General features: G+C 34.9%; 1 protein-coding gene across 1 annotated transcript; it reads left to right on the plus strand.

The window, feature by feature from the left end:
* The first annotated feature begins 1,432 nt into the window (after positions 1 to 1,432).
* Positions 1,433 to 25,794, plus strand: LOC145665106 (AMP deaminase 2-like). Its single transcript, XM_081732380.1, has 4 exons — positions 1,433 to 1,544; positions 13,170 to 13,343; positions 21,869 to 21,979; positions 25,696 to 25,794. Exons 2-4 carry the CDS (start codon positions 13,239 to 13,241, stop codon positions 25,792 to 25,794), a joined length of 315 nt encoding a protein of 104 aa, XP_081588506.1. The 5' UTR covers positions 1,433 to 1,544; positions 13,170 to 13,238.
* Positions 25,795 to 67,577: the final 41,783 nt, after the last annotated feature.

A 67,577-nucleotide genomic window follows, 5' to 3' on the forward strand; every position in this document is an offset into this window, starting at 1 on the left:
GATTGGTGCACAAATATACTTATGTCTTATGAAAAAAAAAAAAAAATACTCATTCATATAACGATATAAGGTAAAGCCGTATCAAAGAAGATAAAATGGGTCAATAACCTTTGAAATTTCAATATTTAGCCATTTTTATACCCATAGAAGGGAACAAGATAGACCACCAAAATTTAGAATGGGTCCTAGAGAACGTTTACCGAATTTTGTTATTTGGTATTTCCCAAATTTAAGGAATGGCCCTATGCACCCCAACAAATTTTAAAAAGAGAACATCAAAGTATATGTCCTATAAAGGAAATGGACGCCTGTACACATCCATATAACATGTTAAATCTTTATCAAAGGGATTAAATTTCGTCAATGACCGAACACTTACCCGTACTAATTGTTGGTAATTTTTAACCATGAAAGGGAACGAGATGGACCATCCAAATTTATAGTGATACATATTAGTGTCCTATACTATTATACCAAATGTTTAAATTGGGTAATTTCCAAAATTTAAGGTGTGGGCCAAAGTATCCTTCCCAAATTTTCAAAGGGATGCACTAATGTACACTCATGTCCAAAATTATTGTCACGTGCCTATAAATATGTTGTTGTAAAAATATAATTTGATAACGAATTCGCCCGGTATGTCTTATAATGTTAGTATGTGTATAATCGACAAAGACATGTATATGGAAAATTTCATGTCAAAAATAAGAACAATAAAACGAAAATAAAACTTTCTTGTCCATTTCGTATTTATAATTCTTTTCCTATGCAATTTACCACTAATATACATTTCCCGATTATACACATAGTATCAGTATTAAAAGTGTCTTGCAAAATCATTATCAAATTATATTCTTACAAGAAGACAGTTACAAATATGCGACAATCATTTTGGAGATGAGTGTACTTATGTCTTATGAAAGAGGATAGATCCAGTAACAGACCCAGTACCCATATAAGGCAATAAGACCGCATCAAAAGGGATAAATTGGGTCAAAAACCTCCGAAATTTGAGTATTTGATATTTTTTTATCCATGAAAGGGAACGAGATGGAACCCCAAAACTTATAGAGGTACATATCCTGGTCTTAGGCCACCATACCAAATTTTTAGATTTGGCCATTTTAAAATTTATGGAGGTGGACTTAGGTCATTTACCTGGGCGCCCGGGCGCCACAATCCAGGGGCGTGAAAAGTGCGATAGGGTATCGCAAATACTACTCCTACATAAATCCATCCATAAATCCATTCATTGTTCTAATTCGAATCAATAGAGTCAAGTTGGATGTTCAAACTTCACCCTTTTCTCAATTAGTATTACAGTTAAATTAATTCATTTGATGATGAAATCGTATAAAATTTTCTGTATTAATTTATATTTGGCCGCTTAGTGTATTAGATACTGTAAGTCCCTTCTTTTCAGGGAGAGAAAGTTAACTACCTGGGCATTAAGACCACACTGCGGAGAATCAGGGAGAATCGACCATCTTTGCGCATCATACATCTTGGCAGAGAATATCAACCATGGTGTGAACCTTAAAAACGTAAGTAAATAATAAGTCTTTATCTGTTGTTGACATAAATTACAACATATTCCCGATTGGTCTTGCTAATCAGCGGACAAAACAGCTCGAATAAACGAAAAACAATCGATCCAGGGACTCAACACACAAGAGATGAGCATTCTACCACTGAGCCGCCGCGGCCTCAAGAAAGAGAATATATAAGACGACGATAGATATATTGTAAAGAATAATCTGAACCACTATTGTGTGTTTGATGCTGTCCTAACAAGAATCGAACTTGGGATCTCGTTCACCAAAATCGCAAGCTCCAACTTCTAGGATAGAAAGGACTCAGATTTTTGTAAATCACTACCAGTGCATAATATACAGAATGTAACAAGAATCTCAGACATAAAAAATCTAAAGAGAGCAAATTTCTGAAAATGATAGATTAACAACCTAAAATGTTGGATTTTGTCAAATTGGGCCAGCAGTTTTGGCTCTACACTGGTAGTCACTCCAATAGTAACTGAAAAAGCAACGTTGTCAGTCGTATTGTTACAATAGAAGCATTAATTCATGCAATAACTGAAAGGAAGGCAAGAAAGAATTGCAATCATTAGACTCGGAGGATGCAGGGTGGGTGGTGTAGGGATGATGAAATTTGTAACGAGTTGAAAGTCGGTTGTGAAAATCGTTTAAGATGTAAAATTCAAAATGTAGTTAAACTACATCTGTTACTGTTGCTTATAAAATTTACTGGATAGACTGTTTATATTACTGAAAATAAATTTATATGCCTCATGCATATATGGTACAGCTTCAAGACACACCTGGGCAATGCTGCAAGAGGTGTTCAAATTGATTTCCCTCCTGCTAAAAGCACATTTGAATATGGTGACGTATACTATCACACACACACTGCAGTGTTTCATGTTTTATTTCTGTGCCTGGTATTCTCCTTCAGGTGATCCCGGTTCTGGGTCTGGTATGATACACAGCTGAGTTTTGGTATCCCCACAAGTAAAAGTATAGTGGCGCTAGGTCAGGTAACCTGGATGGCCATTCCTCAGGATCCCCTGTGATCCATCCCTTGAAGAAAGAGCACCTTTATAGCCACTGTCATACTGTGCAGCCATAATGTAGCGGTTCTCCATCGTGCTGGAAATAAACACCTCGATACCAAGATGCATCCAGATGCATGTGCATTTTGGTTTCCAGATTGAGTGGGTATCGATCTGATATTAACTTTTTAGGCAGTAAAACGATGCCTAATAAAACACTCGACACTCATGCACAGAACGAAATGAAATCTTTCACTTTAACGTCTCATACCCTAAAGGCTAAGTTAAACGATGATTTAGGCAAGCGAATGTTGATGGAAGAATTGGTGAAATGAGAATACGTGAGGAAACGGGAGTACTCCAAGAAAACATACGGACACGATGTTGTCCACCACAAACTTACTTGCTCGGGAATCGAACCAGGGATTCCACGCACCAGAGAAAGATGGAACCAAAGATCTCAAGCGCTCTGCCACTGAGCCACTGTCCCCCTAACAATACACAGACCGTTTGGGGACAATACTTGTGGGGACAATACCGTTAACACGGAAAAGCAGCCTCATCGCTGATTAGAATGTCACCCTCTTGATTAGGATGCTGTATTGGTGTCTGCTGGAACTATTCACAGAACTCTGTTGTTCTATCATCCCCATGCAACTCTTGCGCCGATGTTCTTGTAAGGATAATACTGTTATATTATACACGTGCTTCATATTTGTAAGGAAGATCACGTGGTCCATGGTTGTAAAGAAAATCACGTACTGCATATTTGTAAACAAGACCACATGCTTCTTTACAACTACTAACATGAACAAGCAGACGACAGCCGTCATCATTGCCAACAGGACACGTGACTAAAGAGGAACACTTGCACCACCTCCACCCATAAAGAGAGTGTAAAAGTTGTCGTAGGGCCTCTAACTTCATCAGTCTCGGTTGGTTATATCCGCTCTCTTAACCGGCAGAGCTCCTCTTGCCTGGAGCTCTGAGAGATTAACTTAACCCAAGTCTCTTAGCTTGCCTGGATCTCTGAGGTTCCTTACCCACTTGGGTTGCATGGAGCTCTGTGGTCTCTTAACCACATTCCTTACCTTCTCTGAAGCTCTAAAGTATTTTAGCTGCCTGGGCCTAGCGACCGTCCATCTACCTAACAAGAATCTACATAAAGAACGTTATATTGGTCTTCTGACCTCAATTATAGTTATTTTGTTGTATTTGTATACAACAGGAGTTTTAAAATAAAAGATTATGGGAAAAGTCCGAAATCCCGTGTGCTAATTGCTCTACGTACTAACTTAGCTAGATAATTTTACAATACTGTTCACGTGACAAAATCTGGAGACAGACATACGGCTCACACCAGCCTCTTGTGCAACCTTTCATGTTGATCGTACCGGACTACATATCATCTTCGTAATCACATCAATACGCTTAGTGAACAAAGTTGTACTTTGTGGTCGTCCACTATGGAACCTCCACCACACTCTCTGTGGCTTCGAATTGTACCATGAATATCGAAATGAGCTGTTGGGACGGTGCTACCTGATTTGAATGATGCCTGTGATACTCTGTTGCGCTCCCATTCATTCACGAAGGAACATCATTTCAGCTTTTTCTTGCATTGAATACATTTCAATTTCTGAAAACACTTGATACAAAGGTAACCGATAGAACATAATTGCACTAAATTGTTCCGAAGAGAGAGCGTTAGACAAAGCACGGCCAGAAAAGTCGTGTTGCACAAGTACGCAACTCCGATTGATAAGTAGTTTGTCCACCACAGCATTCTGGTGATAACTATCAAACTCAACTTTGTATAGGTTGGGACCTTTCTAACTTTGTTCAGTTATCTCACAGATTACCATTTAATCGGATTTATCTACCCGCTGTTTGTTCCAGAGTTTGAAAATAAAACAATTACTATTCACTGCTCTGACGGTACATTTCCATACCTTTAGGAATGTTAAATGTTTTAAAATAACGATCAGGGGTGGAGCTGAGGGAGCTCCTCCCTCATGCGACGATTTATCTCATGAAGGGATGTAGAGGGGAATGCAAATGAGGAATGAAAGTTAAGAAGTTCCACACTTTTTAAATCCCGGCCATATTGGAGGTGGGTAGTCAACATAATAAAAGGCCACCTTTTCTTCCCCAATGTTTCTCCCAGATATGCAAATTATCTCGAGGCTGAACGGGCCTCAGACTCTCCAGGTGCGCAGACAACGGAAAATTTATCGGGTTGTAAGTTGAGTTGAGTTGATTTTGAGTTTAACGTCCCGTTCAGCAGCGAGGCTATATGAGACGTGGACCCAGGTCCGTGCTGGTCCACCGGAACATGTCTCGGTGCGCCCTCCGAAACCACATTATAAGTATTTTTTTAAATAACTTTTGACAGTTACCATTGGCAAAGAATCCGTGATAAGTACAGTGCGCTCTTTATATAAGACGTCCTTGCGAAAGAACATCAAAGATAAACGGTTTTATTTATTCTTCTGTATAACATAGTTCTGTACAATGAATACATATTGTTACTTTGTTTATATATATAACGTGAAAGGTACAGTGCGGCCTTTACGTAAGACGCCCTTGCGAAACTACATCAAAGATAAACAGTTATATACAATAAATACATACTGTTACTGTTGATAAACAACCCGTGAAGGGTACAGTGTGCTCTGCGTAACATCACGTAGATAACTGGTTTTAGTTGTTCTTCTGTATACCAATTATGTATAGTACATTGACATAGGACTGTTGGTAAAGGATCTGTGAAGGGTACAGTGCGCCCTTATAAAAGGTGGCCTCTGAAATATCACATTATAAATATTTTTAAAAATTCTTCTGTATACCAGTTTTGTATTATACATTCATACAGTTGCTATTGGCAGGTAAAGAGTACAATCACTTTTCAAAAGATAAAGCTAGTAAAGCAGTTAACATGTAGGTCTATTTGGTAAGATAATATAGGAGTTTTTCGTAATGCTACTCATTTAATGAAAACAAATCAGAAGCTAAGCGCAATAGATATAGCACAGTTTAATTAATTCAAGTTTTTTAAAGCTCTTTATTTGCAAATTTGATTGTTCCTGTGTATTTTAGAGCAGTGCTAGAATAATCAGTGCCTATTGTATTTCTAAAATATAGCTATATTAATTTATTGGTATATATTTAGCTTAATTTTGTTTGACAAAAAAAAAAAAATATATTACAAGAACTAAAACGTGTGTCTCTAGAAAAGACGTTTTCACAGTTTAGCTATTTACGTTACTAAGCGAATTTGGTGGTTTTAATACATAAAATGGTGCCAGTGTATATATACAGGGTGTAACTTAATTAATATAACAAACGTCAGGAGGTGATTCCTGATACCGAGATAAAACGAAAAGTACACACCAACCTGGGTGTAAAAATGCCTTCTTTCGGCGTCTTGATCACCCGTCCCTTGTGTGCTAATTGCGAGTGGCTCGCAAAAGCTGTCTTGCAGTTTTCTTGTAGTATGTCGTCAATTAGCGTGGCTGTCTAGTAGTAGGCATCTACGCAACTTGTGAGTGATATACATTGTCCGATGTTCTGTTGCTGCGCGTGGAATTGCTGTATAACAGGATAGAAGTGTTGCGTTCAACAGTAGAGGGTTGTGTCCAGGTATTCACGGTCGTGTAAAAGTGTAGACGTCGGTGTTTAAGTAAAATAGATTGTGTTAAAATGTACGTGCCTGCGCAGTAGCAGATTACCCTGTTCGCGTGCTGGCAGATATGCACCTCATTTATGGAGAGGCAAGGGGAAATATCTCAGAGGCAAGGCGTTTATATTATGGCCGTCGCCCTCAAAGGAGAGTAACTTTCCTTGTATTTTTCCCATGCCTCCATATTCGCCTTCGAGAGATAGAGTCTCTTCAATTTCCCCTACGTGAAATCGGAGGATATCACACCATGTGGACAATTGAATTTGATGACAGCGTACTAGGAATGATTAGAAATCATCCTGAAACTAATAGTAGCCATGTGTAGGGCGTAAAAGTCCACATGCAACTCTAGTGAACGATCAGCAGCAGAGATTTAGTGTGAGCGTGTGGTGCGGTATAGTGGAAATTTTGTGGTAGGACGTTATTTATTACCGGCCCGCCTGAGTGAGAATTTTTTCCCAAAATTGTTAGAACATGTGGTCTTGAACTTAAGACAACAGATTTGATCCCAGCATGATAGTACACCTGCACGTTTTGACAGGAATATGCAGACCTACTTAAATGAAACATTCCAAGATCGTTAGATTGGGAGAGAAGGACCTGTGTTATGACAACCTCGTTTACCATACTTCACGCCCCTTGGTTTCTTTTATAGGAGGAGGTATGAAACGCATTTTGAATGCAACGCCAGCCACGACAGCCGAAGAACTTGTTCGAGTTAATATAGCTGCAGCAGCCACCTCCAAAATTTCAGGCGTGTTTGACTGCACGAGGAAAATTTGCTTCGTCTTTCATCTTTGCAATGCTGTCAACGGTCGACAATATCAGACTGTTAACTGTTATTCTTCACAGCTGTCTCGTTTAAATATACTGCATTGCACAAATACTGTACAAAGTACCCCTGAATATTTCACAGTTATCCCAGTTTGTACGAAACAGGGTAAATCAGTAGTTCGAAACTGTATTTCTTCATATCATTGCGCAACACACACAACAGCTTGTGCTTCGTCGAGTTTCATTGATTCTGTGCTCAGAATTATTATCTTCCACGGAATTACGTATTACGAGGAGAAAATCTTTCAATGCAGCTTACTTTTACCCAAGTTGTATTCACATAATTTGTGGGAATCACTGTTGTCATGTCAAGAATCCCTTGTACAATCATTCACCATACACGATCTTTGCCGCCTGACTGTCTTATGCACAGTCGTTATAAACCTAATCTCGATCAAAGTTATTTTTTACATTTTCATACTCTCTTAACTTGGACAGAAAGCCATTCATTTATCACTCGTTACCATTAGCCTAGGGGATATAGCCTAACTGTGATACTTAAAAACTTGGTTCCATTTAAATTCTTCTTTCGGGCGTGTATCCTGTACTGAGACAAAATAGATCAATCACACATGTTTATTTCTCTTTCTTTCGAATTCTGAGTGTTCTAATTTGAACGATGTACGAGTACTATTACTTTTGATTGTTGAAATCTTGTACTTGATTGTTGTTCATTTTGCTCATTCAACGTTTGATAAATTACTCGAAGAGTTTTTTTCGGGAGTCACTCTTGCACTACATCCGATTGTACACTAATGGAATTTACGACTAAAAATAATGGGACATTCTATTTTGCCCGACTTCGATCCGACATTTTGTTCTCGAGTGTGGCTGTTTTTCCATTTTTCCGAAAATTTTCGGGTGGTCATAGTTCCGAGGCATTTCTACATCGAGGTTGATCTGTACTTTTCATTTTATCTCGGGAACAAGAATCTCCTCTCGACATTTCTACATTAAGTAAGTTACACTATATATATTTCACTATACGTATTATACAGATGGTGATCAGAAAAATGGAAACACCTGTAGTTGGCAACACGTCAGATGTATGGGTTGGCAGTGGTGTCGTGGTGCCCGCAGCGCCGGACCGCTGGTTGTGGTGTGTTAGGTCGGTCTCCATACTACGTCAGGCGCAGTAGAACAGCAGTGTCCAGTGGTTGCAGCAGACGGAGGTAGTGTAAAATGGGAGACCTCTCAGATTTTCAAAGAGGGCAAATTGTTGGTGCGCGGTTATGTGGAGTGTGTGTGACAGCAGTGGCTGCTGTGTTAGGTGTGTCCCGTGGGACAGTGTCGAAGGTGATGACGACGGGAAAACCACATCGGTGAAGCGAAACAGTGGTCGGAAGAAAATCATGAGTGACAGGCCAGGCCGGGTGTTAAAGCGCGTTGTCACGCAGAACCGTCGTGCCACTGCGGAGCAAGTGACGGAGGAACTCAATCAGCACCTCCCCCACCCTGTTTCGACAATCAAAGTCCGCCGCGAATTACATGACATGAACTTACGGGGTCGTGTTGCACGGACCAAACCGCTCATCAGGGACCATAACGCTTTCGCACGCCGCAAATGGTGCCGCGACCATGCAACTTGGACCGTAGAGGACTGGAAACGTGTGATATGGTCGGATGAGTCATCCTTCACCCTATTCCCAACTACGGGCCGTGTTTATGTGTGGAGAACGCCCAAAGAAGCTTATGATCTGCAGTGTCTCCGCCCAACTGTGAAACATGGCGGCGGCTCGGTGATGCTGTGGGCCGCAATATCATGGTTTTCATTGGGTCCTGTGGTCACACTTAGCGGACGAATCACTGCCAACGATTATGTCTCAATTTTAGGAGACCACTTGCATCCTATGGTCCGGATGTTGTTCCCGGACAATGACGCCATCTTCCAGGATGATAATGCACCCATTCACACAGCTGGCGTTGTTGCAGTGTGGTTTGAGGAACATCGGGATGAAGTTCAACACCTCCCCTGGCCCGCCCAATCCCCAGATCTCAACATAATTGAACATCCGTGGTCCGTCTTGGAAACATGACTCCGGCGACGATTTCCACCTCCATCCTCTCTCACAGAACTGGCCAATGCCCTGCACGAGGAATGGTGTAAAAATCCACTTGCTGTCATTCACGACCTCTATGCCTCCATCCCACGTCGCATCAAGGCTGTTCTGAAGGCGAAAGGTGGCCCGACACCATATTAATTTGGTAAGCTGCAATTTCGTTCAGGTGTTTCCATTTTTCTTATCACCATCTGTATATATATATATATATATATATATATATATATATATATATATATATATATATATATATATATATATATATAATACGTATTCACGTTGGTATGCGCGCGCCCCTTTGGTACACTTGTCCAACGCCCTCGTTAGAATCCCAGCACGGGCCTGCGTGGACCTATTGCTTAACGTGGAATCCGAACCACATGAGCTCCCGCCGGCAATCGAACCCGGATCTCCCACGCCAAAGGTGCGTACGCTAACCGCTTAGCCACGAAAGAGCTCGATTATCGGGTTCTGATCACCATGGAAATCAAATCCGACTCTCCCACGTTGCAGCCACATGCTCAGCTGCCCTAGACACCGGAGTCAGTACTGACAAAATTTTTATTTTTGAGTGTATTACAATGGGTAAAGATACAACAAGCTAATAGTTTGAGTTTGTGTCGGATACAAACTGAGGCGGTCCCTACAGAAATGGATGATAAATGATATTTTTTGTCCTTGACCGAAAGTGACCCGTTGGGATTAGACTGACTAATCCAGATACACATATTTTCATTAGATGGTCTGTGCAACTTCCGAATTGAGTGTTCACTTTGTGGATCTAACCCGAACTTCGTTCTGAAACATCGTTGAACACTAATTACAGTTTTACACAAAATTTGAAAACAAAAAAACGTTCTTCTATCTTGATTTACTGTCACCCTAGTGGAATGCGTAACTAAACATCAGGCTTACTAGCCACTAAAACATTTTGATTTTTTAAAAAATTTAACATAAGTTGTCTGCCACTGTGAATAGATAGACGTGAGTAACTCAATTTTGAAAGCGATATCATTTAAATAGCCCTATACATTACCTTTAATGAACTTTAAAATTTAATATTTTTTTGCTTCAAACACAACAATTATAATGGATGCAATGATCGTAGCTAATAGTAATGGAATTGAATGAAGAGATCGTTGTGTACTAACTACTCTTAATGGAGTAAAAACAATTTTCCATACATACATTAGATAATAGTAACCAAATTTGAGTTGATTTTGAGTTTAACGTCCCGTTCAGCAGCGAAGTTATATGAGACGTGGACCTACTAATTAACGGGGAATCGAAACCACATGAGCTCCCGCCGGGAATCGAATCCTGGTCTCCCACATCAAAGGCGCGTATGCTAACTGCTTAGCCACGATGGAAATAACCAAATTTATCCTACAACTAACGAATATTTATGATATACGGCATTTATAAGGCGGTTCAGGTATAATTTGCTTTCCCGTAATTTCTTTGCATCTCACCATGGAGTTCTTTAAATTAAAAATACTATTACACAACAACTCGTAGAGTTCAAGCAAACTAATGTATAGTTGTGATGTTTTACATTTTTTAAAAGAAGAAAATAATGGCAAATCCTATTGCTTCTTATAAGAATTATACAGGAAGTTTCAAAACAAAACGACAACGTTTGGGAGGTGATTCCTAACACCAAGATAATACAAAAAGTGTAGACCAACCTGGGTGCACAAATGCTTCCTTTCGGAGTTATAGGCTGCCGAAGAAAAAAAAAACTTTAAAGGACCATAGCTCAAAGCTATGGGACCCACCGTACGGTACTCGGGTCAAGACCACTTAGGAACTAATATGTGCCCTATCCAAAAATTCATATTTCAGAATCCTAAGGTACTCACGTAGCAATTTTTATAGAGGGAGTTTGGCTACTGGCATATAATTTGAAGAATTCATTAACTATCCATATAAAAATTGTTGCAGAAGTACCTTAGGATTCTGAAACATGGATTTTTGGATAGGGCTCATATTAGTTCCTAAGTGAAGTCTTGGCCCGAGTAGGGTAAGTCCCATAGTTTTGGAGCCATGGTCCTTTAAAGTTAATTTTTTCATGTTTTCGACAGCCTATAACTCCGAAAGGAAGCATTTGTGCACCCAGGCTGGTCTATACCTTTTGTTTTATCTTGGTGTCAGGAATTACCTCTCAAACGTAGTCGGTGTTGTTTTGAAACACCCTGTATAATGTTTGTATTGGCTCAACATGGACTGCACTAGGCGAGGGGAAGAATTTTGCTTCAGCATTATAACGTCATGACAGCCCTGTTATTCTGTTTTTTTTCTTTCTTTTAATATCAGTGCCAATTCGTGATTAGTCGTACTGGGTCAATGAAACCTACCTGAGCCAGTGGCGGCGATTGGACGTTAAAGTGGGGGGGGGGCAAGATATGATCTGAATATTTGTTAATCTTAATTTCTCTGGTTATTTCTAACACTTTGTTTGACGAAAAGTTGTACAACTAATAGAATACCATCTTTTTCTGTTAAAATACCGTACATCGTATTTTATATTTTATTAAGTAAATTGACAAGAGTAACGCAAGTAGGTACTAGCCCTTTGTACTCTTAAACAACGAAGGTGTAAGAAGATATTTGTTTCCTTGCTTATGAACATCTTAAAATTCTGTCTGGAAAATTGTGTGATCAGATTATTTAATAACAAATTTATGAAACCAATGAATAGAAAGGATTATATTAATCATAGCAATGAATAATGAGGCTTGTTTTGCAAAAGGTATATTGAAACTGGGGATTAACGAACAACTTATTTTTTTAATTGCACTCATGCTATTAAATGTATATTATTACTCTTAAAAAATTAAAGACAGTAAATACTACAAGCATATGCTACGACATTTAAAGAAATATTTGCTTTTGCAGCTTCCCGAAACATGTTTGTTGTCATTAGATGCAGTCTCACTTTCTTGGAACACATCAAAACACAATACTTAGGATTACTCCACATTCCAATCCTAAAACCTGGAATTATGTTGAATTCACTAAATTTAATTGTATATACACTCGTACACCCCTAAACGCAGCACTTCACTCGTATATTACACTGCAAAACATGGAAAAGGTAGAAATTGTTTGTTACTACTCTCTTTTTAATCAATATTCCGTAGACCCTACTATTAGAAAGAAGAAAAGACATTAGGAACTGCCAACTTTTGTGCAATTAAAGAATAACTTGTAAAAGACTTTTCTTTTTTTGCGAAATGTTCTCTCAATTAGTTTCAAAGCGGCTGACTATCATATCAAGCCTTTGTAAGAAGTGATAGTATGCTGGAATTATTGTGCTCTAATTAGTTTATTTTGGGCCATTTTCCGTAGCAATTAAAACGAAATTCCTGTAGCTTTCTTAACTCCACGGGAAGACAACCAATACGTACTCACCCAACGGCAAATATTATATAACACCATTTTTTTCCTATGAACCAGTAAAACATACAAAAACTTTACATTTCCAAATGAAACTATATACATTAATGGGTTACTTTAAAAATGTGGGGGGCGTTGCTCCCCTTTTCCCCCCTAATCGCTGCCCATGACCTGAACCATACTATTCAGTAGACTAGTATAATCATTAGAATTTGATGCACAGTTGCTTCTTCGTGTGTTAGTTGTTTGTTTTCATTATGAGACTATACTTGTTCGTAGATTACTTGGAGCGGAATTCCTTACTTCTAGCTATTTAGTTTGACCAATATCTATGTTTTTAGTATGACATCATGTCTCGTGTCTCGTTCCTTTAGTTAACCGCGATTAACGAATGAATCACTGCTTTTGTAATCGCGTTTGTATATGGTACGTACATGTTTCGTTTCTGTGTTATTTTGTATTACATATCAGTTTAAAAATTTTAAAGAAACATGGGATATCGCAATCAGAAGTCTAAGAGGCAACGAATCATCCAACATTGATTTATATTTATGAAATAGGTTTTTCTTCTTTTATTTATGAAATATGAATTTGATGATAAAGATTTTTCTTATCTTCTTTACAGAATCCTCTATTGGCATACCTCTACTACTTAAATCAAATCCCCGTTGCGCTGTCCCCATCAAGTAACAATATGCTTTATATTTCGTATGAGGATCATCCAATACAGCAATACCACGAGATTGGCTTGAAGATCAGTGTAACAACAGATGATCCCACCATGTTCCATAGCCAAGAGGTATTTATATTTAGATTATATAGACATTTATAGCAGTGCCGGACTGGCCACGTTGGCTACTTGGCGATCACCAAGGGCCCGAGGGCGGGCAGGGCCTGTAGGCCTTGGTCGAATTTTCGCGATCGAAATGTTTCTTCAGTCTTCCTACCAAGAACGTTGCGGATGCCTAAGTTCGTCTTTCCGAAAGAAATCTCCTGTCACCCTTGCTCATATCAGTACGGCCGTGAGCCAGTAAAACATAGTACTTAGCAAAGACTCCCCCTAGTCCATAACGGCCCCTTTGCGCTTACCCTCCCATGTGCTCAAGTCACATGTGAAAGGGCATTTTCTAAATTGAAAATTGTTTTAAACTAGACTAAGATCTACGATAAGCCAAAATCATTTGTCTCCTTTACTTTTTATGTTTACAGAAAAAGATTTATTTCAGAATGTAGACAAAGAAAAAGTAATTGATTTAATTGCCTCACTGAGTGAAGAACTGCGTAAAAACTGCCAAAGTAACTGAAGTAACTTCACGATTACGTTTGATACCTCAGTATTATTGTAACTTTTTTGCGATCAGTTTGTTTTGTACTACATATTTATTCAGTACAGAAAATATGATTTTGTCACTTATATTTTGCAACTGACGTATAAAGTATATTATACATATGGGTAGGGGGCCATTAAGAACCCGCGCCAAGGGCCCTCAACTTAGCCAGTCCGACACTGATTTATAGCAAAAACGCTGTTGTCGAGTTTAAAAAGTTGTAATATTTACATATTCATCACACCAGTATGTTAACACAATTTTTCTCTACACTGACATTTCTCTTAGGTAACAGAGGTACAGTATGGTTAGTCCTAGAACTCCCAAAGATACCATTAAACAGAGACAGAAGCCTGCTTTCATATTAGTGCCAGATGGTACAGCCTGCCCAAATAATAACTATAAAGGTAACCAAGGAAGTTCCGTCGCTTTTTGTGGAGGTCTGTGATCAATTGACACTCACACCGTGAGTTGAATGCGAATGAAGATAAGTCGAAGGTCAGTTGTTAGTGTGAGAATATCCAACATATTGCTTGGTTGTGGCAGTTCAGTTGAACGTGCGTAAGGACAGAGTGAACATGGGACCTCCACAGAGCGTCGTAAGGGCATGTATGCTGTACAAGTTCAAACTGGGCTCAAACACCGCTGCAGCGGAACGGAAAATATGCCAGGCCTTTGGTGAGGATGTCGTGACTACACGAACAATGCAGCGGTGGTTTAACAAGTTTAAGAACGGTGAAGAAACACTCGAAGATGCACCACGTGTTGGAAGACCAACATACGTACAAAATGAATATCTTCAGGCAGCAATTGAGGCAAATAGTGGCCAGACATGTGAGGAACTGCGACTACAATTCAGTGTGAGTTGAGAAACCATTCGGCAGTATCTCCATCAACTTGGGAAGCACTGCAAGTTGGGTCGATGGGTTCCACATGGTTTGACTCCGGGCCAGAAGGCAACGCGAGCAGACACCTGTATTTCTTTTCTGTCTCTTCTGAGGAAGGAGCCATTTCTGGACAGGATGTTGACATGTGATGAGAAGTGGGTCCTGTACAAAGCTCCACGGCGCCGTCATCATCGGTTAGCATCCCTTGAACCGGTTTCAGAACAGCCGAAACAAGTACTGCACCAGAAGAAGGTCCTCCTGTGTGTTTGATGGACTGCCCGTGGCATCGTGCATCAGGTACTGCTGCTACCGGCTAGTGAGAGCATTACTGCAACTGTGTAATGTCAGCAGTTGAGCCGTGTTCAAGAATTCAAAACTCTGGAGCCAGCACTTCTGAATCACAAAGGAGGAGTCCTGTTACAGGACACACTAAGCCCCACGTGGCTAGGATGGAAAACGCTATTGCAACCGTCCGATTATCACCTGTTCCATTCCTTGGACAGTCACCTTAGAGGACGCCAGTTCAAATTCCTAGTAGAGATGCAAAATGCACTTGATACCTTCTTCACTTCACGGCCCACCAAGTTCTACCGCGATGGAATCCATGACCTTTCAGAACGGCAGAAGATTGTCGATGCTGATGGGGACTATTTTTGATCTTCCAGGTACGTCTTACAAGGTACATTTGCGAAGTGTCCCCTGGGATTCATGTAAAACTGATTTAAATGCAATGTTCTCCATGGCTCAATGTGTATTGTACTAATTTTAGCAACCCATATGGGTAATTTGCATATTTATGAGCCTTCATATACCCGGAATTCAATCATGCAGTACTATAACGCTCGGTCACAAAATTACTTTTAGTTTCTTTAGATGTAACTGAACATGAATGTGGGCATATGCAAAACAAATTGGATCAAGTACTGCTTCTCTGACACGTGTTCTGCCCCACCGGCCGCCATATTGGATTCGCCTTTTGGTTTTTCAAATGGGAATAGGTGCATGCGATACATCAAATTTATATAAAATTTTCTCGGAAATTCATTGGTGTAGTGAGTTTTACGATAGCTTGTACCATTTGTGAGATATTAATGTTAAATCCCTCTAGGCACTTCGCGAATGGACATTGCAGAGTAATATCAGTTACGCTTACGTTTTTGATGTTGACAAATCAAAACAATATCTAACTGGGAAAGTACTGTAGTTATAAACAAACTTCCTACAACATTGGTGTCATAATCTACATTTCTGTGAGTGAGTATACTATAATAAGGAAGTATTGTATTACGAACAAAATGCCTAATGTAAATCTAGATACGATCAGATTTTGGTGAAGATCTACCATATCCTATTTACGTCTGTGTATCTGTATGTATGTAAGTTCAGAAAACATTTCGTCAACAATAAATCACGTAATAGATCACATATACATACGGGGCCCTGCACAACTTTTAATGGTTGAATTTGTGAAGTGCCTCACATTTAACATGCAATATCTTGCAAATAGTACAAGTTACCGTAAAACTCACTACACTAATGAATTTCCGAGAAAATTTTGTATGAATTCGATGTATCACATGCACCTATTCCCATTTGAAAAAACGAAAGTTGAATCCAATATGGAGAACTTTGCATTTAAATCAATTTTAGATGAATCCCGAGGGAACACTTCGCGAATGTACCTTGTTAGGTGATATATCGATGTTCGAAGGTGATGGGTGAAAAAGCAATAGAACTTTGTTGGTTATCTTTATACATAAACATCATTTAAAGTGATTTTTTTAAAGGTCTTTTTCTGTACTGTACACTAAATTTTCTACTCCAAAAATAGAAGTCTTTTCGTCTCCTCAACTTAAGACAAGAGTTGAGGATTTAAACATCCAATTCTCCATTATATTTACATATCAAAAGTGTTACTTTAGGCATTTATCCATAAAGAAAGACCTTGGCCATCTTCATCGTGTCCTATCCAAATTTAAGACTTTCTGAATATACGTACAGCATAGTTTCCTGTCAGAAAAAATTGTCGCCAAAAATAAGGTAAAAGGTCTCGTTCTAGGTCATCTTTTATAAGTCAAGAAATAACATTTGCATCAACCAAAACACATCCAATTTGATAGGAGAGTGGGATGCGTACCTTGGCTCCCTGATTCAAAACATACACTGGGTCTAGACAGCTCTGCTAACATTTTATTATAATCTGCCAAAACTAAAGAAATACCTTAGGATCAAGATAAGCCTTAATAATTGACCTTAAACTGCTAAAACTAAGGAGAGCGTCAATGTTCGCCTTGAGAAAATTGTAGTGGGTATTTAAGGGTTCCTCTCCATATAGGTAAGACCAATAGGTATTTTTACGTACCATCCGTCTAATGCTTCTCAAAACAGGAATTAAGGGTGTCCAACGTATCTCGGTTAACTTCGAAATTAAATTGAAAAATGGTAAGGTCTTTGACATCAATCTCAAGGTTTTATTCCATAAACAGAGGTACAAACTAAGTCACCAATATACCTTAGTGGCCCTCTTCTAAGATAGAATGGTCCAAGGTCTCCACCCAGGGCCCTTTCCCAATTTCAAGAGGGCTAGAGTCTCTTGTCAAACATTACTAAAAGTATACTATCAAAAAGTTGATTTTGGCCTAGGAATCTCTGAGCTTCCCAAAATTTGATCTGGAGCAATAGTACGTTTATTGTATCACTGGGCTTTTATATGTTAAGAGCAGTCTAACAACATTTTATCTATCTAGGTAATTAAGCAATTACGTTTCCTTAAATTTTCTATGTGACATGGACTTCATGAGATATCGATCGTAACTGTCCGCTAGTATGGCCTAATATGGGGCATGCAATGCGACCTTCAATACCGAGACGGATGAGCAAAAAGATATCTTGAGATGTGAACTCGTATAGCGCCCTACAGTTCCTCAATCGAGTTAAGATCCCAAGGCCATGGAAGGTGCTGGAAATTCGCACACTATTCTTCCAACTGTTCCTATACATGACGTTCGTAATAGCTAGGTCCAGCATTGGTGCATCGAAGGGAATTAGTGGGGTTTCTAACTTTTCCCATTGAGTATTTCATATACTGTTGAAATAGGATTTCAGCGCCATTAAATCTTGTAACTACAACAATGTCTCTGCGTGTATGAGGGTTAATTTATACGTATGACAATATTTCATTTTCAAATGTTTAGAAATTAGCAGAATATAGGATATACTTATCCAGGGAGAGCAAAAAGAAAGGAAATGTATTGGAATTAAAGAAAGTCGTACTTCATTTTTTAGCGATTTGATTGTTCATCTAATCATACAGATGTTGTGCAGCCTACGTTTGGCCGATTTCGTTCCTTCCCTCTCCCGGGCAGAATGGACTCACTCGACCTGGCTCGTGGCATCCTGCAGTGTTGTGCAGTGGCTTACTGGGAACGGAGTTGTTTTTCCGCGCGGACGACAATATCGCACAAAAGAGGACCATTGTTGTGAGTGTTGTGTTAAATTTGTTTCCAAGTGTGTGGGTTTCCGCTCTGTGACCAAAATGCCGCCCAAACTAAGCCGGTTTTGGGAAGGCTATATTGCGGCTCTGTATGACGCCCACGTTAGTGTTTCTGTCATTAGAAAAGTGCAAGAAGAATGGTTGCAACATCAGTTTAAGTGGAATAAAAATGTTATTAAAAAGTACAAGGGCAACGAAGCTCCACCATTTGGATCACCAGCGAAGTTGCCTAGGGAGCAGGAATGCACTAAGGCCACCTCCACCATGCAGAGGAAACTTCGCAAAATGGCAATGCAAGAAAATCCGCCAACACAAAGGTGTATGGCTAATCGTATGACGTGTGTTTGGGAACTGTGAGCCGGACGTTACACCATCAACTCAAGCTGGAAAAAGTCATGAAAGCTCGCGGCCATCTTCTCACGGATGCCCACCAAAAGGAACGAAAGTGTAACGCCCGGAAGCTGTACGAACGGCATCTGGCAAAACAAAGGTGGATGTACGTTGTAACGCTCAATGAAGCATGGATTTACCTTTCCGACTGCGAGCTATCATGTACCGAGACAAAGGCGCCAAGAACTTCAGAAGGTGGGTCCGTGTCTGTAAAGAATCTTTCCCAAAAGGGTTCATGGTCGTTACTGGCTACTGTTATCGAGGTAAACTGAAGATTCGTAGGGTAACGAAGAACTGCAAAATAAATTCGCAGTATTTTCAGGAGCAGATCATGCGGCCGATCTACGAGCATGAGATTCCAACAATGTACGGAAATGACGCCAATCTGGTACGGATTCACATGGACAAGGCCTCATCACATACCTCACGATTGTCCCTCGCATTCTACAAGGAGATGGAGGTGGCAAGTGGTATACAGGTGATACCTTTCAATGAGGTACCTGTTAAATCTCCAGATGCAAGTCCTATGAACTATTGTGGATTTGGATTGCTGAAGCGGGCTTTGGGAAAACGGCGTGTGACAACTGTGGAAGGACTTTGGAAAGCTGTACAAAGGGAATGGGACAAGATTCCCCTTCCAGTTCTTCAGAGAAGCCTATTACAGTGGAAATTACGCTGTCGGGCTATTGTTAGGAACCAAGAGAAACACATCGAGCACTTACGGACCTGGCGCCATGGATTCTTCTAAATTTTTAGGTAAGTCGAAATTGGCCAAATGTAGACTGAACAACCTCTGTATAAACCTAAATAAAGATTGAAGAAAATGTATGAACGATTGAAGCGCTTGTCGAGCTTGTAAACCCTACCAGTTACTGAATGTAACGTTCACCTCATAACCAGTCTTGCACCATCACGTACAATTTTGTCGATGATTTAATTTATGAATTGCACTCTTGACATTATTGTTGATCAAATTTGACTACGGCTATTATCGTAAAATCTCACTAGTATAGCCGTTTGCGAGATTACGGTCAACATTTCACAATCTGATCTTCATAAAATCTGAAAACAATAAAAACACTTTAATGAATTTAATTTGCCTGAATATTACACGTTTGAATGCTTCTAGTCTGTAGTACAACTACTATTCTTCACAGTCTTCAGACATATTGCTCGTGAATCTTTTCACAAAGGAATAATAGAGAGGATAACAGACAGTTTGTCTCGTACGCTTGTGCTGGCCACACGTAAACTCGGCCAGCAGTTGGAAACAATGTAAAGGAAGACTCATCCAACCAGACGACAGTTTTCCACTGCTCCATTGTCCAGCTTTTATGGACGTTGCACCACTCTCTCCGTATAGCAGCATGGTCAACAATCACGAGTGGTTTGGGAATTGCAGATTTGCCATAAATACTCCGCTTATGGAGTTCTCTTCTGATTGTTTTGATGCTACCAGAGCTTGTAAGCACTATATTTAACTCAGATGCGACTTTTGGCGCCGTGGTGATCTGCTTGGTCACAATCTTACCTAATGTGCGTCTGTATCTGTCACGTAACACACACTTGCGTTCACGCTGGTTCTTCGCTGATGAGTTTTTTCCGGAACATTCGTAGGCATTCATAATCTTCGAGACTATGCCTCTTCATATACCAAACATTTCTGCTATTTTCGTCACGGAAGCTCCCACCATACGCGCACCCACAATCTACCCTCTTTGAAACTGTCAGCTCAGACATGATTCACGATAACCTGCAAGAACCGGTCGCTGAACTGTAACTGGCCTATCTGTTACATTGGCCAGGTTGTATACCTCACAGGATGTGCCGGTGACCACCGCGACACCTACAATTCAGATACAAATCGGGTTCGAAATGGCTACCTGTTTTATACCAGGTGTTTCCATATTTTTGTCCATCGCCTGTATATAAATGTTCACTGTGAAGCAAGCAGTTCATTAGGAACGATGAAAGACGAAATCTCCACCTGACTCGCCGTTCTAAAACAAATTTAAGTCAAGTGTGAGTCAGTTAAAGGTAAAAAAATGTCCCATGAACTGAATTCAATAATAAATAACAAGAAAAAATACTTGCTAAGGTTTATGGTCCTTGGTATTAAAAATATTTTAAAATTCCGCAGCATTGACATCATTAGTTAGGTTTTAAAAAAAGCAGTTAGGTACGTATATATAGTTTTTCAAATTGGTCTCAGTATTGAAATTGGCAATTGAAGACTCGCTGTAGAAAATAATGGAAGTGCCAAAAATAATAGTTACTGTAACAGTAAAGACAAAAGATAGTAAATTGTGCCCAAGCATCACAAAATAAAAAATACTATTGCTTAGAAATATAACCTAGCATATAACGAAGTATGAAAATCTAACTAAGCCATAAACGTATTTTAAAAATAATAAAATAAAATAAGTGAAACTATTTCAACACACTTACATTGTTTTCTACAGCGAGTCTTCAATTAGCGTACTTAATAAAAGCAAAATATGCTCATTAAGCATATTTTAGGTTATATTAATTTGATATATATTAACTTATCAACCCACCCATGAGAACTTTTGCCATAGCGTGATCGGGAGGAAAAAAGTAAGAAATATAGCTATTTCTTGTAGAGTCTTTGTATAAAGAAATTATATATATATATATATATCCTCTCGATAAAACAGAAGGCATGGAACGTGGTTGTTAACAATAGTTATGCAACTTATATGCATCTGGTCATCTAAAATGTTCGTGTAGTTACTAGCACTAACGCTCTGAGAGTACCAATATGATCTGCGGAATACATGAATTTGTGACCCACATCAGCACAGAATTGTCACCATGTTTAGCGGTAGAGGTAGGCAGTGAGGACCATATGCCTCTTTGGATATCTGCTGTACATAAGCCTGGCCTGTTATTGAAAACAAGGAGCAAGACGACTGTCAGACCATATTATTATTTTCTAATTATTAGCGTTTCACATTTTAGATGTGAACACTATCTTTTTCGGGCTACAAGTTTGGCGTCAGTTGTTAAAGGGTTCAAGATCGCAACCCGATCGCGGTTGAAGTTATAGATCATTCCAGATGTATGAATTCTGTAGTCAGTTATGCCTAGTTGATTCTATGTTTTTCTGTGACATTCGCTATATAACACACCAATAGTCTTGCATATATAATGAAGTAGTATATCATGTATTTTTATATTAAATATAAATTTTCCTTTTCTGCAGAATGCTCTGGAAGAAGAGTACACACGGGTAGAAAATATATACCATTTCCGTCGCACTGATATCATGGAGCTAGCCTTCAACAGTGTGTACATGAGCTCCTTCAGAGAAGAGGTAAGTTCTAACAGAACCAGAAAGTAACACAGTATATACATTTTTTTCAGTCAATACCCCAGGAAAATATCTTAGAAATAATGGGCGCAGCTTGCGAAAGAGAAATATGCGAGTGCTATACTAGTAATTCAAATAAATAATAATTATCAGATACCAATAAACAATAACATATAAAAAATAACCAATTGTTAAGTCATATATAGTAGGTTTAAGGCGACGAACATTCAAGGGGACAGAAAATTCGATTTCTGATAGACTTGCGTAACTTCCGGAGTTTCCTTGTAGATAGGTTGTTACTTTTTTTTTTTTTAAATTGAACTTTAGAGTACAACGTTTGTAAATTAGAACACTTTGAGTAGACTTAGATTGGTAGCATTAGTTAAGGATACATTGTACATTACCTACGCATATTGCTAATGTTGAATGAAAGCACCTACAATTTGCTATGAGATATTTGGGGATTTCCACCACTGTTTTGAGACCGCAAAACAAAACCGTGTGTGTAAATGAGAAATATAATTTAAAGTAGTAGTTAACATGTATTTTGTTTTATTTTTAATGTACTGAAGTGTGTGATTGTGTAGCGAATGTTGGTTATGTAACTCTAAAGTTTTTGACAATTCTTAGGCAGTAATAGAATAGGTTAACTGGATTATACTTGACGTAGGTGATAATGTAGATCCAAAATCAAGAAGTCCACTTGCTAAGTGGTGTTATTTTTGATCTAACCTATCAGTTTATTTAAGTAACTTTGTAAATGCTTGGTTTTAAATCTCGACGGCCGACTGCGATTAAGATTTACTATAAATGTATTGGTTTTAAAACTCACTAGTTTTGACTATTGACATTTTTCTAGTTGCTCCAAGTTCTACTTCGATTTTGACTATCAGTGACGAAATAGTTTGAAGCATTTATACAAAAAGATGCTTGTACTGCAGCTCATTTCTCTCAAAATCTGGGCCGAAATCATTACACGTGCGTACGAATTTTTTTTTGAAGAAATTTTAACTGATATTTTTTAAAGATTGAGTATCATGTCAGCACTTTGAATTTTACATAACTTACATGACGCTGTCTGATGTATTTGTGTTAACAACAAAACATTAAATTAGAAACTGCTTACATTTACAAAAATAATGTTTAGACTACTTACAACACTAACAACATTTACAGACTGAATTTTATGAAATTGAAATACTGAAACTAAAACAAAAGCAAACTTTCATATTTTTCCAAAACTGAAAATCAACATACACAATACTTTCAATAATGAGATTAAAGTATGAAGATTCCTTGACAATATGGTTAGCAAACGCGTCTTCGGCATGATATATCACGGCTCAATTCCCGGTAGGAGTTTAGTTACTTCAGACTGCGCATTGAACAATAGGTCTACGTCTTGGTGCTGAAAGTGAATATTCAAATGGATATTGAAATTAATTCTTCCTACTACTCGCTCTTCTTCCGTCTTTCCGTCTGTGGCAATATGAAAAAGAAAATTTCCTCGCAAGATGTATCCAATCCAATTGGCTTTCAGAGGAAGGATGCTGACAAAAAGCGTCCCTTTTTCTCCTACCTGTTCTAGAACATCTTCGTTTGTTGCTGTCTCCGTCCATTTTACCTTCTCATCTTCCTTCAACACCACGTTTCGAAGCTCTGTAAATATTTCTTCTCTAACTAACTAATGTCCAAGTCTTCGAGCCATACAGTTCAATACTCCGTATATAATACTTTGCTAGCCTCTTCCTTAGGCCGATGAAAGTCTGCTAGTTAAGAGTGACCGTTCCTAGTTGACTACCTGTTTGACTACCGTAATTCTTCACCTGACCTCTTTAGTGCAGTAGACGTCTCTCATTATACGCTTCCCAGACATTTGATGCGATCGATCTCTTTAAGTTCTGTTTGTTCTACTCTGACCCGTAAGATGATGTTTCTTTGGAATATTATCATAACCTTCGATTTTTCGACATTGATTTTTATTCCGTATTGTCCATCATTTCCTGTAGTTCTTTTCCGGTTCTAGCTATGATAACCATGTCATCCGCATACCTGACCTAGTTAGCTTCCTTCATTAAGCATTCACTGTAAATGTTTAATAATTTGGGCGACATACTACATCCTTGTCTGATCTCTTTTCTAATTTTCTACACTATTGGTTTCTCCTTCATTCAAGCGCAATTTCACTCGTTGCCCTAACCACAGGTTACGAATGAGTCATCGGTCTCACCAGTTGACTCCAATTTCTTTAAGTATTTTCAAAAGTTTGATCCAATTGACCAAGTCGAGTTTTTTTTTTTTTTTTTTTTTCAGTTGAAGCACAAACACAACTCGTCGAAAACAACGAAATAACAGGCAACCAAGAAAGTTCGTGTGGTTTTTACACTTGCCGCTATTTTTCGTGGGGTAGTAATCATTTCTGCCGCCAGGGTACCTGTATGTAACAGTTTCTGAAAGCTGAGACATTGGCACGTCGGCTAACGTAGATAACAGGTCGAATTCGACAGTTCGAGATCAAGTATTCGCAGTGAACCATGTCTGTGTCGAACGCAGTAATCAGGGCTTGTTTACTGTATGACTTCAAGTTGGGCACAAAAAGTGCGGAATCAGCAAGAAAAATATGTGCAGCGTTTGGAGAAGGTACAATTAGTGAACGGACAGCTCAAAACTGGTTTCAGACCTTCCCGACCGGCGATGAGACACTTGAAGACAAACCTCGATCGGGCAGACCAAAATCTCTTGATTTGGACCAACTTAAGGCAGCAATTGAAGAGGATTCAAGTCAAACGTGTCAAGCACTCGCTCAATGATTTGGGGAAAGCGATGAAACTATTCGTGTGCACTTGCATGAGCTTGGAAAATCGTGGAAACTAAGTAAGTGGGTCCCTCACGTGCTGACTGCTGCGAACTGTCTCCAACGACTGAACATTCGCTCTTCCTTGCTGACTAGGAACAACAACTGTCCAACTTTGGACCGTGTGATGAAAAGTGGGTAATGTACGATACCAAAAAACGCTCGTGTCATTGGCTATTGTCAAATGACTCCGTGCATTTAAGTGCAAAACCTGCTCTTCATCAGCAGAAGGTGATGCTGTGTGTATGGTGGACTACTGCTGGGATTGTGCATTATGAGTTCTTGGAAAGTGGTGAAACCGTAACCAAAGAGGTGTACTCAGTACAGTTGCAAAGAGTAGCCAAACAGCTTTAAAAAAAATAATAAAAAACACTGCACTAGTGAATAGGAAGGGTGTTCTTGTCCACCAAGACAACGCTAGACCTCATACAGCAAAGATGATCCTGAAGGTGATTTCTTCTCTCGGCTGGGAACTTCTGCCACATCCAGCGTATTCACCAGACATTGCTCCATCAGACTACCATTTTTTTTTTTTTTTGTCTATAAACAATCATATCCGCAATCGACAATTCAAAACTGGAGAAGAGGTTAAAAACGCTGTGGCGCAGTTTTTTGAGCCCCAACACAAAGATTTCTTCAAAAATGGCATCTACAGGCTTGTAAAACGATGGGAGAAGATTGTAGAAGCGGATGGTGGATATTTTGCGGAATAAACATAAGGTAAACGCATTTTTTGGAACTTCTCTTTTTTGTATTGAAACTGCACGAACTTTTTTGGTTACCTGGTAAAATAGGTTTACATTGATTAAAAGAAACCTATATTTTCACGATTATTTAACTCATGGAAAAATACGTTTCATTTCAGGCAACAGAAAGTGATGTCCCAGCAACAAGAAGGGAATTTAGAAAAGGAATACATGCAGACGAAATAGAGTTCATCTTGGGACTTCCGAATCGAAATTAGAGGTAATCTTCAATAGCATATCAGTAAAAACTCGAAGTTCTTGTATAAAGTTTCTGTTTGTGGAAGTGCGAGACATAGTGAATCTCTTGAAAGGTGAAATGTGAGTACAATGTGTTCAATCAGATATATGGACTCATAAAGAGTGTTCTGGTTGTGAGAAAGACGTTTATGTCCGGCCACATGTATCCCTGAATGTAAAAGCTTTCTACGACGAACAACGGGTATAGCTAGTTCCTTGCCCTGCTCGGTCACCTCATATGTGACCCAGGGCCGTCCTTAGGTAATTTGGTGCCACTTGCAATAAAGACATTTGCCATCCCCATCCCAAGAAAGAGCAATCTTAAAACTATGATTTTATATATATATATATATTGTTCACACCATCGTAAGTTTATTAGCATTAATGAAAATATACGAATCACTGAATGATAATAGATGTATGATAATAATAAACTATTAATAAGAAGAGTTATACTATTGGTGAGAACGTATAAAATTAGCGCAGTTTTTGGCAGAAATTAACTTTGAACCATATGCATACACACAAAAATACACCCCACTACTCTCTCTCTCTCTCTCTTTCTTACGATACAAAGTGAAATGACGAAAAGCTTATGATAATTATGCCAAATCAAACGTATTGCATCAAGTTCTCGAGGACTGTAAGAATATTGCAGAATATTACGTTCTTTTTCAGACCTTTTTCACCCTATACTTTTACACCTACCCTTTTCCCCCTACCCTTTTCCGTAACATATTACGAAGTTAAAACTGTTTAACCTTATATTATCAGTTTAGAAGAAAAGAAAGAAAAAACGATCAATTAGCTGTATCACAACTTGACATGCACAGCTCTCAAAATCATCTTAGTTGTTAGCTTGTCATCTGAGTGTACGTTACGCACATATGCTTCAAGTTACAATATCATTGAATGATATGATCCTATTAAACTGAAACCTAGTCCACAATAGGTTTAGTCCGTCAGAATAATAATCTTTATGAGATCATCTACCATATAGAAGATCTGGGAGTTGTTTTAAACTGATATTGACGGCTTTAGACAATAGTCCATACCCATAATAACAAATTCCAATTATTAGATTTAAATTATAGGTTGAAGCATTATCTTAATTGGTTTAGCATTATTCCTGGTCTAGTTTAAACTCCTTGGTTATTATGAAGCATGATTCGTAGGTTGATCTTTCAACTTGCGATGTGTATGTTTATGGTGTTCTTTGTTATGTTGTAAATGAAAGTTTTAATAAGCGTAATACTGGTAGCTCAGTGTCTTTTGAGTTTTATATGTTCCTTAATACATTTCTCTTTGTTATTTCGACGTAAGTTTATAGGCATTGGCACGTTACTAGGTAAATGTCTGTGAAAGTTTGATTGTCCATATAATATTTATATTCAGCTATGTAGTTCCTTTTACTGCTTTTCTTAGTAAATTTTTAAAGCCTTTAATATTGTTTTTGAATATCTATTTAACAAATCTATATTATAAACTTACTTTAATTTTTATCTGTTTCTTCTTCTTAAGAAACTAGCTTAAATACCGTACTCTGAGAAAAAAAAAAAAGAAATTAATCGAAACATTGGCCTTCACTTGGAACGAATAAACTGGCGTAGCATTTATGTAGATTTGAGACACTTGGTTTTCTGTAGATGTATGTGTCAAAATTATTCCCCATTTTGTTAAATTTTAAAGCTAAGAAATTAATTTGATTACTCTTTTCCAGTTCGGTAGTGAATTGGATGTTCTGATGAATCTTATTTAATTCCTTCCGCGAGATATCTAAACACTTATCTCTAGATATCTTACTGGAGGAATTAAATAAAATTCATTATGGGGACATTATTAGACATATTTATAATACGTAATTGTACTTTCAGTAATACTCTTTTATGAAAAGTCTCTTTTTCATTATTTCTGCACCAAGTTTGATAATATCCAGTTCCAGACACTGGCCGATGATTTTGCTCGAATAAATTTTATATATATTTACTGTGATTATCGTCATATACACTAATATATATCTATCTTTCCTTCAACCGTATCTTTTCCTTCATTTTGAATTCTTGACTCAGCATTTCCATGACTTGACACATTATTATTTTTGTCCGATCTATTTCTGCTCTTATGCACATATTTATCAATTATCACTTTGATTGCGTTGTGGACATTATTTTCTTTGCTGAATTTAAATCCAACCTATTTTAAATTATATTTACTTACTTTGCACTTGAACGTCAGTACCTTTTTTTTTTTTTTTTTTTTTTTTTTTTTTTTTTTTTTTTTTTTTTTTTTTTTTGGATTTTGCATTGCATTCTTCATGATTTAGAAGTTAATAACATGACTATAGTTCGGAATGAATCAGCATATTAATCAAAATCGGTTTAACTCGATTTTCAAGTTTTATTTATTTATTTATTTATTTATTTATTTATTTATTTATTTAGAAGTGATGCACTTTAATTATTCAGAAGTTTTCATGCGAACTGCTAATACATATTTAGATGCTGACAGCCATATGTTTTTACTAACCGTAAACTTTAAATTACAGTATTTTACTTAATGGTATGCATTAATTTATTTGTTCTACGTAATCCGACTCAATCCTTATGGTGGTAAAATTTTAAAGGTTTATGTAATCGTAGTTTTCGTTGAAACGAATTCTCTGTGTACAAGTGCTTGTTTGAATTACATATTCAAAGGTTTCTATACTCATCTGCATTATGTTGGAAGTTTGCTGAAGATAGATATATATAGATTTTTTTCCTTCCTTCCTTTAATGAGTGCGTTGTGCGCAAGAGCTAATTGGGGTTAGTGTATGAAAAGCTTATTTTCTGTTGTTTGAAGAATTACAGAAGGTAATAATTTCATTGGTGTTTGGTGGTTCAAGGATTCATCTATTTCGTCTGTAAATATTTATCCACTAACTGCAAGTTAAAAGCACATCCATAATATAATTGTGTCGAGCAGCTGGGGTTCTCCCACAAAACACCGAAGACGATGAGAGTGGATCTTTGAAACTGTCAAACGAAGAGAGTAGACACTGTTTCATATTTTAATCACTTGATCTTGATTGAGATTTTATTTTGGATGCTTCATGAACCTGATATATAATAATGATAGTGAGTTTTCTTTTTCTTTTTTTTTCTTTTTTCAGACCGGACCAAAAATTTGATCCATTAAGAAGAATGTTCGTTCCCAGAAGAAAAAATCTGTCGTGCAAATTTTCTTATTTTCATCTAATTTCTCTTTATTATACTGTATATATCATCTTCTTTCCTGCATTTTCAAAGTACTTATCCCAAGTTCCTGAATTTCTTCATTACCACCTTTTCTTCTGCAGTCGTGCAATTTCATTCTGCTGAATGTGGAATGTGAATGTCTGTCTTCCTTTGTCAGTAATAAATCTAAGTAATTTTATCTCCAAATGTTATAATAAAGATAAACATTTTCAGACCTTCGTTTTCCGTGTTTCTTGCCTACTGTAAGATTTTCTACTTTGCTTTTCTCTTCTTCTTTTTCTAAGGCTTTCTCGCAGTGAGGTGGAGTCGGTTTTTCGGATCGTTGTCTTCCACCTGTTTCTATCTTGTGTCATATCTTCCACCATACTGCACCATATCGTTCTTAACACAATCTTCCCACTCCTTCTTTGACCGACCGCGACCTCGTTTCCCGCTCACATCTATAATATCTACTTGGTGAACCACGTATTCCAAAGGTCTTCTTCTTACATGCCTAAACCATCTCATTCTACTTTCTTGCAGTTTTTCTACTAGTAGTCTCACCTGTACTGTTCCCCGGATCATTTCATTCTTAATTTTCTCCTTCCGTGTCGCTCCACACATCCGCCGCAGCATCTTCATCTCCGCAACATGCAACTTCTGTTCCTCTCTCTTCGTCGTCCAACATTCCGCTCCGCATAATATAGCAGGTCTCACAACTATTTTGTGAACTTCTCCTTTAAGACGTATTGATACTCTACGCTCGCACATCACTCCTGCCGATTCTCTGCATTTCGTTCAACCGCTGCTAATTCTGTTATTTACATCTATTCCTGTATTTTCCTGCAGAATTGATCCTGAGTACTTGAAGTTTTTCCTCATTATTACTTCTTTTGTGTCTTGTACTCTCGATTACATTTTTCCTGAAAGGACAATGTAAATATTTTTAAAACTAACTAACTCTATGGCCTATGGAACCTGGAGGTTCAATGCCGCGTTCACAAAAGCTCTCCACTGACTTCTATCCTTAGCTAACTGCATCCAGTTTCTACTTTGTATTCCAATCTCTGCGAGATCCATCTTAATATTGTCCTCCCATCTGCGCCTAGGTCTTCCTAATGGTTGTTCTCCGATTGGTCTTCTAGTCAAGACTTTGAAAGCGTTTCTACTTTCTTCCATTCTAGCTACATGACCTGCCCATCTAAGCTTCCTAGACTTGACGACCCTAACAATGTTGGGTAAACCGTATAAATTATGTAGTAGTTCCTCGGTATGAAGTTTCCGCCATTCCTTATTCCCGTTCCTCTTGGGTCCGAATATTCGGCTCAGGATTTTGTTTTCAAATACTTTCAGTCTATGTTCTTGCCTCAGAGTAAGCGAACATGTTTCGCAACCATGCAGAACAACAGGCATGATTATCGTTTTGTATATTTTAAGCTTCAAATTCCTCGACAGAATTCGCGACGACAAGAGATTTTGAACCAAATAGTAACACGAATTCCCTGCTTTCAGTCGATATTTAATTTCTTCGTGAATATGATTTTCCTATGTTAACATTGATCCTAGATATTTGAAAGTATCCACTTTATAAAAAGTATTATTTAATATTTTAACGCATCCATAATTTGCCGTATTACGGTCCCGACGCACTTCCATGTATTTAGTTTTCTCTGCATTTACTTCTAAACCCATGTCCCTGCAAGCATTTAATAAGATCTCTGAATTTCTTTATATAGTTCTCCTATTATCCCCTATTAAATTTACATCATCAGCATATGCCATAACCTGGTGAATACTTCTGTATTCGATTAGTATCCTAAATTCACATATAACATCCGTAGCTCAAAGTCCTGGCATGGAACCAAATTGGTTGTTATTTCGATCTCTTTCCTTAATCTTGAGTCTATCACTCTCTTCCAGAGCTTAATGTATAGCTTATAAGTTTTAGTTCGACATTCTTGCATATCTCTATTGGTTTTAAAAACCGGCACGACGTAGCTGCTTCTTCCATTCTTTCACAATATTTCCTGTCTCCAATATCCTATTAAAAATTCGAGTTAACCACTGCACTCCTTCTTTACCTACAATGTTACATCAAAATGCCTCTCTGTTTGATATCATCAAGTGAGAACTGGAAGACACGCATGGATGTTGAGGTCCCAACCTTCGTTCACGACACCCAAGATGACTTCTAGCTTCGTCATAGCCTGGGAAGTGTTACAAGTAGCTTCGTTTTCCATATTTGAAGTTGGAGAAGACCTTAGATTTTCCCGAAAATCATCCTGGAACAAAATAACTAACTGAAGAGAACTGAAACGGATTGAAGAATTAGTTTTGGACTGACATACATCGGCTTATCCTCCAACCAGACAATAGAACTTGTCTACAATACAAGGTAAAGTGCCAATCTGACAATTGGGAACACTTGCGCCAAACTCACTAAAGTTACATCCCCTCTCTGTTCATATCTTCGTACAGTTTTAATGTCTTTAGTCTACAGTACCTTCCTTTTTTTTTCTTTTTTTGCCAAAATTAAATGTTCATGTTTTATTTAAAACTTATACTCAATGAATACATATCTCATCCCCTAGTTACGTACTTAATTCTGTATTTCAAAACTTCCGGTACAAGGCTGCCTTGCACTGGTAAATTACAGATCTAATTACATGTATTCAAATTTGCTCATTGAATTCATAATTGTTAGTTCGCTATGATCTAATCACGTACCATTCAGGCACGTTACATAGTGGAAAAGTTCTGAGTCTATTTTCTCCGGTCTCTGTAGTACCATCCAACTTAAAATAATGTGTTTGGCGTAAAGTTCTTAAATGTCTAATTATTTACTCGTATAAATTTATTTTAACATTTGTGTGTTTGATGTTGAGTCAGTTTACGCAACATTATAATTTATTTACTTATTTCTGTGAGAATTTGCTATGACTACTTGTACTATAAATTATTTGTATAGTACAAATAATTTATAGTGCAAATAATTTATAGTACAAGTAGTCATAGTAAATATTTTCAAGGAATTGCTAATTAATGAGTAGCTACGCCATAAAAGCTGACGTCATTATTAATTAATTTATTTAGTTTACATAATGAGAGAAGAAAATGATAATCTTAGAGTATGAAAATCTTTAGAGAGCTGAAAAGCAAAATTAAATAAGTATTCTTGTACTATTGTAAAAGCTTCTTCTTCTTCTTCTTCTTCTTCTTCTTCTTCTTCTTCTTATTATTATTATTATTATTATTATTATTATTATTATTATTATTATTATTATTATTATTATTATTATTATTATTATTATTATTATTATTATTATTTAAAAATTTTTAAGAAACAAACGTGAAAAATAAATAAATAGTTCAAATTGACTAACATTGTTTCCGTTTTCTGTCTTTCAGGAAGCCTTCAACGTCATTACACGATACGACATTCCAGTAATACAAGAACTTAACCAATCTGAGATATTCGTGGCAAAAGCTCTAAGCAAGAGTACTTGTTGTCGACGTTCTTCTTCTGACAATGGAACCTCACTTTGAAGATGATCTCAGCAGAACTTTGATCTACTTTAGACAAAGACAATATAGATTTCTGCAGCGACTTCAGAAACACTGGACCATTGATGTCCGGTCTCTCTCCAATGATGCCCTCTTCAGACAGACTTGTTATGTTTCAGGTAAATGATTTCATTTTATAAAGAGACAAGATAATCAAACAGCGAGTAAACTGTTATTACTTTGTATGTGTAGTGGAAAACGAATGAGAGGTTGTTAGAAATGGTGGGGGAGAAAAGAACACTTTTAGATATTGTTAAGAAGAGGAAGAGAAACTGGTTGGAACATTGCCTAAGAAGAAATTGTATCATGAGGGACGTCCTAGAGGGTATGGTGGCGGGAAAGAGAATGAGGGGGCGAAGGAGACTACAGTTAATGGGTGATATAAAAACAGAAAGATCATACGTGAAGACGAAGAGGTTAGCGGAGGACTGTGGAGCATGGAAGCTTCTCAGCTGCTGCAAGTGACCTGCCAATAAGGGCAGAAAACCTATGATGATGATGATGATGATGATGATGATGATGTTGTTGTCACATGATTTTACTAACAATGTTTGGAAATAATAATGTGTGTTGCTAGGAAAAGCTAAAGATGTAGTGGAAAAAAGTTGAGCATCTTTATCGAATAGTAATATTAAGTTTGCATTAAGTTTATAAAGAATTCATAGTTAGAAAGAGAGCTAGGATTATTATATTTTGTATTTACTTAGTTTGAAAAGTCAGACACTGAATATTTTATTTTATATAGACTAATCTTGAGTACTTAATTTTTTATCTTATTACTTTATAGCTAATTTTATTTGTCTTATTTACTAGTTAGTCATACTTAATAACGAATCTTTTATGTTTTAACTTATTACTAGAGACGATACTTTTTCGCAACAATTTTGATATTTTGTAGTATTAATTATCACAATTTTCGCATTTACTGCAATGCATGCCAGCTTCCACTGCAGTAATCATAAACAGCTATTGCATATCTTCCTCCTATACACTACATAAGATTCAAGTATATCACTACACTATTAAACAATCGAATATCGCAGTAAAACAGATACACTTCAAACAATTTATAAATGATTTTTTGACTACTTTTAGTACAAATTTTCACTAATAATAACATAAGGATTTGACACTTGTTCATGATCTTTCTGTTTTAACTTTTGGCATGGGTATGCAATGCGAAGAATTGCTTTCAGACCTGCAAGCAGTACCAAAGAATGACGCTAAAGGGCATGAATATGCTATTCAGCTGCGTACCAGTTAGAGTATGAGGAACTCGCAACAACTATTCAGTTCCAATGTTGAAAAAGAGAGCGAAAGAGCGATTTTGAAAATCAATGTGAATAAAATAAAAGAAATAATAATGTTATTCATGCTTTTTATCTATGGGTGTGCACTGCTTACCTTACATACATAAGATAATTGCCACTGGACTCTGCTGAACAGTAGTTTTACACCGGGTGGTTTACTGTTTTACTTGTAGATGCTTAGTTATTATTACTTTTACCCATATCAAATTTCCTACAAATCTTTGGCTCCATTATTTTGTTTCTTAGTAAATAAGCAATGATAGGAATAGTATGCAGGATCAAGAATGATAATGCAACTTTTCTTAATATAATTATCAGTGAATTTACGATAATCAGTTTTCCTCATATCTTTTTACGTTCAATTAATCACTCATAGAGAAACAATAGTAGTATTTTTACCCTTATTCTTGATGTCTCTGCGTTAGATCTATTCTAAAACCTATACCTTTAATAACCGATTTTAATGTGTAGATGTACTAATTATCTGTTTATCTTGACTCAATATAGATATTTCTCTGTGCACTATATCATGTTTTGTTCTTATTTGTTCCATAGAAAGCAGCAATAATACAAGTTGAGGAATTCAGTCAATAAATGAAATCACCAACGGTCTTGACTCTCGCTCTGTTAGAGAAATGATGTGAAGGGCCACGACAGCTGTAAGATCCTCCGGTAAGTACAACTACTAGGACACTTTATTCTCAATAACATAATTATCTTATTAGTAGGGTATAACCAATAACATTGAATGAGCATTGAGGTGGCAAAAGGATGGTGTGAACTTCTCTGGTATGTAGTAGCTGTAATCTTAATATTTGTATCATTTATTTTTGTTATTCTGGAGTATTTTCCGGTAGAAATTTACTCAACTTGACATATGCATGATATAATATACATTAAAATTGACACTTTGTTTTATAAATATATTTCATTAAATTTACAGTAGTAAACGTTACTAACATTGCTTACCATATATGCAACAAAAAGAAGTCTTTATATTCAAAATAAACCGGATTTCGAATGGAAGTTTTCTATCTTCTTGTATAAGTAGAATTTCCTCAGGACAATCTACATTTTGAAATTCATGCTGTACAATTACCCTTTTGAATTTTGCACGGAGGATTATGCATAGGAGTATAGTTATACAAAAGTAGTAAATACTGTACGATTTTAAAACAAGGTGTGTAGCTAATATTTAGTACATAATTCAATTGTTATTTGGTATTATAAATTTTTATTTTGACAACAGAAAGACTACAGTTAATTCATATTTTATATGCGAAAAATATTCAAACCAGTTTGAACTAACTCCTAAGATATGTTGCAATGTGTTTTGTAAGTAATAGTACATTGCGTACTCTTTAAAGTTAAGTAATTACAGTACATGTAAGTTTTATTACGTTCGAATTTAGAAAGAATTATACAATTGTTCTAATTTTTGTAAAATCAATTCAGATATTAAGTCTGGTCTTTTTGCCAGTATACGCCACACGTCAAATCTATGTAAGTGTTGTTAGTTTGTAGAGCACTTTATAAATGTTTTTACAACATTTTGTCTTTTCAAGAACAGGTTTTGTCAGTGGAACACAAGCACCTAATAAGTTGCTAACATATTTTTAAGATTTGATACCGCAGATTTGCAATGAAGTATCATAAATTAATTGGAGATCGTTAACGACGTAGTTAATGAGTTCAATTTTTCCTTATAAATAGGTACAAATGATTTCAAAGTTTAGAGAAAAGATTTAATCAGTAAAACTTTTCATTTTTTGAAAATCTGTGAGATCTTTAATTCAGTATATTTTATTTTACTTAAGTTCTAAAGAGTTAAAGAGAGACAGGAAATAACCACCATTGCCAGTTACCAGACATGAACGAAAAATAATTCGTCCAGAATCTTTATACAACATACAGATTACGATACAGTCTCTTGCAAATAAAGAAATAAAAATGTTATGCGTGTGTAAAGCTAGGAGTACCAATTTACATTTGTAAAGATTAGTTAAGTGAATGAATTTTTTGAAACCAAAATTCCGATCAGTAGAAGAAGAAGCTCATAATTAAAAGAATTTTTGTAAAAAGGGCTATTCAGTTTTAAGCCTATATCATAAAATAACGTATTGTTGACGCTGTGGCGGAATCACTAAACTACAAAGTGCTTGATTTGTCCAACTGGAGGTTTTGTAGCATTTTTGGAAATCAGATATTCGTTTTAAGCAATCAAACATCTGTTTTGTTGTTAAACCAAAGATAGCAGTGCGCATTTTCTATATTTTAGTAATTTGTTTTCAATCACAGATTGCACTGAAATGATAATACCCAAATAGATAAGAAGCTAAGACAAGCAATTCAATTCTTTGGTTATATTTCACCAACCCTCGAGATTCATATGGATTGATTGTGGTAGACATATGCGTATGGGCTTCCAGGAATAAGAGATATATTGGAAATACTATTGATATATTTTGTGGTAAAATCTGAAATATTTCACGTTCTGACAACGTCAGAAAGCAGCTGTGAATAATCAGGTATCAAAGTTAGAAGTATGACAGAGTGCCCACTCACTTGTGAAAACCGTGAAACTGTAAATAGGCTATGGCTTTCGTTGACTGTAAAACACTGAATAAACCATGAATGTTGATATTAAATCTTGAAAATGTAGAAAATTCTAATGTTTTAATGCTTTCCCCGTTTCTTGTATGTACAGTCGACATCGTAAGGTTGATCGAAAATAGGTTTATTCCATAGCAATGTACCGACCGTCGTACCGCGCCTTGGTGTCTCCGACGTTCGGTGCTGTACCAGATGCGTTTCATTTTTTGTTTTTATAAACTTTCCAACCGTGAAAATGAAATAAATAAATAAATAAATAAAATAAAATAAAATGGATCGTAAAAAAAGCCATGCACTTGGCTACTTAGTTTCGGTGGGAACTCTGTATGAGTTGGAGAGTCAATACGCCTGCTGCATTGTGCTTATTGAATATGCGCATTTTGCTCCGTAAAACTATTCATAGAGTGAGAAACTAGATAGCTAATATAGATGCATATATAAAACAGTGAAAATGATAAATATTCAAGTATTTAATCATGGTCCCTAAGAAGCCTGCATGTAATACTTGAAAAAAAAAAAATGAACAGTTACAAGAACTGTTACATCATGCTGGGAGCTAATTTAAAATTTCACTGATGAGAAATTGATTTTAAGCATAGGAAAAATTCGTTGCGTTTATAATTAAAATTTCTTCCGTTTCTTGTTGTTAGGTTCTCTAAGTTGCAGATAAAACTGAGTGGTAACTAGGTCTTGACAAAGTATGTAATATTTCGTTCCCTAACTGATTGGAGCTCTTCAAACATTTTCCTGCAAAATTAACAAATCTCTCACAAAACGACCTACCTTTCCCATTGTTTTACCCAGCTGTAAATAATAATTCAACAAATAAGAACTATATTTCAGATGCTAAAAATAAATTTTCTGAGTTAGGCCCTTCATTAAATTTATACCGTTATAATTCAAAGAAGTTCGGATAGCCAAGAAGACGACATATAAAGTAAACTGGTTCTGATATTCATACTGTTAAATATTCCGACGCTACAATCTATAGTAGTTGCCTTTTTATAGATTTTTTTCTTTTTCAAGAAATACCAGAAATGTGAGTATGAACAAAAAAATTAGAAAATGCTGGTAGTATGAAAAGGACAATTAGGAAACAATATTCAAGGCAATTACAAAGAAGAATAAAAACTAATTAGAACATTATTTACGAAAATTGAAGTGAATAAAATAAAGTATCGTCGGAAGGAGAATAAGGAATTGTGATTGGCACGTAGTAGTAAAGATAACAGTGCTATGAGATAAGCAGGACTATGAGATTATAGGGAAACTGTAGTGATTGGTCGCTTTTTCAGTTCAGTGCGAATGATTTGTCAGAATACTAACTCTGTTAATAGAGTCAATGCAAAAAGCAAACCCCTATTTTTAATAATTAATTCTTTGGAAGTATTAAGCGTTGAATATTTTGGTCTCTAGTGGTAGTGGTGACCACGTTTTTCTTTAAAAATTATAAGCAAATGCCAGGGACGCAATTTTACATTCAGTGAGTGGGGGATAGATTATCTCTTGAATTCGAGATATGTATTAATTTTAATCGTCAGAAATTCGCTACGAATGATCTTATTCCTTTTCATCCTGCAGACTAGAATTTCAGCATGAACTTAGATTGAATAATAGTAAATATTTACTCAGATTTATGGTATGATAGTTTTGTGTAGTGTAATCAATTTTCTTTGTATCCTCAATTTTCCATAATCAGTGTTCTACCACTAATTTCGCAAGTACTGCATCAATTTTGGAGCGATTAGTCAGCAAACCCATGATTCCTACTCCACCTTTTAAATATCCATGCATTTCAATATATATATATATTTATTAATGGGTTAATGAAAAGCAAGAAGATTTTTAATAAAATTAGCATTCTCAGATAACATTGGAAGGCAGATTTCATTTGCTAGTGCATTAGCTTGCTACATATAATAATATTAATGATAGTAAATTGCATTGTCATTAAGCTATACGTAGAAGTAGACAACGTTAAGTAGAATTAGTAGTTCATAAATATGAATGAACTATAAAGAGGGGCCACGGTGGCTCAGTGGCAGAGTGCTTATCTCTGGTGTGCGGGGTCCCTGGTTCGACCTCCAAGTAAGTTTGTGGTTGATAACTGTATGTATGTGGGTTTTCTCGAGGTTCCCATTTCCTCCCACATGTTCGTTCCACCAGTTCTTCCATCATAATTCACTTACTTTAATCATCGTCTACCTTAGCCTAAAGAGTATAATCATGGGACATTAAACTGAAAGATTTCATTTAACAAATATATAAGTTTAAGATAAATAAGACATAAGATAACGAATAAAATGAATAATAATAGTAACATATGTTACGAATAATTAATAAAGCTTACAAGGCAACTGTTGTCCCAAAATAATATACCATATAAAATCATACCCTGAAAAACAAGCAAAAAGACTGTTCTAACATAGTTATCAGGAACGTGTTTTTTCAGTTACCTCAATAAATATATTACCTGTGAAAGCCTACCAGAAATATAATTAATATGGGATTCCCATGATAACTTAATGTCAATATAAAAACCCAAGAACTTTACAGAAGTTGAGCTAGGGAGGTTTCATTCATACGCGGCTGATCAAATCTAGCGCTAATATCTCTGAAAGTCATCCATACATTCCAGGCTTTTCGTTTTCCAATGCCGCAAAAACTTGTATACTGTGCCACATCCTGTAAATGAGTGAAAAGCCGACAGGCTAATTTGTAAATCAATGGCCAACTTGTTACAGAATTCATGAATGCGAAGAAATTGTTTATTTTTTCAGCTGGCTTGAATGGAGACGTTAGTATGGAATGTTCCCGTGCACCAATTTCTGATGAGTGTATTCCAGCCTGGCTTCCTAAAACATTCGACCCAAGAAGTGGTGATTGTGATGAGGATAGCTTGGTGGAATTTGTAGCGAATGAAGCAACACCAAACAGTAAGTATTGATTGGATTATTATTATTATTATTATTATTATTATTATTATTATTATTATTATTATTATTATTATTATTATTATTATTATTATTATTATTATTATTATTATTATCCATGTAAGATGGGTTCCTTTCACCTTGACATGTCGCGTATTCAGGTTGCAGATCAAGGAGTAGGCCTATAGATAATAGAGTATAGGTGCAAATATATTGAATAAGCAGTCGCCGGTAGACAACAAAGGATGATCTTCCACCTTTTGGATTTGGCGTGAGGCCACTTGTTCAGGAAGACTCTGTAAAAAAGACACTTGTTCAGAAATGTTTACAAAAGATTCGGACCAGGAATGATAAGTTGGCACGACCTCAGCAAAATAAAACGGACATGAGAATTGAAACATGGAATACAAGAAATCTTTATAAAAACAGGCGCATTAAAATTCCTAACGAGAAGTGTAGGATGAATCTGGTGGAAGTGCAGGAAGTTAGATGTCAAGGAAAGGAGATAGTGCAAAACCGGAAGTTTTACGATCTTTTATGGGGGAAGTAAATAAAAATCATCAACTAGCAACAGGATTTCGTTCAGAAACGAATAATATCAACAACTAAACGTGTTGAATTTGTTAATTAGAGATTTACGTTTTTTACTCTTAAGAGTTGGTTGTGCGATATTATTGTTCTAAATGTACAGAAGATAAGGATGACAATGTAAAGGATAGGTTTTACGAAAAAGTAGAACGTGTGTTTGATCAACTCCCGCGATACCAAATGAAAATTTTATTAGGGAATTTCAATGCGATGGTAGGACAAGAGGATATTTGGAAACCGATTACAGAACGAAAACCTGGATAAGGAAAGTAATGACAACGGTGTTAGACTCGTAAATTTTGCAACATCCAAAAACCTTATCGTAAAGAGTACACAATTTCCACATCACGACATTCATAAAATACTTCGACCTCACAGATGGAAAACCATATAATCAAATAGACCACGTTTTAGTAGATAGAAGAAGACAATATAGTATAATTAATTTCAGTCGTTTAAAGGAGCTGACACTGAACACTATCTGCTAACAGCGATGATAAGAGAGAGATTATCGTTGAAAAGAGGAAATATTCAGCATCTGGAAACGGAGAGGTTTAATTTAAAGAAATTAGGGGAAGGCCAGGCGAGAGGAAAATACCAGATTTAGGAGTCGAATAGATTCTCGGTTTCAGATCGCTCGGAATGCACTAGTATTGAGGAAACTTGGGCTAAAATTAGGTATAGCATTACTTTCAGCGACAGAAAAATTGGAATATGTGGTAATAGTTAGGAATAAACCATGATTTGACCAGAAATACACTAAATAGAGGAGAGAAAACGGGCAAAACTGCGTTGGCTATAAAATCTAAACTATATAAATACAAAATTTTCCTGATATCAGGCGGGAAACTTTCAAAACTTTTAGAACAAAGAAACATGATATTTTGAAGGCTAAAATAATTGAATTTAAAGATAATAGTAAAAAAAAAAAAAAAAATCGGGACGTATATGAGGGGATCAACGAATTTTATTTGATTTTTTGAATTTAGCGTCCTTTCAAACAGCAAGGATATTTAAGACGTAGACCTACAGCTTAATATGAGATCCGAACCACATGAGATCCGGCCGGGAATCGACCCAATAGATTTAGGAATCAGGCCTCCCAATTGATGAATTTAATTAAGGCTATCGGCTTCGCACTTCTATATTGAAGAAAGCAAAAAAAAAAAAAAAAAAAAAAAAAATCTCACTATTATGCAAAATATTTTGAATATTTGAAAAGATTTCTTTAACAACTTGCTTAACACGCAACCAAGAAACAATCCTTGTGGAGAAAGTGGAGAATTCACACAACAGAACCATATATCCCAGAGCCTAATCGAACAGAAATAGAGATTGCTATAAAGAAATTAAAGAAACAAAAATCTCCGGAAGTAGACGAAATTTTGGCAGAGTTAATTTTAATTGGAGGGAAAAAATGTGAAATGAAATACACAAACTTATTCTCCTCATCTGGAACAAAGAGGAATTACCATGAGATCGCAAAAAATCAATCGTCGTTTCAGTTCACAAGAAAGAAGACAAAACTGGCTGTAATAATATATCGAGACATCTTTCTATTGTCAATATCCTATAAAATCCTATCTCAACATACTATTAGCAAGACTGGCTTCGTACGGAGATGAAATTATTGGAGATTATATCAGTATAAAATTAGACAAAATCGATCAACTATTGAGCAGATATTTACCATTCGCCAAATACTCCAAAAGAAATTTTAAAGTCAATATCGCGGTACATCCATTATTTATTAATTTCAGAGAAACCTATGACTGGGTTAGGAAGGAAACATTATACAAAATTCTTACTGAATTTGGTTACCGAAAAACTTAGATTAATTAAGATATACCGTAAACTGGGGTTACTTGGAAAGTTTCTTTTTTCTTTTTCATATTACCTCTTGTTATTGCTATTATTTTTTCTTCTTCTTGTGATATTTCTAGAGCTTAGTCCATATTACCTTTTCCAGCAGTCATAACAAAGTTGTACTGAGACTGAAGTCTCCAGGAGCCAAAATGTGCTACTTCCAAGTAGCCCCGCTTTTGGGACTACTTGGAAAATATATGTCTTTTCATAGTAGTATGAGCTGTGTAAAAGATGGGATTATTTGGAAGTAACCACTTGTAAGATTATACTTTCCTGAGAAGATTAATATGCAACATGCCTATGTTTCTTTCATAGTAATGTGTTCCTAGGCTATTTTAAATAAAAAAGAGCTTTTTTCACACAACCTTTTAGTTAAACACAATAAATTGTTGACCCAATCTAAACTAACTACTGTTGTAAGCTTATCTTCCTGAAGGCCTATAGAACCAGTAAAAAAAAAAAAAAATGTTTTTGTAATATGCTTTCATTAACGGTAGTTTTTCAAACAATGCAAGGGAAATTTTGGCAAATGCCAATACATGCTTAAGCTCTTGAGACTTCTTTAAGACACTAAAGCATGCCCTACATAATTTTATGAAATTTATGTATCAGATCAGTAGTTGCCTTACATTGGTTTACAAAATTACCTGGTACCATTTTTACAAGTGTACATTTACGTTACCCTTTGCAAAAATATCATATGGTACTGTTATAATAATAATAATAATAATGTAACACAATACGATAAGGACAAAAATTCACATATTGAAATTATTTGCTGCGAAATCATGTGGAAAAACAACTTGTTCCCTGCGGTAGGTAGGTTCAGATAAAACTTCAATAATGTCATCGTTGTCTATCCCCTAATCAGTATCATCATTTTTAGTAGAAAAACGGAAGGAAATAAAAAAGATGCCCACAGAGTGTCCAGAAAGAAAGTGGAAATGTAAAACTAATTCGTCTCATTAGGAAACATCTGAAAGTAATGATATTTAGCACAACCAGGTAAAAATCACTTTTCATTACAGAAAGGGACAATTTACAGAATATTCAAAAAACACAAAAAAGTATCAATTACTGTAATAGTTTGTAGACCAATCTTTTTCCAAGTAGCCCGAGATTTTCCAAGTAACACCAATTTACGGTATTGTATCACTCCCAAAGTAAAGTCCGCGTAGGAAAATACTTTCCCAAAACTTTCACTTGGAGAATGACTGAAACAAGCATATGCATTGTCATCATTATTATTCAGTTTTGTTGTGGAATACGCTAGAAGGAAAATCAAAGATAGTAACCAGGGCTTAGAGCTGAATAGTTCTTACTAGGTTATGGTATATTGTGATGATGTAAATCTGATAGAGAATATGAGGACAATAGAAAGAAATGCAGAGGTTTTATTAAACGCCTGTAGGGACATAGGTTTAGAATAAATGCAGCGCAACTAAATGCATGGAAATTCGCTGTGACAATACTGCAAATTATGGAAACGTTAAAATATCAAATAATACTTTCGACAACGTGAATACTTTCAAATATCTAGAATCAACATTAACAAGCCAAAACCATATCCACGAAGAAATTGAATATCAATTGAAAGCAATCATTTCCCGATTAGACTTCCAGTTAGAACTTTGAAAGCGTTCCTACTTTTCTCCATTCTGGAAGCATGACCTACCAACCTGAGCCTCCTAGATTTGATAATCCTAACAATGTTCGGTAAACGTTATAAATTATGTAGTTCCTCGTATTGGTTTCCGCTATCCCCCATTCCCGTTCCTTTTGGGTCCAAATATTCTCAAGATCTTGTTCTTAAATATTTTCAGTCTAACTTCTTCCGTCAGAATAAGAAACTATCTTTCGCAACCACACAGAACAATGCATAACTATCTTTTATATATTTTAAGCTTCAAATTCCTCGACAGAATTTGCGACTACAAGAGATTTTGAACTGAATAATAATACGAATTCCCTGTTTTTAGTCGACATTTAATTTCTTCGTGAATATGATTTTCGTATGTTAATATTGATCGTAGATATTTGAAAGTATCCACTTTATCAAAAGTATTATTTGAATTAATAGAAAAAACTGGGAGAAACTTCACTCAGAATGGCTGGCCTGAAATAGCTGTTACACCTTTTCGACTGAACTTGCCCAACGGGAATCCAATCCGAAATCGTTCGCACCACAGGCGAGAGCTCGATTTATTTAGTAATTAATTGTTCATTCTTTAAATGTTTCATGGTGTTCTTTAAAAGTTTATAATGATTGTCTATGCATTCGATATTTTTATTTTCTTATTAGTTTTTAAAAGTTAGGAAAACGACTTTATATTTGACGCCATTTTATGTCAAAAGCGGGAAAAAAATTAGAATTATTAGTATGGTTAATTCGTCGACTTTATGTAAAACGATATAAGAATGTTATAGTTTGATCTGAAATATAAAAGAAAAGTGAATGTTAGTCTTAAAATTAGCGTGCATTATTTAAAATAGCATTAGTAAATTATTTGCGAGTTATAATAGTCGATCTCAGGGTGTCTATCGGTCACAAGAATCACGAAAATCATGAAAAAGTCACGAAATCAGAAAACGGCCATGAGAGATAAGAAAAAAGTCTCGAAATTTAGCTTTCGGGTCACGATTTTTTAGTCTGGAATATAAGTACAGACTGGAAAATTTACAGTTTACAAATATAAGTATAGACTGGAAAATTTTGTTCTATAAAACGTCAAAATTCACCACCAAAATGCCTATGGTCGGCTTCAGAGGCTACCAAATCGCAAACAAAGCACGCTTCTATCGCATGCATGAAAATTCGGCCCAATTCGTACCCAAATTCGCTCTTGAAAATGTTACTAAATTTTATGGTTTGGGAAAGAAAAGGTCAAGAAAGAGTCACGAAATTTCATTTTGGAATTTTAGTAGACACCCTAGATCTGTAATTATAGTAAAATCCTATGCTGTTAGAAATAGTAAAGTAAATTTTACATTCATTTACAAGTTGAATGCTATCTTTGGTATGAAACGTAAGAGGTACCGGACTCAACTGAGTCCTGGGTTTCTAGTTCCTAATCTCGATGTCTATATTCGTCGACGTGATATTTTCTTAAGTCTAACCTTATCGTTATCAAAATTCTAGTAAAGAAGCTCCGAATATTACCATAGGATAATATGCTCTCTCACCTGAGTTTACGTTGGTATATAATGGAGTGGGATGATACTAACGGTGGTTTTATTCGGTATTTGTCTTCGTGAAAATTTATAGCAGATTACACAGCATCATTGGCCTGAAATATAAGAATTAATACAAGGTAAATAATTCAATGAGCCGGTAGGAGTGGAATAATACTAATAATTACAAGGAATTGTGTTATTAAAAGGGAAGCAAACCCAATGGAAGAAGAAGAAAGTGATACACCAATGGATAGATAGATTCGTGTTACATAAGTGTTGAATTAGTAAAGTATTAACCTAATGCAATGATGATTAAAGTAATAATATTATTTAAGTGCAATAAGATGAAAAATGAAACAAACCAATTGTAACTATATTATTATTATTCTATTCTACATACCCTAGTATCTACTACAAGCCTATCTACTAGAAAGAAAGAATGGGAGAATACTTACTTGAAACACAAGAAGAAGAAAAAAGCATAATCATACTTACCTGAAATTTAGTGAACGAAGAGAAAGGAAACATATCATCCTACTTACATATGACTGAGGAACTGAGAAGAACGTTGACCTATGATGAACTGTCAACATCAGCAACAACAATAACAGAAGGGGAATTACTTTATATTTCGATAAATCACGCTCTTGTATTATATTGAAGCAGCAGAATTATATGCAATGTCACTTATTTTGTTATTCATACAGTCGTTAATACAATAGGTATTTTTATTATTTTTTTGTCATTAATAAAATTATGAGGGTTATAATACAAGTTTGTATAATAATAATAATAATAATAATAATAATAATAATAATAATAATAATAATAATAATAATAATAATAATAATAATAATAATAATAATAATAATAATAATAATTATTATTATTATTATTATTATTATTATTATTATTATTATTATTATTATTATTATTATTATTATTATTATTATTATTATTATTATTATTATTATTATTGTCAGTTTAAGATGATTCTTAGGTAGTGCAAAACAGTGGCATACGTAACTTCGGTTTGAAAAAGAAAGAAAGAAAAAAAGACATTAAATACTGTGTTTCAGGAAATGTTCTGATGTTAACATTCGAACACTTACTAAAGTCGGAAGTGATATATACTCAATATTGCTCTCCAGAATATAAGTACTGGACGTTTTTGAAATCTTTGCTTGAAATTAATGTATTTAGAATTTTAGACGAAGTGTGCTTGCGTGAAAGCTATTCTTATCTGATAGAGTTGTAGTATAAGAATTTAAATGTATATTATATCTTTTTAAGTCCTATTCATTTGAAATGTACGGAACATTGAGACATAATTGAACATTTATAGCAGATGATTGTGAATACGATTTGGGAATATTAATTAACGGAAGAGTTTGGATATATGTAGAAGGGACAAAAGACGTTCTATAACAATAGATGCAGTATCTTTGCTGATAAACTTAGAACATTCAACAAGTCATAATACTATAATCGTAATAATATGATACTATGACATGTAATTTGTAACGTGTGATTTTCAAATCACAAAAATCCTGTAATATTTGATGGGAACTTCAACATTCAACTACTCTTTGTAGCGCGGTCAGTGATCTTGATTTCTTACTCATAAATATTTTTTCTCTCTTTTTACTTTAAAAAGAATTGGAAACAATGCTATTTCGTTTTACAGGTCATGTTTGGAAGTTGTACGTATGGCTTAACTGGCTCCTTTTGCTGTTGCTCGTGTTTGTCACAAGAGCCATGACTACAAATTGTAAAGTACATTTCCTACTGCTTACTGCGATTGATTGAAGAAATGTAAATATAGGCCACTGATTATGGGACAACAAACTGCACGGTAAGATCTCCTGTGTCATCTCATAACGGAAACTGATCTTCTGATCCTGTCAAATGGAAGGTAAGGAATTTTTGGATCAAAATATCCCATGTATTTCACGCAAAAATTTTCTTGTAGGCCTTATATCTGGAGGTAGTGTAGCCAAACCCAAACTATCACTTAACTCAGTATGATGTACTTATTCCGTAAAAAATATGAAAACTCGATTTAGGGGCCGTTCAAAAATTTTGTGGCCTCTGATCCAAAAATGCATCAAAAGATCCAATATATTTCAATCAAAAATTTTCTTGTACGCCTTATATCTGGAGAACTACATGTAGTGTAGCCAAACCCAAGCTATCACTCAACTCAATATGATGTGCTTATTCCGTGAAAAATACGAAAATTTGATTTAGGAGCCGTTCAAAAATTTTGGGGACCCTGATCCAAAAACTAATCATTGGTTACGATCACAATCTTTTGATGCATTTTTTGGATCATTTACATTCTCGCAACAATATTGCATACATCTGAATAGATAACGACTTCTTCATTTATTTAGTCAGTCAGTGTCAACATTAAAAACACTCTTCGCCCAACAGTATTGTAATTTAAAACAAAAATTAAATTCATTTCTGTATTCATTTTCCAAGAGTATTAAAGAAGAAAATCACAAGAACCATTAGGAGTAATATGACGTGAACATATTACTCTGATGTTCTTAGTAAACAGAATTTACACACACACAAAAAGTAATATCCCTAATTCTTATTCTCAATTTATTCCTGCACTCCAAGTCTATAATTATTAGTTTTATGAACATCATTATTAAGCACTTAAATGTAAAAGAAATTATATATATATATATATATATATATATATATATATATATATATATATATACTCTTTAGAATTACAGGGAAGGGAATTGGCCATCTATCCTTATTTCTTTGACTAATCAGTAGTTCTGCCTTTGCTAGGTAAATGGGCTAAAACCTTTCCGGCAGGTCACTCAAACAAGGCAGGTGTGAATTTATGATCAGAATTAAATTTTAAACTGTCGATGAAGCAGGAAACATAAGGATTGTTTAATAAATTGTCAGTTTAAGATGATTCTTAGGTAGTGCAAAACAGTGGCATACGTAACTTCGATTTGAAAAAAAAAATAACCATTAAATACTGTGTTTCAGGAAATGTTCTGATATTAACATTCGATAAGAATACATCATGCTAATAAAGCAGAGTGACAGATTAGCATGTTGTTTTGAAGTAAGGTAATTTAAGTATGGTTTAAAAAATTATATTTTCTGCTTAATATTGTTAACCAATTGGATTTACTAAATTTACTGAAGTTTGTAATGCCCCACCTTCGGTGATGTCATTAACTATCTTAGATGCTCATTGGTTGTTAATAGTTATTTATTGTTATTATTATATGTTTGGAAGTTGAACTACATAGTCTGAACCTATTTTATAAAATTGCTGCTTGTAGACATGTTCTAGATCTGTACGCAACGAAACATTAGATTTATTGGCAACAACGTCCTTATTTTCTACGCCTGAAAACAAAATTCTTAAAAGAAAAAGGAAAAATACATAGTTCGACTTATAAAACATAATGTATTAAAGTGTAAGTTCTAAATATGAGAGTTATTAATATGGAGGGTTAATCCAATAAACCCACTCTGGGTTCTCAAATGCTTGCCCATCCTTCCGATTTTAAGATTATGTTTTGATTTTGATTTCATCCACGTCAAAATTACAAGTGAATATGATGAATTATCTGTATGTTTGATGTTTAATGTTTGTCCATAGAACATCAACATGGCTGTGACTCCTGGTTATTGCTCACAAATAGATAGTAAAAAATTATTGAAAGTTTTGGATGCTCATTCATGTCCAGATTTACTTATCAGCTATTAGTGGAATATGTATGTATTATATTGAAGTTTATATAAATGAACACTGGTACATGTTAATTTGAAATCAGGGTTGAGATTGGATATTCCCATTTGTTGATGCTACGGTTGAGGTATGGTTTCATTGATAAACATAATAAAGAATAATTATAATGAAATACAAAGGTAATTTAAAATACGAGTAATAATAATAATACTAAGAAAGATTAATGTCGAATTGCAAGTAATGCTACGAGAATGAAATAATAGATAAAATGAAATATTAAGTTATAAAATGAAGTTATAAAGAGTAGTAAAGAAATATGCAACTGTATACTCACCGAACATCCAACATAATTAATTATAACTGATTATAATATGCAAGTACTAGTATTCATTGTTATAGTCTAAATATAAATACGTTCCGTTGAATTCAAATGCTACAAACACAAATATGGATTTAAAAATGCAATAACAGGTAGACATCAATCCACTACTATCTGTAATAACAACATGCTTACTTACTTTGGAAATATAATAAGGAAAGTACTAATCTGAAGACCGAGATACATCATCACCTCTGGAATGTCGAACTCGAGGACGAGAGAAAATAATATAAAATGTTATTTGATTATGTACAGATAATTTATTTATGTATGTTATAGTACATTATTTATTACACTGTTTCATTTTAGTTTTGGATCTATTATTTTAAATGACAATTAATACCTTGTTTACTTTCATGATTATAGTAATTACTTAAACTACCGTCCTCCATAAATATCGATTCCTTGAGTAGAATGTTTTTCCACTCCGAATCTGGAAAGCGTTATCTGTTTGTGTCAATGTTCCTGGAGCTGCTCTCCAGATGGCGACCCGTGTACTGCGCAGGAGAAAGAGATATAATAAGGGCTATATCAAGTTTGTAACTTCGGTTTTTTTTTTTTTTTTTTTTTGTTTCTTTTTTAACAAATATAACTTATTTTCAGGGATGAAAATATATTACTCTTGTTATATTGTTCGACTAAAACTAGTGGAACAAGGACAATACGAGCAGCTGGTCCACGTTCCTAGAGCATCAGCAAGCTCTGCAAAAACAACATGATCTGGTTTAGGTACGTAAAATAGTTGAAATCCGTTGCTGATCGATATTAATTCTATGTTTAAGATAGTTCAAACGGTACAGTAACAATTAATTAGTATCAGGAAGATCTTTTTGTGATTTTTTTATTACCCAGTTCTAGATAATACTTCATTCTGTTGTGTTCACGAAGAAAATTATTTTTTGAAGAGTTTATCTAAATGCATTTTAACGAATAGACTCAGCTTTTTTATTAGATTTACTATTTAATGAATTCTTATTTTACCTCTGAGAATACTGAGTATAGAATTTTAACGTACATCGATCGACTTTATTTTATATATATTGGTCAGTTCGTGTATACAATAATAGCGTTTTTTCTTTCTTTTCTTTTTTCAGCGCGTGATTTACCAGATCATGATCTTGAACATTCTCGCTTTAGCAAAAGGCTCTTTAAGTGATTGATTTGCTGTTGGAAGAAGAAGAATATCAGGTATGTAACAGGAAAGACTGCTGTTTTAGGTTTCATTGTATTTCAACCGCTTTACTTTTTGTATTTCAAGCATTAAAGTAAAGATTGAGTAAAAGTAAAATTTTGCTCTTCAGCCCAAAATAATGTATCTCTGGAATTTATATGAAAATCTGAAAGAAAGAGAGCGGTTTACGTTTATAGATGCATGAGCTATGCAACCACATTCAAGAATACGATATATGATAGGGAGCTTCTATTTCTTTTAACACATGAAGAAGCTGCTCCTATTTTCATCTGTTGTTGACAAATGAAGGCAGTACTTAACAACATCAGTCTACTTCCATAATCATACGAATATCTCACTTAACCGTCTCCTTTAGCCTAGCCGGCATAATCGTGGGACGTAAAACTTAAAGATTTTATTATCTCCACTTAAAAGTGATTGACTGAAGATTTATTAAGAAGTCTGATTTATCAAGACATCTTTATATAATTTATTCGGTCCGTGTGATCTTAGATATTTGAAAGTACCAATATTAACAGACGAAAATCATATTCACGAAGAAATTAAATGTCGACTAAAAGCAGGGTATTCGTGTTATTATTTAGTACAAACTCTCTTGTTGTCGCGAATTCTATCGAGAAATTTGAAGCTTACAATATATAAAATGATAATCATGCCTGTTGTTCTGTATGGATGCGAAACATGGTCGCTTACTCTGAGGGAAGAACATAGACTAAAAATATTTGAGAACAAGATCCTGAGACGAATATTCGGACCCAAGAGGAACGGGAATGAGGAATGACGGAAACTTCATAACGAGGAACTGCATAATTTATACGGTTTGCCGAACATTGTTAAGAGTCAGCAGGTCTAGGAGACTATGTGGGCAGGGCATGGAAGAAAGTAGAAACGGTTTCAAAGTCTTGATTGGAAGACCAATCGGAAAACGACCACTAGGAAGAGCTAGGCGCAGATGGGAGGACAATATTAAGATGGATCTCGCAGAGATAGGAATACAAAGTAGAAACTGGATGCAGTTAGCTAAGGATAGAAGTCAGTGAAGAGCTTTCGTGAACGCGACATTGAACCTCCGGATTCCATAGGCCATAGAGTGAGTGAGTGTGAGTATTCGGTCCGTGTGTCTGTCAAGGAAACAAAAAATCTTAACAACCGTGTTGAATCACCATTAATTTTGGCTAGGCTGTAGGTCAAAAGGCAGGAATCGAATTCGTTTATGAAGGTGATTCATCCACCAAAAGTAGAAATTACCGTTTCCAGTTTTACGTTTATTACTATAGAGCAAGAACAACAATAGAAAGCGAGAAGCGATTTCCTGCAATCGGTTAAACATTCCAAGAATACAATCCATCTTTACCCTCAAGTCCTTAGTAAAGTCGGAAGTGATAGAAACCCAATATTGCTCTCCGACATAAGGTAAAAACAGTAATTGATACCGAGAAATGGCCTGCAACAATTAAGCATTCAAAGAATATATTTGTTCCCATTTTATTTTTTCTACTAAAATAAAAAGTGGACGAAATCAATCATTTTCAGTTTTAACGTTGTTTGAAATAGGGCAAAAATGGAAATAGATAACTTTTTTTTTTTTTTTTTTTTTTTAAGAATGAGTTAAGCGTTGCAACGATATATTTCAAATCCAGGGTGTCTATCGGTCACGAAAGTCACGAAAAAGTCACGAAATCAGAAAACGGTCATGAAAGTCAAGAAAAAGTCACGAAATTTAGCTTTTAGGTCACGATTTTTTTTTAATCTGTATAAATATAAGTACAGATTGGAAAATTTTGTTCTATAAAACGTAAAAAATTACCACCAAAAATGTCTATGATCGGCTGTAGACGCTACCAAATCGCAAGTAAAACATGCTACTATCGCATGCATGAAAACTCGGTCTAATTCGAACTCAAATTCGCATTTGAGAATGTTAATTTTAGGTTTGGTAAAGGAAAGATCACAAAAAAGTCACGAAATTTCATTTTGGAATTTTAGTAGACACCCTGCCTTCCCACTATAATCTATATTAAAATCGGAAGTGACAAAAATCAACTATTTCCTGTTGAATGTTGATCGCGTAGAGTAAAAACGTTAACAGGAATCTAGGAGCGGTTTTAAAAAGCAATTTAAGCGTTCCAAAAATACATCAGTCTCCTCCACTTTAATCTCTACTAAAGCCGGAAGTAACAAAAATGTTCACCACTTCCGGTTCCAATATTAATTGAGATAATATCTCGCAATCATACTATACTCCTTCATGTGATATACAGTTCACACTCTACTTGTTTAATATGAAACACAGTTATGGCTGCATTGTTCTATCGTCCTATCGCGGTTCTTAAAAATCTGGCAATCAAGGAAAGAGTGAAAAAATCAGGGAAGATAGGGAAGATAGGGAAGATAGGAAAAAGTCAGGGAAAATGCTGCTTATCTTTGAAATCAGGAATAATTTAGAATTGTTTTTTCGATTTGATTATTGAAAAGATAAGCCGATAATTAAAACATGAAAGCAGAATAAAGAAAGTCTGAAGCAGTTAATTTAAGTAATTTTGTTACTTAATATTATTGTTTAATGTTTCTTTTATATTTTAGTGTTTTGTAAGATATATTTGTTTCCTTACGTTCAACAAATTTGTGAAAAAAATATCGTAATAATTTTAAAACAATAAGTAGATAACATAGTTATTACTCTTAGCAGTTTTGATGTAGTAGTTAGATATTGCCAGTAGTTCGTATCATTTATCTTCGTTTTCATATTTTATATTCTGCTTCACTTATTTTGTACAATACAGGGTGGTCCAAAAGTAGGTATACAGTCCCGAACTGATCGGCTCATAGCATTTTATATCATTTACTTATTATTATCCACACAGGTATTGACTTAGTTTCTTCATTATCTATTCTTAATTTATTTTCACTTATACCTTAAGCTCAAAACAAACCAAAGCAAATAAATTCACTATCTTGATAAATTAAAATGTCATACTTGATAGATGCAGGTCTGTATACCTACTTTTGGGCCACTATATATATATTTTTTTGTACTTTTAACATAAATAATATTTTAAAAAAGTAGCAAAAAATGGACGTTAGGGAGTTGGTATGGGTAGCTATAATATTGCCTTCCAAATCTTTATTATGTCAAACCTTTAAATACTTGAATATGCAAAACTAAAATGTTTTTTTTCAATATCCTATTCTTTACGGAATTTGTAGAAGAATTGCATTATCTCATTAGAATATTTTTAAACTACATTTTGTAGGAATCCATCTCATTTTCCTTTAAATTGATTGAGGCAGTATCTTAAAACTCTTCTGAAAGTTCTTACTTTACAATTGCTTGTTTGGGAGGAAGTTGACCAATTTCTTATTTTTTAAGAAAAAGCAGGAAAATATTAGTCGATACGTATTAACTTTAAAAATATTTCATAAAATTTATTCTGTGGCCGAAATAGCAATTTTTTGGTTAGTTTACTTGTTTGCTTATCTACTGTTATTGACCAAGCCTTCATTTAGTGCTCACATGCATTCTTCATTAGTGGATCTTTATCTTTTTACATGCCGCGAGTAAGGGAAAATAGTTGTTCTGACACCTAGAAATAAGGAAAAAGTCTGAGAATCAGCTTCCATAATAGTTATGAATTTTTCCACTCAACAACATAAAAAAAGGGCGAATGGCGAAGGAGTGGACCCAATAATTTGGCACAAAAAGCATAATGAGTGATAGGCAAAACACTGATATGCTAGGCAAAAATAAACAAACACGAGCGCGGATTTTAGTTACTTTTATAAAGGCGGAGGAGAGTTGTGTAAAATGCTACGAGACTACTTTTAATCCTCTTATAAATGTTAAGTACTATGTTTTGTGCGTTATTTTATTGTAAGTTTGGTTGGAGAATGTGGCAATAGCGTAAATGGACTATAACTCAAATCATTATTAAGATATACCTCATGCATGTGCTAGTTTTATTTAACTAGTATTTAAAAAGTTCGATGTGGAAGTTATGTATGGAAATAATTTAGAAATAAATGAAGCGAAACTAAATATATGGAAATTCACCGTGACAGTACTGCAAATTATGGAAATGTTAAAATGTCAAATAATACTTTCGATAAATTGGATACTTTCAAATATCTAGAATCAACATTAACAGGCCGAAACCGTATCCACGAAGAAATTAAATATCAATTGAAAGTAAGGAATTCGTGTTATTATTCAGTCCAAGATATTTTGTCTTCGCGAATCCTGTCGAAGAATTTGAAGGTTAAAATATATAAAACGATAATTATGGCTGTTGTGCTGTATGGTAGTAAAACATGGTCGCCTATTTTAAGGGAAGAACATAGAGTAAAAGTATTTGAGAATAAAATCCTGAGTCAAATATTTGGACCCAAGAGAGACGGGAATGAGGAATGGTTGAAAGTTCATAACGAAGAATTGCACAATTTGTACCGTTTACCGAACACTGTTAGGGTCATCAAGTTTATGAGGTTCAGGTGGGCAGTTCATTAGCCGAAATGGAAAGAAGTAGAAACACGTTCAAAATGTTAACGGGGAAATCCAATCGAAAAAAAAAAAAAAAAAAAAAAAACATTAGGAAGACTTAGGCGCGGATGAGAGGGCAATAAGATGGGCCTCGTAGAAATAAAAATACGAAATAGGAACTGGATCTAATCGGCAGAGGACAGAAGTCAATACGGAGCCCTTGTCAATGTGACATTGAACCTCCTGGTTCCATAGGCCACAGAATTAGTTAGATATATATTTTTTAAAGTATCGGAAAAAGTTATTCCAAGTGGACATTTCTAAGTATGCTACAAACACCGGTACGTAATTTGCTTGTGCTTTGTTCTAGATGATAAGGGTTTCATTCTAGGTACGTGTATGACTGATCAATCTATTTTAATAGAATAGTAAATGTTATTTCTGAAACTATTTTCAAGAATTTTGATTAAAAATTCCAGTAGTTTCACAAGTTTCCAAACTGTATATTTCTATAATAAAATAAATAGTAGTCAATGTCTAACGGATGATGATTATACGTACAATTATATTCAACCTGAGGCAGCAACATGGAAAACAAAACATTGCTTGCTTCAAAACAAACATTTAATCTTATATGACAAATTGTGATTCTCCCAAATATATGGCTAATTTATGGTATTTCTTCCTCCCAAAATCAGTTAACTAAATTGTTTTAAAGTTACAAGGGTTGGATAACATAATATAAACACTTAGCAGAGAAGAACAATACGGCGTACGGTAATATTTTATTTTCGAATTAGCTTGAATCAATTATTCTCGAATTTATATAAATAGTGGATTGCAACTAGTTGGGTGTTAGATTATTTTTCATGCAGAAACTGTTTTGAGTTTGTTAAGAGATACAGAAGAGATATTAATGTGTTAGTGGAATAGGGAGCGACGTTGCTTTTATAAAGTTTTGGAGGCAGGAAAAGTGCTTCACAAACTAAGAAAGGTTTACCAAACATATGAATTCGGACATCTTTGCCATTAAGTGCTGTTACTGCAAGATCAATTCCCTATAAGTTTTTCTTCTGTCCAAATATGTTTCGTCAAACCCTAACGTAGTCCTCACAGTACTTAACTGTTCGAAGAAAATAGATTTGATTATTCTTTGTGTTGGTTCTATCCATATGCAAATTGTGCAGTACTATGGTTAGTGATATAGTGCACTGCTTCGAGCCCATGGGATGCCACATGTCCCTGAAATTATATTTTTTGGATTCACATTTGGACTTCTTTCCACAAAATTTAAGGGTTGTTACTTATGAACATGTGGAACGGTTTCACTAGGAAATTGTAACATTTGAAAAGCGGATCAGCGGACGACTAAAAACAGTATACTTGCTGAATATTGCTGATCTATTACCAAAGAAACCTTCCTCCAGATAGATTCGAGAGAAAAAGATCACAATCATCATTTCCGTAGAAGCTTGTGACCTTTGTATACGTAAAACGCCTGTCCCATGTCTGTGTAACAAAATGCTATGTAACTGCACAATATAAATGGTACTTATTAGGAAAAATCGCATTTCACATATCGATTAGCACCTATAACTTACTTAAAATCACATACTTTCAACTAAAGAATATTTTCGTAGAAATTTGTATAATCTTTTGTTTGTATGCGTAATATGCTTGCCTCATGTCTGTGTAACAAAATGTCATGTAACTGTACAATAAAAATAGTACGTTAGGAGAAAATGGACTCCACATATTGATTTAGCACCTTTAATTTCGTTAAAAGCACCTGTTTTCGACTAAAGAGAACATGACCTCAAATTGTTGTATAGTCATTAGTGCTTTAGTCTATATGAATGCTTTGTTGTTCATGTTTTATTATACAGTATTTAAACATTTCGCGTTTTTATCATAGCTGAACATTCACTTACAAATATGACCATTTTTAATATGTTAATCCTAGAGGAAAATAAAAAACTTGTTTTTATAAGTGGAGAGTACAGTTCTTAAAATGTAGTGTGTGTATATAGTAGATGCTTGCTTCTTGTTCCGAGGCGTTGGTTTGATCCCAGACCATGCGAATTCATGATAAATAACAATAACGTGAAAATATGAACTTACTTATCAGTTCCACAAGTCTTGCAAGCTTGTACTATTGCTAACATGCTAAAAAATCAAACAAGATGCAATCGAATAGTCATTGCTTATTCATTCTTCAGGTTGTTCCAAAATGTTCTGTGTATGAATTCCAAGGTTTCCTTAGAAGCAGTGTTCGAAGTGGAAAAAAACTAGAGGCGGTAAGTTTTATTACGATTTTAATTCGACATACCGGCTCTCTAAATGTTGAAATACAGTGAGGGTATGCTGCCCCAAATATTGCATTTCTATTTACACAATGACTGGAAACTACTGGAGAGCTTCTCTTTAGTTACGTTGGGGGGGGGGGGGGGCATGGAGAGACTTTGATCCATGGCCAACAACTTTCTGAAAAAAAATTATACACAAAAATGCTCAAAAACCGAGTTTTTATTTTAACAATTTCCTGCGTAAAACTTCCCGGGCCCCCACTCGACTGAGGGATATTTCAAATCCCTGGAAGAACGACCCCTACAGCAGACAACCCCTAAATCCACTCATGCTCAAAACATGACCTTTATATATGAATTAAAACAAGAAGACACACACTCATACATACGAAGCAAACGATTCAATATGCACATCAAAATATAAACTAGATTAACTTCTTTAAAGACACCATTTTAATTACAAAAGATAAGAAAATGATAACAAAAATATTGATGTTGTCAAATTAGAAATTATTTCTAAATAAGAAATAAAATCTTTTTACATGCAAAGCTATTCGTCAATTACTGTGTATAAAAATGGATTTATTGAAGGTATATAATTATCCACTTTCCAGTGACGGTATGTTTGAGCACTAAAAAATCAGAGGCAGTATGCCTTCATCACTAAAAAACCAGAGGCGGTATGGCATACCACCACATACTGTCTCACTTCGACCACTGCTTAGAAGCACCTAGCATCATTAAAGATGAAAATGTAAGTTGAAAATTAAGAAATGAATATGTTGAACAGGAGTTCTTAAAATGCATAGGAAGTCTTCAAAGAATAAAAACAACTTTTAAGGTAACAATCACTTAGTTATTTACAACCTCCTAGCTGTATGACCTATTATAAGAGCTGCGTGTAGTGCCTAATGAAAAAGAGACTAAACATAATTAATATTTCTAAAATGAGGGGAATAGATTTAAGCTTTTGAATAAGATAAAATTGAAGGAAAAGAATCATTGTATAAACACACACAGGTAAAGTGTTTCCTTATATTAACATTTAATGCATTTATTTTCTACAGATCTTCATTTGGCATGTAGCGAGTTTTTGTTGTTAGTTTGTCATTGATGCGAGCCCATAATGATGAATATTCGGACAGACCATCAGTATTGGATGTTTCATCTCTGAAGCACACAGCCTATGTTTTCGATGCTCTATTATATGAGAACAGGAACTGAAGTTGTGATACATATATTTTATGTGATGAACTAATCATATGAGGCGTGGAATGATCAGGTGAGAATATTAAATAATATTCCATGCATGGGATTCATACGTAATTAAATTCAACACAAGACATTTAAAAATTATTACTGATGTATAACATAGTAAACCGATGCTATTAAAATATAAATAACACAAATAAATCTGTTCTCGCTTTCCAGTGTATCATATGCTATTTTAAGACTAAATTGTTGTCAGCTGAAGTCCCCTTTACAGCTTCTTCCAGAAATTTAAGAATGAACGAGGCAATTTAAGTAATATTTAATGTATAAAAGAAAAATAAAAGAAAGTGCAATATCTTTAGTAACAATGATACTTACTTAAAGTATTAAATTTGAGTTAAAGTGTATATATATAAAGAGAAATGGATCTGTCATTACTGAAGTACCATACATTTCATATGATCACTAACCACCTTATCTTGTATTTATGTTCTGCATGAGGGCAAGTTATAATCCATTTACCTGTCATAGCTAGATGAAGCCAGTAAAGCACGTGTAAAGTGGACAATTTATTGTCCGTATGTTATTAAAGGCAGTATGGAAGACTGAAAATTTAACTGGCGTAAAGGGATAGATTAGAAATTAGTATAAAAATACCGGATTATTATATATATATATATATATATATATATATATATATATATATATATATATATATATATATATATATATATATATATATATTAATATTTTACTTTAAAATGGAAATACTGTACTTTAAATATTTTAAAATAGAATAGCTGCTATATTATTGTTAGCAATACAACAATACAAAGAAAAAGTTTCGACACGGACACAATTTTTTCGTGCAATTTCACAATAAGTGCTCAAACTGCAAACTGCAGCCTTCAAACACTTTTAACCCTTTTAATCCCACTGTTCTCAAATGGGAACAATTTATTATTATAAATTTTTATCTGTGGATTATTTGTTGTGGATTTATTTCGTCTTTTACAATAAGGACCTGCTACAAGTCCACCTGCTACTACTAAAATGCTCAAAATATATTAAATGAGGTCAGAATCAATAAGTGTAGAAGGAATTAAGAAATTATGAAACAAAAATAATTTGGGATTAAATGGGTTAAGCACGATGCTTTACAGTTCTGGTGACAAGCGAGTAATACTTAGACGCATTGACGGTTTAATTCCATATTTCTGCCTCCATTGTCGTTGCACTTCACAGATACTCTCGAACTTACAATAAAATTTCAGAATATTCTTCCATTGCCTCGAATGATAGCCATAATTGCGCCATCGCTGCACTTTCTCAACTAATTAAGTCGCACTGGTTACTACTGATACTATGTTATATTGCTGAACGATAATATACACGTTGAACTAGTAGCCAACACGAATTGAAGTGTGTCACAAGTATAACATGTTTTAATATGTATAATTTTTTTAACAGCCCAGTATAGGACAGAGAGTCGCACAGAGTCAGGAAAATTTTGCTGTGTTATGTGTGTACTACTTGTATGTAGATCAGAAAAGATTTTGAGGTAGTGAATCCTGGTGCATCAGCCTTGATAATCAGATTTTCTCCAGTAGACTAGTAAGACACGCTCCAGTTGATAATAATGGAATTTCCACACTCTTTTAAACCAGAATGACGTAATGCCGTAGCTAAAACTTCCTTATTTCAGAACGTTAAATTCCAAATCTTTAAACTTAAAAAGTACGGTACTTGAGTTTGCTGGTCTACAGAAGAAAGAAGAAAAAAGAAAGAAAGAAAAAAGAAACATTAGAGCACCTGAAAGTGGTATATTTATTTAAATAAAGTAATTGATACATTTTTAAATATATAACATTAAGTTTGTTCAGTTGTACCTATGAGAGTTTTCCTGAACTATCTCAGTCGCATATCCTGTTATCTTTGCAGCTATTGTGTTATGCTTCTTTATTCTATCATATTCTGTTTGTTCTTCAGGATGAAAATGAAAATGAAGAAATAGACGAGGAGTTGAATCATAGAATAATAAGAGAAACTGAAACTGTAGAAGAAGAATCCTTAAATTTAAGTGCAAATGGAAGAAAGCATAAATTCGTTCATAGATCTGATTCTCCGTTGTCTCTTAAATGTCCACCCCCAATCCGTTCAAAACACCAAGGACAAAAGCTTTTGTTTTAGTAACTCAACCAAAGGATATATATAAAGATGAAAGGTAAATATGTATATAATCAGAACGTCTATCATACGAACGAACGAACTTAAAGCATATCGTTTTAGTACTTAAAATATAATTGTAATCAAAATTAGGCTTAGTAGCTTTGTCATTGTTGAGCAGTGCTTCTGTAAGATAAATTGACTTAATATAATATACCAGATGTGTTACACGAGGAACGTGTCCACACCATTGTGTAAGAAAACCTAGAACAACTCGAATCCATTTCCTAATAATATTGTGTTTTTGATATGATGAGGACTCAATGGAACAGTCTGCTGAACTAGCAATGTTTCTTTTTCACTTCACATAGAACAACTTACCAGTTTGGAGCTCAAACACCTTGTGCAATTCTAAAAATTGCAAAATTTTAGATTGAAAGCCACTTATTTCCAACACCTTTCCTATCTTTCCGTTTCTTTATATATTCACTCATAACGAAGTTAACCTATGACTCCGAACTTTTGATACACCTCATTGACAGTGCTATAAGAAATTAGTGCAAAATTTTAACATTTTAAATAAGCCTTGTGTTAAAAAAAGTTCTTGGAAATTCTCTGTTCTAAAATGTACATACATATACGTTTCTAAGCAAGGACTGTTGCTTCCTCGAAAATTGCGTTGGATTCTTTCACTTCTCCATGTTTGATAAGAAAAAAAATCCTCACAATGCCTCCCAATTTGTGAAATCAGGGCAAAAATTAACTATTGCATCAGTGAGTTATTCAGTTTGCGTTGTTAGGATTACTTTAGAATAGCAGCCTAGTGAGACAGGCAAGAGAGTCAGTTTATCTTCAACGCAAGAAATATACAGCGGACGAATAATGTTATGTGTAAAATACAGTCAACTTCGAGCAAAAGTGTGGCAAACACTTAGCTCAAAATGTAGTACGTAAAGTGCCCCGATTAAGTTGGCGTCAAAACAAAAATTACGTTTAAAATTTAATTAGCGATAAATCATAGTATTATAATAATAAATACCTTGTGGAGAATTTTATTTTCAAAAAAGATAGTTTTGTGTAATCTTTAAAAGAAGAAACTCAACATAACATTAAATGGCACACCGAGGATAACTCCTTCTTCTGAAAACAAATATGTTATGCCCCACAACTGTCCATAACAGTTCTGTTGATATCTTGTTTACTTGTTTGCTATTTATTGTTTGTGATTACATTTCGTACAAGTTCAATTTTCTACAAAGTTGGAATTTATGTTTTATTAAAATGTTAACCTGTTCTAGACCTGCACCAAGCAATATTACGAATTACATTGTTAATATTTATTTTAAATGCGATACCGTATATTATATATCTGTGCCGTTAAAGATATGGCTTAATTTATAACTACTGTGTCAATTGGCGAAATAGCTTTCTTTCCCGGAACAAGAAGAAGAAGAAGAAAGTTAATTTGATACAAAAGAAAATAGATAATATACTTCAAACCGAAACATAAAAAGATTATCAAAAAGGGTTAATATTCTCATAAAATTTTGATTAAAATACGTTATTTGGAATTACAGGTGTACGAAATTAAGGATCTACGATATTTTAATCTGGTAATATATATCCATAAATAATTAATTAGTTCTGATAGCAGCTATTCTAGATAATTATTAATTAAAATACGCAAGATATTATTTTTATTCATGGAGAGCAAGAACATAACGTGTATGGCTAACTAAAGAGTTTCTTCTGGGGGCTTAAGTCCTTCTACTCCTTGCTATGCCGCCACATAAATGAAAATGTAACATCATAAATTAAGAAATAATTATTATCCAAATTCTAGTATTTTACAATAATCTTTTGGTCAATATGGAAGCTACTCCGGATGATATTCAACCTACTACATATTTCATGGGTTCATTAATATTTACTGTCAGAAAGACCTAGGACACTTTATCAGCATAATATTTCTGATTAGTGAGATGATAACCAAAGCGCATAGCAACACAGCACTGCTTATTTCTAAATATTGTAAATTCAGACTGTACGTTTCTTCTCTGTGCAATTTTGAAGTCATGTCTTGTCTATTTGGCAACGAGGTAAGGATATTTACAACATATGCAGAAGGCTTGATTTAGTATACGAGATTATGATGATAATTTAAATATATATGTATTAAAGAGTAAATAAAATGATGCTATTATTATATAGTGAATAAATATGTCCCGTGTGGAAATATTGTCTTTTGCTGAAATGTTGTAACCTGAGATGCTAATTGAAACAGGACATGTACGGAAGCTGAAAGAAGAATTTTAATATCATTATAAATAACACGGTGCTGATTTCTACCGCTTGGTAATCTATCTATATGTAAATATCAGGAAATATCGGAACATGACCAATATATGTGCTGCATCATTAAATAAACACTATTCATAGACATAATATTTAAAATACATGCTACGCAGTTTAAACTACAAGTAGGTTAATTTATCTGGTCTGTGATTTCATATGGAAACATGAAATAAATAAATATCTACCAATTGGTCATACTATTAAATATGTATAAGGAAATTCATGTACATGTAGTATTGTTACTCGTTACTCAACTATATTCTCCTTTCTACAGTTAATTCTATGTATGATGTCTAATTACTCGTTTTTATAAACAAGTTAAAACAAGATTTTGTCTTTTTACTTATACTTAATTTCAGAGAATTTGAATGTTCCTCCAATGACTGTATTCATTCATATCGTCAGCCACGGTAGTTATCTATTCCCGTGCGGTGTGATTGAGAAATCTTCATGATTGCATTTACATCCTCATCACCGAACTTGGATCTAAAATACAACATCTTTCCACGGTTTTCATTCGTGGTGGCGACTCAGTCTACATGCCAGGGCCAAACGGTTCAATTGTCATAACGTCGCCTACGGTCGACGGAATGGATGATCGATGTACCGGAAGGTGAACAAAGTGGAGTGTTACAAAAATTTGGCGTAACCAAGCCAGGATTTGGAGAGTCCTGAGTACAGGATACTCTAGTGAGGGATTGTAAACTGGAGTTGTGACGATTATTACTAAAGTTGTAAGATGGGTATATGGAAATTGGAGGAATTTGAAGAAAATTAAATGAAATATTTGTGTTTCCATTACTTTAATAGAAAAAACGTTGGTTTGCATAACACAATTCTGTGCGGCAATAAAGGGGAAATGGTGCTAAGTTCCCAGAGTATATGTAGTGAGATGGTAAAAGATTGCTTTCAATGTTGTGCAGAAACTCTTTCTATAGCAAAGGAAGATGGTAAAAAGATGATTAATTTGTGCAATAAGGTGCTTGCGTGTGAACAATGTAAAAACTTATTTCATCAACGATGTGTGGGAATTACTGACGAACAGTGCAAGCGAGTAACTGATGGTGCGGCAATTTGGATATGTAGAGAATGTCAATCGGAACGACTTAGACATACTGAACAAAGTGATAATGACAATCGAAAACCTACGAGTGATATTGAACTTGATTATCTTACTACAGAAGATAAGACACGTGCGAAAGAAGTAAAAGACAAAGAGAAGGAAGAAAGTAAGACTGAAGTAAAATGTAACTTCAAAGAAAGTAATTCTGAAAATGACAAAGAAAAAGACATCTACGTTTTAAAGGAATCTGTAGTGAACCGTGAATTTGGAAAGCCAATTACTAAAATAACAAAATCAAGTGAGCAAGAAATGTTTCAGAGACTAATGCAACAACTTTCTGAATTGAGGATGGTGTTTGCAAAAGGAATAACGACAATAGCTAATAATTTTGAAACTTTCGGGAAGGAATTGAAGGAAGAAATTCGAAATGACCTAAAATCAGCAGTTAGAGATTTCAAGAAAGAAATTGTAGAAGATCAAGAAGAGAATCAACCAAGTGATAGATTAGTAGAAGATAGTTCGAAGAATGCCACCGAGGGAACAACAAATATAATCGAAAATATGAATATACGGGATGACAGGAAAGAAGATGAAGCTTTGACAGATAAAAGTACGAGAACTTCGAATGGTCTAAATGAAATACCATCTAAGATAGAGAAAACTAAGGAAGAAACCAAAGTGCGACAGTTGGGAAAGAGAAGTAATGTGATGAGAAGTAAATATAGAAATAGGAGAAAAGAAAAGAAGAAAACAAGAGAAACCGAACACAGTAGGAAAAGAAGACAGTATACAATGGTAGAAATCGACCTCAGAAAGTATGAAAGGAAGAGAATTAAATCCTATAAGAAACGTTACAAGATGAACAGAACCAAGAAGAAGCAGCAGCGGACAACATGTACAAATCAACAGAAAGTTAGAAAGAAACTCAGAAAGAAGTATTGGAAGAAGAAAAAGAGAAAAACAGAAATTATGGATCCTACAAAAAGAGAGACGAAGGAGAAATGAACTGGATAAAAGATGTAAACATCATAGAAGGAAAGAGCCAAAAGTGAGTAACCAAATAAAAGGAAGAAACAAGAATAGAAATAAAGACATAAACCGAAATATAATGAAAGGATGAGATGGCGAAAGAAGAGAACAAAGAAAAGCCACATCTACTAATGGCTGATGATTGATTTTGTTCTTGTTTATTTGTTATTGTTATTGTGTTATTATATTAATTTAATTTTTAGCAACTAATACCTCAATGGACTGGCCCATATATAATAAGAAAATTCCGCACAAATTATGCAGTTTTAAATTTCAACATAAAACCTTATAAGGAAAAATATATTTGGATCTAAAGAACTTTGCATGGTCCGAAAGAGAAATTATTTCAAAATTATGGTGAATAACGGACTGACATAAACTTAACAAAATTTTATCTAAAGATAAAATTTTTTCAGAGGAGGGGAAAACTGTTATGCCCCACAACTGTCCATAACAGTTCTGTTGATATCTTCACGATTAACGTTACAGCCTCATCACCGAACTTGGATCTGAAACAAATAGAAAATTTCCACGATCTTTCTATGCGTGGTGGCGACTCAGCATATCTACAAGGGCTAAACGGTTCAGTTGTCATAATATCGTCTTCGGTCGATAGAATGGATGACTGCTGTGCCGGGAGATGAGCAAAGTGGAGCGTTACAAATATACATCGTGGAAATCATTAAGGAACCTTCTCCTCGCCCCAAAAGTCATCTGAGTGGTCAGTGAAAGTGAAACAACAGTGATAAAAGAGTGACCAACCAATCAACCGCGACTCCCGCGAAAAAAGTGTGAAACGTAATTATTGGGCCTAGTATAAAAAGTGGTTTATGTTCTGATCCAAACTCTGTGTTCCTAACCGTGTAGTCCAGTAGCCATTTAGTCGATCTAGTATATATGTCCGAGCCAACACTGAGACTACAATAGCATTTAATAACTCTTGATTCCTAGATAGAAATTAATAGGGTTTGGACCTAGGTAACGGTATAAAATAGGGATTGCCAATTCCTTAATTTTTACTTTCCGGAATCCGGAAAGTAAAATCGGAAAAAAATCGGAATTCGGAAAAAATCCGGATTTTGGAAAAATTCCGCAAAATCCAGAATTTTAAAAATTCCGAATTTTTTCCGAAGAATTTGTCCGAAATCTTGAAAGTGAAATTTCCGATTCCGGAAAATTTTGGCCATCCCTAGTATAAAACAATTGACCTTCATTGGGATCAAGCCCGCGAATGCCATAGAATGTCTTTTTTAGTGACACAGGGATCGAACCCGTGAATGTCATAGAATGGCGCCCTTGGGAACAGGAACATTTGTCACAATAACGTAAAGACGACACCAATTGTATCGTTAGTTAAAAAAATAGTAGTGCCTTATTACTGTTTTGTGAAGCCAGAAAAGAAAATAAAGAAATTGGGTTCGGATCGGTATATACACAAACTGAAGACGTTGCAATGACAAATTGTAAGAATTATTAGAATTATTAGAATTGTAAGAATTATTGTCAGAATATAATCTGCCAAAACTACTCTAAATCTGTTAACTGTAAAAATTGTAAGACTTATACAAAAAGTGTATTGACTACCCGGGAAAACACACATAATATTATATTGAAATTACAAGCATAGAATTGCACATAACAATGGCATATATATAGGGTGGACTATTTATCTTGATACACCTTTGCAGCTTTTAAAATGATTAACAAAAACTTCCAAATTTTGTACTATGCAAATATCGACAGAGGACATTGCTTGACATACTGTGTCATACCATCAGGTTAACAGTGTTGCCAATCCAACATAAAGTCTTATTTTTTCAAATAGCACTACATCAGGTTATTACATATTTCAGATCTACATGTCAAATGAAAACTTACAATATTACATTTTTTATTCATGCAAAGTAAGAACGCTACAGTATCGCAAACATCCAAATTTTCGTGATCTCTACAGCAGTAGTAAGGTAAGTGAGACGGACAAGTCAACATACATCTGAAGTGCTTTAATGTCTGATACTACAATTGTAATCTGATGGATTTCGAATGAATAGGAACCAAGTTAAAACAGTTTGAATTTTTTCAAAAGCCTGTATTTCGAAAAACTGCTTAGATAAGTAGGCCTACCTTATCCGATCTCACGGATAGTTTTCAATAGATATAAATATGATGATGTCATTTATACTAACGATATCTCAAACCGTTCTGGAGATGTAAACACTAGTAAAGTGTGCAACACTTTAAAATTATCTCCTAAATTCCGAGATCGTGTTGTAATTGCATCTGCAAAAACTATTGTTGTGATATTATAGTAGCAAAAGAAAACAACAGCCGTTTTAAGAAGTTAGTACAAATACGTAATTTTAACCAATATATCAATTTTTCATATTTTTTCTTATCTCCGGAACGGTTTAAGGTATCGAATTGCCATAAACGTCATTATGACTTCATGTGTATTCAAAATCATCTACGTAATTGGATGTGACACTTATCATGGCATTTTTTCGAAATAAAACCCTTTGAAGTAAACACTTTTCAATTCTTTGTAACTTAGTTTTTACTTTTTCGAAATACGTCATATGATAA

The sequence above is a fragment of the Thermobia domestica genome, chromosome 11 (assembly GCF_964235325.1).
Source record: "Thermobia domestica chromosome 11, izTheDome1.hap1.1, whole genome shotgun sequence".
Taxonomy (NCBI): domain Eukaryota; kingdom Metazoa; phylum Arthropoda; class Insecta; order Zygentoma; family Lepismatidae; genus Thermobia; species Thermobia domestica.

Coding starts and splice junctions, on each gene's coding strand:
- LOC145665106 (XM_081732380.1), top strand. CDS start 13,239: ATGCTTTATATTTCGTATGAGGATCATCCAATACAGCAATACCACGAG. Junction 13,344..21,868: donor CCATGTTCCATAGCCAAGAG/GTATTTATATTT, acceptor CCTTTTCTGCAG/AATGCTCTGGAAGAAGAGTA. Junction 21,980..25,695: donor TGAGCTCCTTCAGAGAAGAG/GTAAGTTCTAAC, acceptor GTTTCATTTCAG/GCAACAGAAAGTGATGTCCC.